Here is a 72,089-nt window from a genome sequence, read left to right as displayed (position 1 = left end):
AGAATGACACACTGACAGTTTCTGTGATTATGTACAGCATACCATACCATGACTTAGTCATACCAAAAATTAGGAAAAAAAAAAAAATTCGGCCACAGGGGGAGCCACAGCGATCGGTCGCATTTTAGCCATTTTTAAGCATTTTTCTGTTGTTATAGCGCCACCCAGTTGCCAATTAGAGTTAAATATCTCCAGTCACCTTGAGGCGTCCTGTTCTACATATCTACCAAGTTTAGTAAAAATCAATATGGTGGTTAGGCCTAGATAAGAAATTAGCTCTGTAGCGCCCCCATTTTGTTTGATGGGGTCAATAATGGAGGGGTCCCCTCAGATTATGTGTGGTCATATGCCTACAAAGTTGCATGGTGATGGGTGAAACCCTTGAGATGTTATACACCTATATGTGATGAGCCACGCCCTCCACAATATTCATTGCCTTATATAAGCTCAGTTTTAGTAAGTTTTCCAACTTTTGCCAAGAGGGAACTTTAGATATTGGTCCCTAGATTATGTTCACCCAGTTTCATGCAGATTGCTCAAACTTCTTAGGAAGAGATTGATTTTAAGTGTTTTTCAAAAAATTTAAAATGGCGGAAAATCTATATAACCGGGAGTTATGGGTTCTTGAGGCAAATTTGTTCCTCATGAGGAGAGGCATCTCTGTGCAAAGTTTCATGTCTCTACAACATACAGGGCATGAGATATGCCCATTCAAAGTTTGCAAATTCAGTCGGTTGCTATAGCGCCCTCCTTTGGCCAATTGATGTAATATTGCTTCATTCGCATCCTCCTATGACCCTCTACCACTGTGCCAAATTTCACATGGATTGACCAAGTCCAGTGGAACAAACACACCCACAGACAGAGTTTTCGGCATTATATAGTAAGACAGTAAAATCTTTCTCAAACTAAGGACTTAGGGCCTGTCCCAATACCCACACTTCCCCTAGAAATTCCCACTTGCACTTGGTTGTGCGCGTTCACGTTTAGGCTAGTGGTGTCCCAAAACAAAATTGAGGTAGCGGAGGTGGTTTCCAACACTTAAAACCCGCCCTGGATTCCAAGGGAGCCCCGACCCACACTTTCAACGAAGTGGAAGATGGAATTTCCCAGAACACCTTGCGAAGTCAGCAACTTCGGCAAGTTTTGGAAAACAATTTTTTACTGTACAATTGGAATGTAGGCTATACAAACAACAGATGGTTGCACTAGCGTAAACTCATCAGCAACTCGGTTGAATACAGCGTCAAAATGTTTAAACAAATCGACTTACCCGAACAACTTCTCCGTTGATTCATCAGATGGAGAAGAATAAACATAGCACACGCCACAACACAAGTGTGGAGCTGGCATTTTTTGAAACCTGAATGACTACCGGTATCTTGCATCGCTACTACACGTGACGTATGCCTGCATGTTGGCCACGCCGATTTGCATGAAGAGGTGTCTCATTTCTTTGGGGAAGATCTCCACCCTAATATTTCTCACTTCCCTCATCAAGGGTTATCTCGCAAACGAGGGCACTCAATACCAAGTGGAAGATTTAAGGGGTAGAAAGGGGATTGGGCCAAGGTATTTCAAAAAGTTGAGTCAGCATCCCAAATAATAGTATTATTTTTCATTTATTTGAGATATAAATTGATATTTTGTGAAAGTTTATCATTTTGAGATACTAACTCATGACTCAAGAAAGTGTATCATAATAATGGCTTACAGGATCTTGTCTTCCCATCACACTGGCGGAAATGGTCTTCCATAAATTGCAGCCATAGTAAATGTTTCAAATCTGTTATTTCATTATATAATTACCTGCCAGCTGGGGACGCAAATTGAATGAAAGGTACAGCGCAAATTTCCCCTGTGCTTTCACGGATATAAATCGTTCCTTCAGTGTCTGGTTGGTCTTTCCCTGGAAGCATCCTGCTGTTCCCAGGAAATGATGGTATCTCTTTGTTTGTAAATAATGAAGAAGACCTGTGTACCGAACCAGGGCCACAGGAAATCTTAAACAACAGGAAGTCCAAGGATAAGGATGTCATAATACTGGACACAATGATTGACAGGTGATGTCAGTGAAGTTGAGCGCAGAAACATCACAGTACTTAGTTCTTAGCAGCAGTGTTGCAAAGTCAAAACAAATTAAAAAAAAGAAAAACGTGAACTTGAAGAGTGTTAAAGTAGTTACTGTTTGTGGAGTATCACATCATAGGATCAGCATCCCTACACGGTAGCCATCCTTCAGAAAATCTAACCTGAACAATTGCCTGTCACCACTGTGTCAAACACTGAGATATGAGTGCTGACAGACTGAGTGGAAAAGAAAAGTGTAGCTTAACTGAAGATTTCCCCGCAGACCCTCGATACCAGGTAACACAGCTCTTCCACTTAATTGCACCTTACAGTTAAGAGTCATTTTCTCAGATCCAGGAAGGGGCTCTGGCCTTGATTTGCTGTTAACAACCCCTCAGACCGCCACATTCTCCAGACAAGGCTATATTAGACTTTAATTAATTCTGTGGCTAGCAATACTCAAAGGTAATGGCAATGCAGGTATGCAGCTCACAGCACAGGTCTGCAGTGCTGTAATGAACAACATGGCCCGAGTTCAAAGTGGATGTCTGGTGTGGGACACAGCAGGAGCTTGAATTGAGGGAGTGCTTGAGGGATTGTAAGCCTAGTTTCACGTTTGGCTGTAGCAATAGAAGTTACAGCATTTGAGTGGATGCTTCAAGAACATATGTTTTTTGTTTCCTGTGGCTTTTTGGATCATGAGTTATCAATGCTTTCTTCAGTAAAGAGAATGTTGCATTTAACTGTGGACACTTAGATATAGTTTGGCACAGTGGTGTAGTGGTGAGGACTGTCACCATACAGCAAGACATTTCCTGCCTATTATGGGTTTCTTGAGGTGCTCTATTATCAATGTCAAATGTCTGAATATGATACCACAAATCCCAGACAGGCGTTAAGTGCATGTAGACAGTAACCTTGAGCATGCTCCTGGTGCAGGTCATTCTCTTACCTCCAGAGATTAGATGTCTGCGGTGTGTTATTTTGCACTCTGTATGCTCAGGCAACTGTTGGCCATTTCTACAGGTGTAAATACCAACTGTATTCTATGAGGCTTTTAGATAATCAGAATTACCTTTGTGATAGGAGTGATTTATAATACATTGCCTCAGAGAGGATTGTCCCATTCCCAGTAATTGAAACACTAAGAATTCACTCTGTTGCCCAAATTACATTCTGCTGTTGGGTATCAACACTTCTCCCACAAGAAATGATGAATAACAACTTCAGAGGGAAATCCAAAGTGTCTCTTAAACAGCAAAGTCGTAGCTGGCTTAATATCGCTGCATGTTTTGCATCACTGGTCACAGATCAACAGGTGTGGTAAAGGTATGTGTGTTCTGGGCTAACTTCTTCAGCTTCTTCCTACCATTTATAGCAACTAATATGCAAAGTTGCTTCGTGCAGCTTTAAATGCAGCAACACATTTTTCACGGTCTGATTGATGCAGTTGAGTTGATAATATTAACCATAGTGGATTTATGTGAAAGGCATGTTTGTGTAGGTGGATAAAAGCAACTGAGTACCATTTGTACAGTGGAAACCACTTGTAGTGACAACATTTACAGTGATCAACTGCTTATATGGATCAGTACCTTTGGAAAGAGTAATTCTGATAGAAATATTGTTGAATTCATTTGCTTATAGTAATCAAGTATTCCCCATGCAGTGTACATTTTGGGTCTTTTCATACATGACAGCTTATGAATTACATTTTAGATTTGTTTCCAGTGAGAAATTAAGTTTATGTTGTTACTTTGATGTTTTAATATTACTAATGCTGCTCCAGAAACATCATTTATTAATAAGATATTCAGTTTTAATCCTGTTCTTAATTTATTCTTTTTAAAAAGTAACTGTAAAATTTACAGTATTGATTCCCTGAGAATATCTTTCACATTCAAGCAAAAATTAGTATTGTAACTGAAATATTCCCAATAAAATTGATAATAGGAATGTGCAATTAGTAGTTGTCTGAATGATTAAATGTCAGCCCCCTTGCTAGTTGGCGCCAGAAATATTAGTCGGTTAAACCTATTAGTGTTTTATTCATGCAGCTGCTCGCCACTAGTAGGTGTTATAGAGCCGTCAGACAGCAGTCCTCCTCCCCGCGGTAATGCTCGCGTAGACTGGAGTTTTAAAACAGCACAGTAGGAAATTGGAGAGATGTCCTCTCGCAGAACCAGCGCGGTCTGGCAGTACTTTGATCTTGAAAATGAATTCAGCAGCAGTTTATGTTTTTTGAGATGTTATATTATTTGTTAACTTTAAGTGAGTTGATGTCAGATAATGAGCAGGGTTTACATTCATACTGCACGGAGTAAAATGCCTCTCATTTCAGCTGAAATTGTTGAAGATTGTGATTAAAGGCTTCAAAGGGCTCTTAATGCACACACAATGCACACATTTTTGGGCCAGTATTTTAAATACTTAACAATAAATTGTGCCAAATTTTGACTGTTTTTAGTGTTTTCCTTTTATTAGACTAGTTCACTAGTCTTAATTGAAATTTTTGTTTAGTCGACAGGGAAATTAGTCGCCAGGAACATCCCTAATCGATGCCAAATCGAATTGAACCAGGACCTTGTGGATCAAAATCAAATTGATTCAGGAAATCACTGGCGATACCCAGCCTTAAATGACAACCTGTTACTGTGACAATAGAAATAACAGCAGTAGAACAAGTAGTGGTAGTAGTACTAATGACATTTACAGCAGTTGCACAAACAGCAGGAGTACTAGTTTTACTTAGTGTAATAGTATCAGCAGTATTTATGCTAGTAGGCCGTTTTCGCTGCAAACATTTTGACTTCTTTTAGATGGAAAAACATGGGTTTTAGTAGTAACATTGACAACCGCTCCTTTCTCTGTTCTAAATGTTGTAATAAGTCATGACATTGTGACAGCGAGCAAGCATGTGCACTGCTGTGAGATTTAGACATTTATTTATTATTTACAGCTGTGCATTTCCTTTTGTGGCATGCCAACCTTTCTTCAGTACATGCAACAAACAATACAATCACAGCATTATCAGCAGTGTATGAAGGGTTGGTAGTAGCAGGAAAGTGGTTTTAATGGTCATACAACCAGCCTAGTCCCACCAGTATTAGCAGGAGTTGTATCAGTGGTAGCAGTTGTCCCATCTGTAATATTTGTAACATTTGTAGGAGAAGTCCATAACACCCTGTCCAACATCAACAAGCTTACATTTGAAGTCTTAGCCATCTGAAGAATCCTTGCTGTTTTGTACCTAAAGAGTTCACATACAGGTTAACTTGTATATCAGAGACCTGCTTATGTGGAATTAACATCTTGCTGCACAGCTCCCTTCACCACCCAGAGAGAGCTGTTTGTTTATTTCCAGGAGTATGAATCTACTCGGGTACGAACTCTGCAGAAGTTCTCTGGGTTCAACATATTATATTTTCTGGCATTCTGGTAAGAATATGTCGAATATAATATCGGTAGAGTCCTGGTGATTGGTAATGCTGTTTTAATCAAATCTTCTTGTATAAGGGTTTCAGCCAGCAGGATGCCACCTCTGTTCAGACTGAAGGTCAGGGAGAATGTCTAAGATCAGCATTGCTGGCAAGCTTAGGTAGGGCACAACGGTGTGTAATCAGAAGGGATTAAATTGAAACACATTTTGATTCACCTTCATCGCGGTAATATCCACTCCTTTAAAAACTAGCTGACTACTCCAGCTGAGGGCACAAAGCGTCAGCTGCTGTTTGTACCCTGAACATGCCTTGTCCTCTTCACAAATTAAACTGCCCCATGTGAAAACACCGATCCCATACACAAACATTATGCATACAATTATTTACATGCATGCATTCACACACAAACACGGACACACATACATGCAGAGTGTAACCCCGCTGAGGTTCATTTCTCCTGTTACAAAGATAGTGTTATTGATGTGATGGGTCACATTGCAATTTAGAGGCAATTAAAAGGTAATGAATGTGCTCAAATGAAACCTGTGTCTGGAGGGCATTTGCAGTGTATGGTAGAGATGATATATTTGTCTGTGTGTGTGTGTGTGTGTGTGTGTGTGCGTGTGCGTGTGTGCTGGACATGTAGCTTTGAGCCGGTATAAAAGATAGCTCAAAGAAAAGTGCCTTTAAACATGACAGCTGTTATAATATTTTAATAGTTATAGCAATATGTAAATCTGTTTAGTTTATAGTTATTGCACTTACAACAGCACAGGGCAGCACATGCTCACGTGTACCTTAATTATCAACAAAATACTTAATGGTCAGATTTATTTCCCTTCCTTTCATCCTATTAGACATAGGTAGAATTGGCATGAAATTGGACGGCGTTGTGGCCCGACAGTTACTGACCCTCTTTTTTCCCTTATCTTGACATGCACAGAGGACTAAACACTCTGTGACAAATTCATTTCGAACAAATTATCTTTTCAAGTGGAACGGTTTTTAGCCTCAACTATCAATTAAGGACTTGCAGAAATTCGCTTTGCTCCACACTTAGTAGAATAATTCTCTGGGCCATTTTGCTGTGTAATAAGACCTTTATACATACACCCTCACCGCAATGTGCCATCATTATTTAGATGGTTACAAATAGTTATAAAGGTGATGTTTTACCACTTTAAAATGTAAAAAGTAAATGTACTTTAGTGATATGCAAAGATATGAAAGTAATTGATTTTGTCAGCTCCCTTTTAGTTGTATAGAAGTTACTGGAAGATGCAGTTATACTCAAGCAGCAGCTTCCAGGGCTAAAAAATAATGATGCCAACATGGAAGTGCCAAAAACTGCAGTTCCTCTAATGGCCACATGAGGCTGGCACTGAAAGCAAGTCAATCTGCATAGTAGAGCTGGGTGATATGGACACAAATTCATATCTCAGTATTTACAGGCCGACTGGCGATACACAATATATGTCTTGGTTTTAACTTGTTTTCAGCTGCAAGTCAAAACCACATTTGAGATGTCACAAGCAGTCTTATAAAAACAGACTGTGATAAAAACAGAATGCAAGGACAGGGTTTCTGTGCGGTACAATTAAGTTTAGTTTATTCAAAACACACATGAAACACACATTAAACACACGTTAAACATGGCTTAATAGCGAGAGTTTCAAACACAAGTACATAAATCTGCTTCACTATAACTCGCAGCATTCACAGACAAACACTTTTCTTTGTCTGGACGCATTTTCCCCACAAACACAACATGCTACCGCTTTTAGCTCAGGACTATGGCATTTTACATTATATGAATTAGCCTAGCAGCTAGTGAACTTCTCCTCCACTCACATGAAGCCATTTAACAAACATTTAACAAAGGTAATGCTATAAAATTCAGCTCCATTACAACTCACAGGGTTCACGGACAAAACAACTGTCTTACACTAAACACGTTTTCCAGACAGATATAACATGCTAACGTTATTAGCACAAGCCTATGGCATTTTACATTGTATAAATTAGCCTTGCAAATAGCAGTGATTTCCTCTACTCGTATGAAGCCAGGATAAATAACGCAAAAGACTTAAAATGCTATTTTTGTGGAGGCCCCCCTTTCTGGGGGGAGGCACCACAGGTTACGGCTTCAAAATGTGTTGCTGGAGAACTTGGGTGGGACAGAGCTGTGCGGAGAGTGTGAGAGAGGAGAGATGCACAGTGGTATGTGTTATGTAACGCAACTTGACCCTACATCGATATAAACGGTGTTGTCTAAATTTAAATCTTGCTTGAAAATATATCTATATATAGTACATAGTTGTTATATCGCCCGGCCCTACGCCCTACACACCTATTTTAAAATGCCTAACTTTACAGCACACATAAACATGTTTACAGTCTGGTACAAAAAATGGTTTGTCTCTCTATAGCTAACTTCCAACATTCATGACAATTGTAGAGGGGGTGAATTTTTATATAACTCACCTGTTTGCATTTTATTAAGGCTTAAAGTTACATATATTTAAGGGCGGGGCCGATTGAGTGATAGGCTGTCTGCTAGGTGTTGCTACAGTGTATGACTCATATCCACTCCTCGCACATCTACAGCTTCAACATCTCCAAATATGGTTACCTCTGGCTCCAAAAAACTAAAATGGCGACAGCCGAAATGCCAAACTTGAGGCTTTAAAACGGGAGTCTACAGTCTGTGGTTATACCACATTGAACAGCATTTTCTAAAGCTCTAAACCAGCCTCCAGAATCCCAAACCACTGTATATAATTTTCATTTAAGAACTATTCCAACCTTTGTGTTCATTTCTCTCAACCAGCAAATTATGATTTATGTGTCATTCCTCTGCCCAAATATTGGCCAAAGACCTGAAACATCGGTGCAGTCCTTCTAAATATTTAACTATATAAAACTGAATGTACTGTATCAGTATTTGAAATTAAATTTATGGATGTAACTCTCAGGCTACAGGCATTATTCTGTCATCTATTTCAGGTGTCAAACAACCTAAAAGGAGGAGGAAAAATGTTTTTGTCATGCACATACGCGTTTCCCCAAAGAGAACGCTGTCATTCCAAAGGAGGAAGTTATAGCAGTATTACTCATTTTCATGTTCATTAGATCTCCCTAACCTTACAAACCTAACCAGGTATTACTTCCTAACTGCTGTCCTAGGTGTTTTTAATTAGTGAGGAATCCTCGTTATGTGAGGCAGATGGCACAATCCTCTGTCTTTTGTTAAAGTCACACTAATTAGGATTCTCCGAGAAGATGCGTCCAACCAGAATCCTTAATAAGGGAGCCTGTTAAGCCAAGTAATAAGAAACCCGATGTCTCCACGACAGTGCTCACCTTGAAACTCGATAATAGAAACCAGTCAATTTCTCAGCACAGACCTTTTGTCAGTGCTTCCTGTTTGTGCGCTGGTGTGTCTGTATGTTGGAGGTAAATGTGTTAATATGGTTAAAAGAGATTTTCTACCATGGCTCACTTTAAGAAGTCTATTTTTAGCTACTGATTATATGTCATTGCTAAATGATGCGTGGAAATGTTGCTGGAGAAAATGTGGGTGAAAAACCTGTTAATAATCAGTGATTACGTACATATTAACTGTCAAATTAAACAACAGTTGAGACAGAGAGGGAAAGCAACACACAAGAGAATGTCTGCTGGCTTTTGTGAGAATGGAAATTGCTTGCACATCAAACCTCCCACATGTCAGTACTCTCTGGGCCTTCCAGGACTTTGAAAGCAGGACTTTGAGGAAGATTTGTAGACACTCTCATCTGAGTCCAGATACCCCCTTCTAAACAAGCACAGATGGCAAATTAAGGCAAATATGGCCCAAAATGAATCTAAGTTAATTTTGGCTTCCTCCACTGAATAGGGTCTGACAGAAAATAATGCTGGCTTGGGGTTTTGACATTCTGAAACATTATCATTCACACTCCATCTCCAGGAAATAATGTTACCTGGTTTTTAATTGCCATAACCATCAGTCCTAAACTGTACAGTGTGTTAGAATAAGACAGATGCTGCTTGCTGTATGGCTGATGGAGGTCAAACAGATGCAGTTTATGATACAAGAACATTTACAGGAGCATTTAGTGAATATTAGATGCATCTTAAACGTTACATCTATCCAAAATATTCTTTTTTTTACTGAAAGCAGTCATGTTGGCTGCAGTTCCCCTGCTGATTATTAAAATTCTGTTTTTCTCTCGTGTTTCTACAGTGGACAGTAGTCCATGATGCTCCCCAGCAGCATTCTCAGCCATCATAATCGGCCATTTTTCAGTCAGAGATTGAAGAAACAAAAATAATGCTGTGTATCTTTCTTCTGTCCAGCTTACATGTTGATGCCACCAACAATGTTTGTACTAGAGTTTCCATTTACACTAACAAGGGGAGGACTTGAATGTGTAACGGGGAACATGCTAAAACATGAATGTGCTAACAAACATTTCAAGTAACCATGTGGAGGTTTCTCGTAAACACAGTTTTGCTTATTAAGAATCCCATTTGTGTATCTGTAAGTCATAATAAGTGAATGCATTCCCCTCCTCATCAGAAATTTTAAAAGGTAATTTTTATAATATTCTTACTATTACATTGTTTAAATCCTCCAAGGACACAAGGACATCACATTTTGGGTTTGCCCCACCTTATACTCTATTGTGCTTAACTAAGACCTGTTATCTTCGTTCAGGGACACTTTGTGTCACAAAAGCCCAATACACTGATCCATGTAAAAACAAGATGGCAGCCATCTCTGCAAAGACAGTCCGCAGCTGATCCTGACACAAAAGTGGACAAGGTACAAAACCTGAACAAATGTTGTGGTTGAAACTTGTTTATTTATGCTTAATAATGTTGCTAGTTTGATGTCTAATTTTAGCAACAGTAACGAGCTAAGATGCTGTTAATTAGGATTGTTTGAGGACACTGGGACATTATTATTGCAGCATTGCACACAGGCCAATCAGATGTGGCAAACTGTTCCTACAGCCAAAAAGGACATTCCTAGCTTGGAGTATGGAGCAAGGAAAATTCATACAGAGTTAGAAAATGAACAGTGTTCAAGCATTTAAGTTAAATGTTTTATAGTTTATTAAAAAATAAACCTAATGTCCCCATATGAGGACATCAAAAACTACTTCCTGTTCAAAGACAATAATCATTTTTTTATACTAACTACTGATCCCAAAAAATCTAGAAATTAAAAATGCATACCAAACAAAAGCTTTGGTCTCAGGAGGATATTCATGGTCAGAAGTCATCTTTCTCTCATTTTACTGGTGCATTGCTGCATTTCTTGGCGAGTCAGCACCACCGACTGTTGATAAATTCTACGTTAAAGTTATACAGCTTGTATGCGCTACACATTTGTAGTACTGCCTCTGTATTTGGTTGTGGACCTGCTAGTAGAGCATGAGATACAAGACAAAGTAGGAAGATTGCAGCTTTTTGATTCTGTTGTTTATGATTCTCCTCTTGGGCTCACTGCTGGATGTGATTTCCAAAAGTAAGGAAATGATAAACTGTCATAATTGCAAACACAAAAGTATAGAATTCAGCCATTCTGATACTTATTGGTTGCTTACCTTGGAAAAGGACAATATATATAAATCACTAGACTTTCCCAGTGTGCAATCAATAATGGTTCAATAACTCCTCATCTCCCCTGTGTACTAATGGCCAGAGCTGGCTTTACAGAAACAAACAAGACTATGCTGAGAGAGACACCTCTATAGTCTGAGCTTCCTTCTTCAATTACGTGGTATTACCTGAACAACAAAGAGTTACCAGTACAAAGCTGATTCATTTTCCATTTGGTCAGGTTAGAGTGCTTTGTGTTCTGCATCTCTTTTATTCAGCATCAGTCACTTTTTTAAAAGAACTAATATGGACATCATAATTAGAGAGAATAATACACCACTTAATTCAATTTGCTTTTTAAGATGGAATTAATAATAGGAAGGGTGAATGGAATTTTCTACCTGAATCATTTTCATAAATCTTAATAATGAAGTTCACTCCCTTGTTGGCTCTAAATGTCATACCTTGAACTCAGAAACATGGTGCCTTTCTCTCAAACCAATTAATCTTTAGGATGAACTCTTTCCCTTTTCCAAGAACAAGCTCTCTATTATAGTCAGTCGTCTTTCTGACAGTTTCCCTGCCTTGTCTATGATATCATCTTAATCTTACAAGATGATGTATAGTACGTCTGCCTATATTTTATAGCCTCTCCCAGAGAATGGAATTAACGAAGAATGATGGAAATCATACAGCTGTTTTCTATTTATAGTTTGATTTTCCACTGCTCTGAAAATAAAAGCTGTCACATTGTAGGCACCAATAAAAAACACCCAAAAGCATTATTCAACACACACTAAAAACATTGCTATCACCACCAAGGACCACTTTGGATATAAGTGTTTTTGTAATGCTTTTAAGTGCTATCCTCTGGGATTTTTCATGTCATAATACTCCTGTGAGTCATTGTGCTTTAATAAAATTCCAAATAAAAAACCAAATCAAATCAGAAATCAAAATATTGACTGAAATATCAATCAACCTATTTCATGTGTCTTATACTCCTAAAAGCAAAGTCAGAAACATTTTCTTAAAATTACAAACACACCATTTATACTGGAAACCATTTTGTGATGGGATCACTCCAGCAATCCACAACTAATATGAATGTGGACCATGGCATAAAATGGGGAGGAGCTAGTGACACCTTTACTACTTCTTACCCCCCTACTTCCGGCCCCCTTGCTTGGATCACACCCATCTTCTAACGTGACCTTTATTTTGATCTCAGGTACACTGTCCTGGCAAAGTACTCAAAACCCCCCCAGTGGTATTTCCCGCTACAATTTGTGTTTCCAGGACCACATTTTGGCATAATGACACATACACACAAACACAAACAGACTCAGATGGTGACAATAATACCAGCTGTGGCGACTTTGTCGCAGCTGGTAAAATATGGATTTATCTTTATCACGCTGGTGCCACATGCTTTGTCACTTAGGCAATGCATAGTGAAAATATGTTATTGGAAGATGATCACAGTTTACAGTCTCACTTCCAGTTTCATCAACAATGGCAGGGTGGCACTGACAATGTGTGTGACATTGTGAAAAAAAATCAGGCTAGAATAAATGAGAAGAACCCTTAACAGATCTGTATGATGGTGCTAATGTGTATATAAAAAAAATAACGTAACTGTTGTCATTGTGATAAGTGCAAGTGGCAAGTCCATCTCATATTATAATGCAGATAAATATAAAGCAGACAAATTACTAGAGCCCAGAAATGTGGATATAAACATAGTTAAAGAAGGAGACAGCAGCAGGTCAGCTGAATGACGTAGCTTTGCGGCCTGTGTGCCTGTAGCCCACTGGGTGCAGAGGGACTATAGACCAGCCTGTTCAGGAAGCATGCAGGATGGCTGTCTGGGCTGCAGCATGGCATGGATGCTTCCGAGTGAAGGGATCAGAGTGTTTGTTTCACACACCATATGCGTCAAACTATTTATTTTCAGTGATCCTGTGCACAGGGATGGAGCCAGCCTGAATTCACCTTCAACAGGGAGAGAGAAAGTGCAGTCACAAGATGTTGTGGGAGGGCATATGGAGAATTTCATAATGTGGATTTCAGGATATTAAATCCCACTCACCAGCTCTATTTCAAGACCATCCATGCTTATTGGGAGAATGGTTAATACTGAGCAGACACGGCTTGGATGGAAAATGTTGCGGTAGGACATATGGAGTATCATGTAGATTTCAGCAATGTGGATCCCACTCACCAGCTATTTTAAGATCATCTTCTGTCAATAGGTTATGTCCCATGTTTTCTATGTTGCTTGTCACACAAAACCAAAAATGTAAATTACCAGCACATAAACCAAAACATCCCCAAATCTAAAGTACTATTCGGATGGGATTAGTTTTACATAGGGGATGTGGACTAATGTCAGTTTACCACAGGATGTCTGTAATATAAATGTCCGATTCGCATGGGACGAGAAATCTCCGTAATTCTATCAGAGATGGGAGTGGTAACTCAGTTTGCGCCCTGGCATGTTTTTTTTCTCCGGACTGTTTTACAGAAGGTAAAAGTTGCTGTAATTTTTACTGACATCATCCGTAATGATTACAAACATGGTGCATTCGGACAGGACTAAAATCCCTGGTAATAATTACTTTACCCCATGTCTCCACGTTAAACTAATCCCGTAATAGGGCTAAAGCCAGTTGTATGTACAGTTACACAACCTTACATCAGATATAAAATAGATGATATGCTTTTTTTTTTTTTTTTTTTTTTTTTAAATATCAAAAAAGTAAAAGTGCGTTTAAGTAAGCTCTGTCCAACATCTGTGACAGGCTGAAAATGGCTGTATGATAAAAAATAGAGTTTATGATCAACATATTGTGCTGCAGTATTTAAACACACAGTTATTTTAAAGAGCTCTTGACATCAACTTATCAACACCTCCTTGTGATTATACCTCTTTGATGACCTTTGTCTTGATGTGCCCTCATTCACAAACACTCACTTCTCACTTGCAAAAGAGAAGGGTACTCAATTACTTGACCTGTAGATTTTTTTGAAGCACCACAAAAGCAGAGGTGAGCGGTTAGTTCAATTTCTTGTTAGTCTTGTCTTGCAACAGTGTGGCGCGAGCCTTGAATTCAAATCCCCACAGATAATGAGAGCATTAAGGAGACAAGTGTGAGGAGGTCTCACCTTGAAGTACCACTTGCATTTCCTCATGAGCCAATTTATTTTGAGGTAATTAAGTCACAGGTTGGAATAAGTTGGTGGCGTTTACAGTCATATGATAAGGAGGGGGTGGGGGGGTGGGAGGCAAGATGCAACTGGAGCCCTCTCTGAACCATTTTGTGTGTGCTTTTTTTTTTGTCTTGAGAACAAATTAAGTGGAATAACAGGCCCATGCAAAGAGAGCCCGCCTTGCCCTTAGTTCAGCCACAATAAATAGCCTGGGCCCCCACCACATTTGTCATATTGATTTTTCTTTAATGATATGCACAAGAAAGTAATTTCCTTGTCTCTGCGTTGTCAGCGGTGACTAATCAGATTTTCGCGAGACAACCAATTCCATACCTCAAGGAAATGCTTGGCTACAGATACTGGTCATCCAAGTGACACAGACATCACCTAACAGCTTGTACAGGTGCAATCTCTCTCTGCATGCAGGGCTGGAATACTAAGTGTGTACTACCTACACTGTGTCCTTGGTTTTTTAAAGCAACATGTGCACCCTAGGCAAGGCATTATGAACACAGATATGATATGATTTCAGAACCCATCAGTGCACATAATCCTGCTTTCTGTAGAAAAGTAAATATTCCTTATTCTACAAAGGTATTTGTAGAACTCAGAAAGAAAGACTAACTCCAATAAGCAACAAGGTTGTGTGTGTCTCCCACCTCAAGTACCAAACAGACACGGTAGCTTGCAAAGAAAACGGCCTCAGTTCATTACTACACATTTCCTTTTACAATGATGTATCAGCAGGGAGGCTGGAGTCAGTTTATGGCATGGTTTTCATTGACCAATAAACAGCGTAAAAGGCAAAACTTCCAATAGTTTATGCTTTGTTTGTGGGATTTTCATGTGCTTGTCTTCAATATTTAACCTTGGCCAAGTGAAATTTGAATATCTAATCAATCATGCCGTATTAAAGTTGAATGCTAATCACCATCGGCTCATTACTATTTCACGAGGCGGCTCCATTTATGAAATGTCACTCAAAATAGTGTACCCACAAGCCAATCGATGTCAGCCGTCTTTCAGTCTGAATGTTTCATTTGCTGTAAATACATAAACAGAGAGATATGGATTGAGGGCAGGCAGTTGGACGCCCACATGTGGTTTCTGTGCCGGGTGGGGGCACACTGAAAAGGCATTGATCAGCGGTGGGGCTCAGTATACAGTTTCCTGGAGGCCTAGTCTAAAGCTGTGACTAAAGCCCACTGTCACTGAGACGTTTGGAGTCAACTCGTGACCTTTGAGGTTGGTCTGAGACCATGCTATTGATAGAAAAGCAGATACGGTTACTTCACCACTGGAAGTTGTCATTTTTCAATAACTGATATTAGGCTGTGTTCAACATTGTGCAGACAGAGAGGGGTGCCACAGCATCACTCCAACAGTATTTATAAAGCAGCTCGTGTATTACATGCATTGATGTGTTTTATACTTGTGGGAATATTTCAACTACACTTTTCTTGCTTTGTAACAAAAAACAAAGATGGACAAATGCACTTTTGTTTAGCAGCTTTCCACGTACATTTTAAACGTCTAAATCTAGTGTTACAGTAGTGAGGGCGAGAGTTTGAAACTCCGCTTTGATCACCCTTTTAGCCTCTTATTTGATGTGTTCTACATCCATTGTCACAAAAATGACTCACCATTTAACCTGCTCTCTGAAACAGCAGAGCGGCGATAAAGAAGCCAGAATGGGTGATGTGGATATGCTATTATGCAAACAGAATCATAATGAATCATCCACCGTACACTGAAAAACATTCCCTGTGTGCAAACAGCAAAACCCTCAGTTTGCTGTTCTGTCGGCAGGCATACATAGAAATGAAAAAGCAAAGACATACAATGAGGGCAGACACATTCATGAAGTGTGAAGTGGCTTTGAGGCTGCAGTGTATTGTTGCAATGCAGGCTCTATCAGAGCAGAATAACATGGATAGGGACATGTTCATGGACATTCTCTGTTTGTTGTTTGTATTTGCGAAATATGCATCATGTAGTCTATATTCGGTACTATAGATGAACAACAGGAACTTGAAAGTAATTTATCATAGAGGGTACATGCTTTACTTTTGGCTGAAGCTTGTCCTCTAGTTAAACTAATACAACTTGTTGATGAAAATGAAATTATTACTGATGCCAACTACAGGATGATATTATTCAGGGATGATAGTGAATCAAATGATCCAGTTTGTACATGACTTTGCACAGTTTCCTTGAGCTCACTTTTTGAGACACATTTTACCTCTTCTTGTTAGCCGTGAAGATCTTAAACAAACACAGGAAGAACACAAGAATAACTTAACATAATCCCAAATGATAAATGAATTCAAATATGAAACACCTTTTACAGAGCTAAGTCTTTGCTTCATGACGCATCCAAAAACATTCTTTGATGTCAGTTTTTCTAATAAGCTCGCCTCTCTGAGTACATGAGTAGTAAACTGCAAACAGCTGTATCTGCCGTTTCACAAGCCTGTCACTACACTCAAATGATGCTATTATGTTTATTAAGAAAAAAGTGGAAAATCATCAGATACTGCAGCTTTAAGCATGTTGCTTTACTTCAAAGACTTAAAAAATTGCAAATGAGAAATTAATTTAAGCTAAAATATTCATAGACTCTCTGAAACACCCGTTAACCAAAAGACAAAGAAAAGAAATATTAGATACTTGTTTCGTTTGATTGGCATTAACCAATATTCTCTCTGATAGAAAAGACGAGTGGCATGTTGCTGTGTTTCATCTAACTGAGACGTCTGTGTGTCAGTGCGATCACACTTCAGCCCATGCTTGATGTCTCTGCAGAGCAGAGAATGGGAGGAGGTAGCACAGTGTGTTTACCAAACAGCCTGTATCATATGCGTCTCTAAACTTACCACCCACTTCTGCACGCTAGCTAGCACTGCTCCTTCTCTTTGTAGCCCTGGCTTTGGTGAATTTTCCTGAAATACACATATTCACCACTGCCAAGGGCATAAACAATTATCAATCAGCTCTAATCCACTGTTCCGCATAAATAAGAGTTTCTCATGCCGTTTGCTGAGCTGTGCTGTCACTTTTTTATGACTTATGAAATTTGACTTGGCAGACAGAGCCCAACATGATGCATGACAAGTAACTTACACCGGGGTCTCAAATCCATTGCAACGCTTACGCAAATAGAGAGTCAGTTTGCTGCAGTAATTGTGGTCCACAGCAGTGTTTGTGTATATAACAAGTGTGCCCCACAAAATATTATTCTTGTCAGAGTGAGAATGCCCTGAAACAGCATCAGACTAAACCCGTCTTCGGAAACTCAGACTAATGAAATAACTTTAGGGTTAGCATCTTATTAAGGCTCGGTGACCCAGGAAGACTTTTGGGTTGATGAGACCTTTTAGATAAAAGATTGATTCATTAACAACAAAAAGCTGTAGCTGTAGGTCAGGAATAACCAACTCAACATGGACTGGCTGATATATACTGGTGTAGTCCTGCAATGTCAGACTATTCGTTCATTCCTCCACATGAGATTTTCTGCAGGGTGCTGACTAATTGCAATGTTGCTGACACTCATCCTGTTTTTGTAATGTCTATCACACACCAGTAGTAAACCAGCTATTTTTCCCTCACAGAATTTCAAAGTTTGAACAAGGTTCAGCTTGATGTTTGGAGCAACAGTGACATTCACATAATGCATTAGCCAAGCTAACTACTAGGGGTGTAACGATACATCGATCCACATCGATACATCGATTCATTGATTAATGATCCGATTACATCGATGCATATCGTCATCTTAAAGATACACCTTGATTTTGAAATTCACTTAAACATGAGAAATGTGAGACTTTAGTGAACAGCTATATTTTTATTATTTTTTGTTACAGAAGAATACTGTTTTTCATTTAAATGCCTGATACCTGAAAGAGCTCAGAAATAAAATGGTCAAATCATATTCTAGTTGTTTTTGTGAGTTGATGTAAATGATTGTGTTAGATAGGCATATGATATCACGTCATATCGATAGCAGGCTTCTGAATTGAATCAAATCGAAATCATATCGTGACAGACTTTGTGATATTGGCAAACATTGTATCGTCATCCAAACAAATTGATATAATATGGTATGGTGATGAAGCTGGTGATTTACACCCCTACTAACTACACTAATGACTAATGATCTGAAATGTGCAACAACCTTTTTTGCTGACACTAGATATCGAGCAAAAGCCAGAGTCTGTATCGTATGAAGTTGCTGAGAGTTGTAAATTCACCATTTCTAAGCAGACGGCATAAGATAACATTATCTTGGAGCCTGATGAGGCAAAGTCGATCCTCCTCTGGGCAGCTGCCTCCATGTACACAGCTGCTTGTACTGAAAAGCAGCGTGACAATGAGGAGCACTTGCAGAATACACTGTACACTGACTGGCAAAAAGAAAATGGCTGCTTGATATGAAGGATTCTCCGTCAACTGAGGGGTCTTTGACTTTTGATTTTGAACCTCCAACGTTCAGGGAGTTGTTAGTGTGGCCACTTTCTGTCTAGTCATGCACTTTTAACGTCCCTGTTGTGGTTCTAAATTATGAGAGAAAAGTAAGTGAATTATCCAACAAAAAAAACTTTGTGTTTTGGACACATACCTACTTTTTGATCCACTAATCATTGTTTCTTGCAGCTGCACTCAAGAGTGAGTCAGTTATTTTGGGCAACAACCAAAGTCAGACTTAAAGACTCACCGCAAGGGATCGTTGAGGACACAGATGTACTGCATTCAGATATATTCACTCCGTAGATAAAGACATTATGTACAGCGTGTGCCATTTTGGATACGCCACAAAAGGGAGCAGAAGCACACAATTGTAGACACAGTGTATAATTGCCTCCCTGTACCCTCCTTCAGGCATTTTTCCAGTCAGAAACTATGAAACACCCAAAGGCAACTGCTTGTGTGCATAACTCTGAGACACTACAAGTAAAAATTATTAGACTGTGAAGGCCTGTGTGAGCATTGTGCACTGGAGGGCATTTATTTAGCATGCATATTGTTTGGTTTGTTTTTACCGTATGGGCTCATCAATAATGCAGGGCGACTTAACCAGCAATTACAATGATGAAGACATCAAAATGCAAAACAGAGGGCTGTGAGCTCTCCTATCCAATAAGAGTTGTCTGCAAAGGGAGGACTACAGACTGGACAGACTTTTAATTAGTGGGCTTTGTATCCAAGCCAGGAACAGCAGATTGGCTGCTTGCTCTTTCTTGTAATCATAGCCATAGAAACCAAGAACTTGAAGCATGACCATTTGAATTATGGGTAATTTAGTCTAGTTAGCGAAAGCTTGATGGACAAATCACTTCCAACCAACTCTACAAGAAGATGGACAAATCTGTGAAAACCATCACTGGTTAAATTAGATGTTTTTATCATTTTGTGCTGGCCAATCCATCCCTGGTGCATAAAGGACTTTGTTGACCAGATAAAACCACCAAACACTTGCCAAGTTACAAGCAAATAAGTTACATAGATGTGTGAAAATTCTTTTCTATTGTAATATTCCCAGGGGAGGCTCCATGAGGAACTTACATCTTCCAGTTTTAGCCATCTTTCTTCAGTTAATGCCGAGTTTTACTGCTTATTTTATCCATTATTTTGTCATTTTGTTGGTGGTAAAATTCAGTATTGATTTGGCATATAGCTCCCTAGTGCAGTTTGTAGTATGCACATTAAATAGGACATACAGTTTAAAAAACTGGTGCAGTGCTTGTTCAAAACATTCCTGTTCAGTATGGGCTAAATGCTTGATCTGTGGCCTTGGCCTATTGCTGCTGGAAGCTTTCTCGAAAACCCTGCATGAAAACAACTTAACAATCAATACTGTGCTTCTTTGGATCCTCAGCAATACACCCAGACCCCAAACCACTATAGATTTATGGTGGTGTTCAGATATGAAAAATATTGAATTATGTTGCTATTCTTAGAAATTGTACCCCAAAATAACGTACAAAATTCCACCAACGCAACAGTGTACCACTTCATTACTGTGTACTTACGTGTACTTCAGAGGAAAACACTGTACTACTACATTTACCCGACGGAGACATGTTACTGGCAGATTCAGACTTTACTTAGCTCGACCTTAAACAGTTGTTATGTAAATTTAAGTATGTTGTGCCTTCATTGTGTCATGTTGTTCTCCTCCCACCCCCTGCTTCATACCTGAACACATGCATTCAGTTTTTGTAACACCTGTATGGTGTAGAAAGAAATTAGAGACACTCGACTTCACTTGTTAAAATCATTATTTGTTTTGCTTTGTATTACAAGGTTATTACGACTAAATTCGTCAACAACAGTTTGTCTGTTTGTTGATTTTCTAAGAGTGAAGTTACTGAATATTTGGGGACACAACACTGTTTAAGAGTGAATTTATTTGATATTTTTTCACTAAAATTCCCCCAAATTATGCAAAAGCACATTTAAAAACTGTCCTAGTACAACCAACACAAGACCATTGATGTGTCAAGTGATTTTGGGGACACTACGCTTTATCTTTGAGTGAAGTTAATGAATATTTTGTAGTATTTGTCTTCGGTATTGCACATTGTAGACGGTCCCTGGGCACTCGTCTCACAGCAGGCTGCACACAGAGAGCAACATTATTTTTCCAGCTCGGAGGATGACTCATTTTGATTAAAATCAGGTTGTAGCATGTTGTCTTGGTTCGAAAGAAGCGTTTGTGTTTTAAGTTTCGCTAATGAGATGTTGATTCTGTAAGTTTGAATCTGTGTATATCTTTCTAACTTTACCGAGCAGGCAGCTGCTCTTCCTGCTGTGCACTGGCACTGAATCTTTTAGTAGTACGAAGAACCGGACTGTACAGTTTCTACGTTTAATATGGCAAAGAAATACACCAAACATCACAGCTGCACAGTGAAGTACATACATTACATGCTCCACTCACAGTCTGTTCTCTGCAGAACCCTAAAGCCCCTGCACAGAGCCAAAGTGTGCTGTTCACTTGTTTCTTTAAAGTTTATTAATATTGAATGTATCTTGCATCCAAATCTGACCACATTTGACAGTGTTCATTCTTAGGTCCCCAGCAGTACATCTCCCAAATGTGAAGTAGATTGGATAAACAGTTAGCGAGATATGCAAAGGACACACAAACATACATACACTCTGTGCCAGTCATTTGACTTTCTGAAAATAGGGTTAGGTACCAAACCCCAGTGCCAATATGGCACCGGTTCTTCTATGGCATAAAGTTCGGGACTTCTTTCAGGTGCCAGATTGTTTGCATAGCCAGTGTGCGGTCAAAAGAGATTAAACGAAGCAGTTCATGTGTGTGCGGATAAGGCTCTTTGTCAGTGGTTAAATGCTACAACTCCTCAAGACCCAAGCCAAGATCTCCAAGTTAGCAAACATTGTTAGCGCTCCATTCTAACGTGATCGAGCTCACTTAAGGTGGACCAGCTATCCTCAATGTCCTCAGCCACTCCCAAACAGATGATATAGAATTGTCTGGCTGCTGAGTCTGAGACAGTTATTTATCCCAACTCAAAATGTATTTTGATGTTATTAGGACTGTAACTGTTATTTAGCTTAAAATTATTTTAGTTGTGTTAGGTGGTATTTATTATGTGACTTTGTTACGTGAAATTGTTGAGAGTGTTTTGTATTTATTCATGTTTATATACGTATGCTTATGTTTATGTTAAAATTTGCCTCTGCACTAAAAAAAGGCTGTTCTTTAACCTTGTTGACGGTTGTTTTGTGTCATTTTCAGTTCAAGCACTGTTCAGGCAACAGTAACATTTTAAAAGTAGAATTTTAACACTGGTATCAGATTAAAAAAATGATCCCCAACCCTATCTAAAAAGGATTTTCATTGTCTTAAGTTTTATGTTTATGTAAGTGAAATGTTTTGCTTTGATATGAGCACACACACACACCCTACACACACACATGTCGTTTTTGACCATGCATTTCTTCCCATATTGTTTATCTTGCTGAGCTTTTCATATTTATCACCTGGTGGCTGGGACTCAGTCAAGGTCATGAGAAAGTCCTAAGCAAAGAGCGTCATCTTAATATCTCTAACAGTGGTATTTTATTTACTGAGAGATTTAGAAGAGGAGGAAAACATGGAATGCTAATTCTAGTTTCCCTCTACAGTGTCATCTCCCCAAATACAAATTACACTCAGACAGCTGTGGACAACACACTTCAAGTCTCTCCAAGCATAGCAAACAGCTGCTTCACAAAGCAGGCAGGTCATGTAGATTTTTGGCCGCTAAATTTAGGCTAATGTGGAGTAACGTTTTGATGCACCCAGCATAGTCTTCCATGCTTCCCAGTACTCTCTCTGCATGACTGCCCTACACTGTGAAGCACCTCTTCTCTCTGCTTGGAGTGGTTGAAGCATGCAAAGCACTGTTTATCGTTCTCAAGCAGCTCTAAATCAGACCACATCATCCGCTCTTGTTACTAGTCAACAACATACAAACCAAATTAATTAGCTTTACACCATTGTCATGCATGTATAGAATTGAATCCATGATAAATCACCTTGTTTCCTATGAAGTACTCGCGTATTTTCACATGGCTGCAGTTTGAGTTTGCTGCCATATCGTGGCTACGTTTAGAGAGGGTAGAGCTGAGCACTCCATGGCAGCCGAGTTTACCAAAACAATCTCTCCCCCTAAGTGAGCCCTCACCCACAGCGACCTTGGTCTCATTTAAAGTAGAGTGTCTTGTCTGACCTTTTCAGTAGACCTTGCACTTGTAAGAAATGTCCCTGTCAATATGAGTTTTCATGGACCACTTACAGTATTTCAGCTTTTTTTTCTTTGGCCAGTATTCTCTGAGGAATATTGGGCTACAGCACAAAGAAGACAACAAGCACAAAAGAACCCAGCAAATGTATTATCTATATTGAGATCTTTTTGAACAATTACTTTAGTTCTGCAATTGTATTTCAATTGTAAGGACACACATGTTTATTCTGTTGGCCCCATTTAAAGGACAATTCTGTGCACTTCCTGTATGAGACACTTTTTATCAATACTTGGGGCCATTACTAAGCTCAGTTTTATCACTGTGGGTTTTTCTGTCCCGTTTGTCAGAAATTTACGCACGCAGATCCAAGCCAGTCTTCGAACCCCATCAGGCCAACACAAAAATTAGTTAAAAATGTATCCTTCATAACCTCCAAACTGCAGTGGTACTGAACTTTTCTAGATTGTTTTTTACACTGAATAACAAAGTGTTTTTCACCTTGTAATTTAAACTGATTAAATTTCAGTGTTTTCACATTATGCAGCTTTAGAGTTAAAAAAAAATGCAAACACCTTTTGCAGTAAGGCCAACATTTTACACTGTTGCAACTCAGGAGCAGTGTCAAAACAAAAAACTGAAATCTTGAACCTGTCAGTGAATTCTTGTAATTTATGAAAGTTTAATGTGAATCCGTCAGAACTTTAAGTATTTGCCGAATGTGTTATCTGCTAATGAGGACAGGTTCTGACATGGTTCGATGTGGAATACCTGACACGCTGGTTCTTTGTGATCATGGGCTCTAATACCTTCTTTAATCAACACAGCTTGGTTGAAGGTATTCAGAGGGCATTTGTCTCACCTCGCCAGCGACACTCGCTGGCAGATGCTTTGCATATCAGGCCTGGTGGATCAATATGTTATTAGAGAACAACCTCTCGGAGGCATGTCAATTAATTCTGGGCTGTCAGCCGCCCCCCTTGCATTGTCCAGTGGGGCTGAAGCAGAGCAGTGGGTGTCTTTTTAACTGTGGAGGATTTGCGACCTTAGCTGCTTCAAGGTTTCATCCACAAAGCCTAAGCAGTGAAGAGTACAGACTGGTTGTCCACTGATTACATAGACTTATTTAAAATATATAAAACTGCACCACACATGTTTTTCATGTTGAAAAACATTTAATCACTTTATATGTACTAACTATACTGTATGTGTAATGCAAAAATATACCAACTACGTCCAGAAGCAGAAGACTGTACACAACACAGAATAATTTGAAGTTAAAGTTGTGCGATGTAATAAGACCTGAGGCAGCCCTTTTGCCCTTTCATTTTTTATGTTAATTATTGTGATTTGTATTCTGTCTACTTAGTTTTCACCCAAACAAATCTAAAATTCCTAAGTCATTTTCTCATGAACTCCGGACAGTGTCTGGAGAATCAGGTCTGGACATGGCTGAGGTTTCCCTTTGAAACATGTGGCACACAACAGGAGATTGCCTGTTCTCAACGAGTAGAAATGCTGCTTTAGATGAGGCAAGGACTGCAGCCTAGATTGAGCATACAGGAGGCAGGACATGATGCAGAATAATACACCATATTAATGCAGCCACTGTGTAATCTGGTCTTAAACAAGAGTCTCTTGCTGTTCCTTGAATTTGTCTGATGATTTCGGCAGCACCCTTACCAACAAAAGTTCTTAAAATTTTGCCATCTCTTCAGTCACACATTTTCATTGCCGTCTTCATGTAAATCTTTTTCACCCTTGAATTTTTGTTTTTTTTCCTGATTTCACATGTATGATTCATCATCAACATGCCTGCTCCCTTGCTATGAATTCTCCTGACTGTTACCTGATTTATTTACACATGGGCTCAATTGGACGTTCCACAGACTTTGTACTAGGGCACTGGCAAGATTGAGTCTGTTTAATGTTGGAATCAACTGATTTGGACATTTGCTACACATACAGCTCCACTGGGTAATTTCAGGTTTTCAGTGCATGTGTGAAAGGGGCTCTAGAGTATATGGAGGGTACCAGGAATAAAGCCATGACTGAACTGTCATGGAGAACCAGACAAACACCCTGTCACCCTGGTTTTACTAGTTGAACTCCATATGTCAGAAATATTAGCACAAACTTTACAGCAGTGGTGCCCAACCTCTTTAACTTGTGATCCCTTAAATTGAACCAGTGTCCATTTGTGGCCCTTCATCGCAGGTTGCATGTAGGCGGAAGAGTAATTTTTCCTTCCCAGATTTATTTATTTGAGTTTTTAGAGGCCCAAATTAAAAATATCCAGCAATTCATGAGGCAAATTAAAAGATAAAGGCAGTCTGAGGGCAAAACAAAAACAAAGAAAAAAACCCTGAAATATATTTTTACTTCTGCTTTCCTTTGTTAATCATCTTGCCACATCTGAGGTTTACCTTGTGACTCCTTGCTTATATTTGTGGAGCTTTCAACCACCTCTCATTGTCTGATAAGTTTGCTCCATAAGTTGTAATCAGCGGACAGATTGATGTCTGAATCACTTGTCACTAAAGTATAAAAACTCATCATAGCACATATTACTCTTACTGTAGCTGTATTTTGATCCAAAAGAACAGAGGGCCCTGGTCACATCCTACAACAGTATGCTCAGTAAATATTGGGACCAGTTGTTGTCTGTTCAAGAACTTCTTGCAAAAGTTTGGATGACACCCTCATTTGGAGGCCTGGAGCCACAAGATTAGTCTTTCTACTATCTTGAACTTAGTTATTTTTCTCTCAGAGTCTGACATTTTTTGTTTGGCTTATGGTTGTATTGTGCTTTATTTGCCAGCAAATCTAGTATCGACTGTTTTGGAAAATATTCAGTGTTTGCATAATTTGACATAGCCTGACAAATTTCAGAGGGATGATGTAAAGGCTGCAGTCTATCATAGGTTTTACTGCATGCATTACTGTTTTCCACCACTGTTTACCTGGAGAGGGTGAATGCAAAAGAAGTTCATGCTCCTGAGGGAGACAGGATACTGTTACTACATATTTTCTGTGTCAATTGAAATTAAGTTGGTGGCTGTGTGTGGGAATAGCTGGGTATTTTCTAAATCCGCCATAAAGGAGTTGGCTGTAGTGTGTGCCCTCACTCTGCCACAGACAGACAGAAGTATTTCCACAGACAGAGAGCAATGAGATAACCTGGATGACTCATGGCACTTTTATAGAAGGCTCTTTTCACATAGAAATCTTCACACTCTTCGAATCAATGCCTTCTAGCGAGCCGCTGCACCATCAATATGTTGACGTTCTCTTTGTGCCGGCTGTTACAGTTTTCTCAGTTCTCAGGATTTAACATCACACAGCAGGGGGACTGAGGGACCAGTTTCTTGAAGTAAAACCTCCAAGACAGCCTGTCCAGCCATTTTCTAAGATTGACCCCAAAATCCAGCACTCTCCACAGATTTCTCTCTAGACATTTGAAGTAAAGTCATTGTGCCGGCACCGGATGACAAAGATGGAGAGACTATTGTTTAAAAATGTGACTGATGGTTTTCCTGCCTGCTCTGCCTTGAAGAGAGAGATGGTGTTGATAGATGAACCAATACACTCCAAACTCTTTCTTCTTTAGGTTTGCTGTGTGTGTTTGATTCACTTTTCTCCTGCTGAGGTGATATTTCACCTGTTTGCTGTGACACAGCGCAGCAGTGCCAGTCTCTGGCTGTGGATGTCTTCATTAGGTTACATCTCTATATTTTTTTATTTTTTGACTGCTGAGCTAAAGGCTGTGTTGCAGCTCTTTGCTCTTCCTCGTTTCATTGCCATAGAAAGCTTCAGTCGAACATATCTTATGACATCTAATAGCGTGTTATCTGAACTATATAAAAACATGGCACAGAGTTGTGTTTAAGGTGCAGCATTAAATCAGTGGAGAGAGGCAGGAAGCACAGTGATCAAACAGCTACTGTTGGTGGAGCGATATAAAGAAATATCAGAGTCACTTCATTAAAATTATGCATACAGATGTATCGGAGGAAGAAAATGTTGGAATGGAGAACTGGTGCAAATATCATGGACCTTTTAAATCTTTCAACGCTGTGCTTGGAGTACATTTAAAACAAACATAATCTAATGTAAATCTTCTTAAAGTAAATTGCAGACCACTTTCATATTTCATATTATAATGAATGCATTATATGTGTTAGCACATTATGTCCTTTGAATACTTAAACAGAAATGAGTTTTCCTGATAATTTTCTTAACTTTTTATCTGATTTTCAGTCTGTATTATGTACAGGCTTCTTTTGCGACAAATTAAGTGTTTTCTTCTCCCTGCCGCTTGGCCATCGTTCTATGGACTGTTTGGTTGTTTTAACTGCGTTCTTTTTTCATGCAAGACGAGGCAGTTTAGCAGTGAGTGATGGCTCTGTGATTATAGCGTGGGATTAGGTCTTCTTCGTGCCCTTATCCTGTGAGATGTATTCTAAGTTTATACCTTGAATAACCTTTTATACTTAAAAAATAACAATTGCATTTAGTTTTCTTCACAGAAATGAATAAAAGGCAGAAATCTGGCCTACTATATATATTTAAAAAGTAGTTTGCTTAAATCTCTTATAATCAAGGAGGCCTCACGACCATAGACTGTAACAATAATGGATGTAGCTACCGTGATGTCACTCACTGGTTTGTGAACTGCTGAAGCCTTGAGTTTGGCATTTTGGCCGTCGCCATCTTGGTTTGGAGCTAGAAGTGATCGTAGTTGGTCGAGAGCTGGAGAAGTCTGGCTATGACTGAAAACAGAGGACATTATGGGCAGACAACCTGTCACTGGAATCGGCTTGTCCTTAAATATGTGTAATTTTCAGCCTTAATAAAATGTAAATGGGTAAGTTATATAAAAGTTCACCCCTGTACAACTATCATGAATGGGAAAATTACAACCCTGATTGGAAAAAAATTGGGACGCTGTGTAGAACGTAAATTAAAACTGAATACAGTGATTTGCTAATCTTTTTTTACCTATATTAAGTTGAAAACAGTACAGAGACACAATATTTAATGTCTAAACTGATAAGCTTTATGTTTTTTTGGTAAGTATACACTTTTGGGACAGGGGCACAGGCTTAAAAAACACCTGTCTGAAACTTGCGCAGGTAAACAGCTTAATTTGTAACAATTGATAGTTTCATTAACAGGTATGAAAGGGGCATCCTCGAATGTTTCAGTTGTTCTCAAGCTGTCTCTATAAAACAACCCCTCTCAGTGCACAATTGCAAGGAATTTAGTGATCTCACCATCTATAATCCAAAATATCATCAAAAGATTCAGAGAATCTGTAGAGAAATCTCAGCATGTGGGGGGCAAGGCTGAAACCAACATTGAATGACCGTGATCTTTCATCCCTCACTAGGCAAAAGCCAGCCTCTGTGATGGTGTTATGGATTATTTGCACAACTTTGAAAACACCATGAATCCTGAAAGGTACATACAGGTTTTGGAGCAACATAAGCTGCCATCCATTTGAAGTCTCTCTCAGTGACATCCCTGCTTATTCCAGCGACACAATACCACATTCTGCACATTACAACAGCATGGCTTTGAAATATCAGAGTGCATGTACTAGACTGGCCATAACTTGGGTGTCTGTGGGGATTGACTTGCTTCTGGAGCCAGCCTCATGTGGCCATTCAAAGAACTACAATTATTGACACTTTGGTGTTGGCTTCATTTTTCAGCCCTGGAGGTTGCCACTTGCTCGCAACCGCTTGTGAAGCTGCGGCGAACCCTAGTGGGGGTTGGGACCCCTAGGTTGGGAACTAATGGCATAGGGCCCCACAGATTGCGCAAAAGCCCTGGCTCTCTGTCATGTCAGTGTTTACAGCTTTGATGAGACGATAAAGCTGAATTATCCTACTGGTCAAGAAAAGAGAAGATTAAAAAAACATGGTGGTAAATTGTGGGAATCAGGTAAAGTTGATGTGCTAGCTTACAGTGCATCTCTCTAGACTGTCTGTCTTGCTAACCCAGTTGTGCAGTGAATCCCTCGGTCTGTCTGCGTCCTGCTTGTTTGCCAGTCACCTCCATCTCTGGGTTCTGTGACTGACAAAACTATTCATTACGTTTGATAAAAGCCAATGGACAACAGTGTTTATAAAGTGCAGCTCTGAAAAGATATTCACATTGCACTTGAACATGCATTCATATGCGCATACACAAAATAAAACCACAGTCTCAAGACACTGATGATTTAGTCTCTCAGCTAAGGTTTAGTTACAACTCTGGTATAATGCAGGATGGAAAGTATGGATTGACATTGATTACTGATTAAATGCAGACTATATAACGTTGATTAGCTGGGCATACTGGGCGACATGGATGCACATCTCTCAGTAAATGATAAGCATCAGGTATTCAGCCAAGCCATAGCATGAATAGGCCTACTTTTATATTTAAAAATGTATTAAAGGAAACCTAGGGGTGATTTTTATATTGTTTATGCCTCATTCTGGTTTGATTAGGCTTACTTATTCTTAGACTGACAGATAGACCAAAGTGTTTTAAAGGAAGGAGAACTGTAATGGGAGCACTGGGATGTCGCAGAGTCACAGTCTTTCTCAGCTTTGGGTAGCTCTCTCTTTTTTTTCCCAAAACATGTGTTTTCCTGGACCAGTAATAGATTCTGGACTTGTAGATTGCAATTTGGGAGATGTCATTGGTTAATAGTACAGATGTTACTAGTGTACGCACATAGAATTCAGACTTTTTTTTTTAATTGAAAACTGCAATGAGAATAAATTAAGTTTAAGAGGTTCACAATGTTGGTAATTTGATGCATTTGGTTTATCATTCTTCCCTAGAGTAATCCCGTCTGTTAAGAGCCTTGATTAACTGATTCCTCGTTATTCCTGCCTTTCTTATCCGCCTCTTCCTTCAACACCACCTTCCTCCATCCCCTGTTAAACTTATTTTAGCCTAAATGCATCTTAATCACCTCTCCTCTGTGGCTGTCCAAGGCTTTTTTCGCTTTTTCCCTTTTTTGTGTCTTCCCTCCCCTTTTCGTTCATTTCACACCACTTCCCTTCGTCAGCTCCTCTTTACACCTTTTCGACCAGACTGCCAACCTCTGGGGATGCTAGTTCCTGTTGATATGCAGAGCGCCTCTCCTTCCAATCAGTACTTCTGAAAGGTTGTTACTAATGGTCCCCAAGGAGGAGAATCAACCTTGAATACGTACAAGGCCTCTGCCGGCATTTTGCAGGTGCGCTAGGCACTGGGAGTGTCACATCTTGCTTTCCCTCTTGTCTCCACCAAGGCTCACTCAGAATATAATGTCTATGAAATGGAAATACAGCCAATTCATCTGGCTTTTATTGTCTCACAGGAACGTTCTGAATGATTAAACACACAACATCTTTATTTATACCTAAGGATGCTGCGCAGTGCTTGTAATCAGAAGGATCTGGTACATGAACATAATAGTTTTCTAATTAAGAAGGAGCTCTAATAGTGAGTGTTTAACTGACCATTTAAGTACTGTTTCACTTTGTGTCACACTATCACAGTCACCCATGCCACTGTGTGTTGTAGCAAGTCACGGAAAGCCTTACCTGTTTTTATATATTTATTTTATATTTATTATTTATTTATATTTTATTTAGTTTAGACAAGATCAGGCTGTACAATTTATGATGATGGGCAGCCACAGTCTTGAGCTTCTGAGAATAGCTTGATTATTCTACTGGGAGAAGTGCGTGGATGGGGAGAGGCATTCCATATGTTACACTTAACAACCAATGAAGCTGCGATTCAGAGAGTTGAGGCAGAAAGAGCTGACAGCGCTCGTCCACACCCCTGGCTTTCTCCAGCACAGCCGAGGCAGGCAATAATCTAACTATAATTAACGGGTATAAAGCATGTCATGCAGCCATTAGACCAAATAGCTGGCAACCAATCAACTATGACATTAATGGTAAAAACCAACCACAGCTTTATAATTCAGCTGCGTTGTAAGACGGAAAATCTGTTTGAAGAATTCTACGGTTTGGTGCATAACTCTTTTTGAGTCAATTGACAGATGATTTTTATGTAAATGTTAATAACTCACGCCTTGTCATGTTTTCATTTCAGTCAGGATGATGCTGCAGGAGGTGACAATCAATGTTGGCAGTGTGTGCATGCATTTGTGTACTTATGCATGTGCGCACACACAAACACATATACACAGAGTCTCTCAGTAATTGGCTGCAAAGTCCTTTGGCAGTGATATCAAAATGAGTGTTAACATTTTGGGATTATAAATAAGGTTTTGCTAATGATTTGCTAATTACGTAAAGTTCAACACCAATAATTTAGCACATTATATTCTGTTTAGATGTGGCCAACCATTGATATACATACAGTGTATATTTTTTTACCTTGATTCTGACCATTTTGTAAATGCTGTTATTTTGAGGATAGCCTCTCATCATAATCATAAGCACATCCCTAACAAATCATATTGTTTCAAAGGGATACTTTGCCTTTTTCCACCCAGCCCTCATATCAGTGTGGGTAGTATGAGTGAATGAACTGTGGTAAACTTCCCTCCATCTTAGCAGCGCCTACATCCCAGATCTCAGCTCAGATCCACCAGATGATGCGTTTTACTGGCTCTAGGGCTGTACCAAACTACAGATTGTACTTTCATATGTCACCGCTACCACGGTCACAAAGGGAATAGAAGCGGCATCCTTCTCTCGCTCAAACTCAGTCCAAACTCAGATCAAACTGTAAAACTAGGCAGTGCTGATCAAATAGAGACCAAGATTCGTTGTTGTATTCTAAATTTCTTGCTTGAGATTTTTTCAGAAACATATTTTAGCTTGCTGTTTAACTGTAATTCGAGATTGTTTGTTACCCCTGGCTACTAGGGGTGGATGATATGGTCATAAAATATTATCATGATATTTCAGGGTATTTTTTGCAATAACAATATTCTTGACATTATGACAAAAACTAAAGCATTATTAGTTTAAAAACATAGAATTGTAACAAAATAAGTGATATAGTTTTACAGTTTGCCTTCAAATATTCAGTAAAAACTAAAATGATCTCTCATTTCTTTAGTTTGTAAACAACAACAGTAACTCAGAGTGAGATTCAGATTCTGCATACAATATTAATTGTACAACAAAATCAAACCTACCACAAATTACACATTTAAACAGCTCCCAAATACAAAAAATCTCCGCTGGGATCTATATATATAAATCAACAGGTGATTTCCTTCTTTTAGTAAAAGAAGAGTTGTTTTTTTTCCCCACATGGACCTTTATGTTCTGCCATTTCTCCTCTAATCATCATGTTGTAACATGTGACAGGCTATATGTAGTTTTTCGTCGAGCCGTGAGCGTCACATAGGTTTACATTACCAAAGGTTTATGCCAAAATCACTTGATGACACCGACTCCTGTGTGTGCACAGTTAGAGAGGAGAGGGAGAGACGCTGTGCTGCAGCCAGAGCAGCTGCTGAATGAGTTCCTTCTGAGCGGTAAGTCGCTAAAAGAGTCTGAGAAGTCCGGGGCTGTTCATAAAACAATCAGGATGCCACAGTTTATTCCACACAACTGAAGCTGCTCCTTTTTTTGGAACCACCGCAGTATTGGTAATGATTTTGCTTTCATCCATGCTTGTTGTTGCCGTGGGTAACAGAAATATCATGAGCATCACGATATGAATTTTTCACGATATTAAAAATTACACCGATATTATCGTGAATAAAATGATGTGGTACACCTCTACTGGCTACCATATTGTTTCCTGTGTCATAACGGCCAAGCTTGCGTTACTTTACCCACCAGTGACAGCTTTTGATGGTCAGGTGCAGCACAATGCATTCTGGTAATTGTAGGTTTTCTACTTCTTGAGCAAAAGCGAATGCTGGAGCCCTTTTCTCTGTTTTCAATTTCAGAAGTACTGCATTTGCGTCTTTCTGTGTAGACAGCCTAATTTTGTGAGTGAATTGTGAATTATTATTCAGAAATTTGTGCTTGTCCCCACTGGATATTGTTGATCTCTTGAAAAGAGGTCAAACTCTGCACTTAGATCCAAAATGACACAGACTCATGAGGGTGACAAAAGAACATAAAAAAGTTCCCCTCAGACACGTTATTCTGCAAAAATACAAACTCACATGATTAATTGAAAATCAAAACATCAGAAGTTGTGCTTCCATAATCCTGATACATAAGGACCTGATTTCCCATCATGCTTTGGATTATGTTTAAAAACAGCTTGAAAGGGAGAACTTGGGTGATCGGTGGATGAAAGTTTTCAAAGATGTTTTACTATAACCGTGTAAAAATACACTTTTGCAAGTAAAGAGAACACATGTATTTCTTTTCTGAGCAGTGGTTAAATCACACTGAGCTGAGCTATCATACACACCGTTTCTAAGAAAAGGACGAGTTTACTGAACATGTGGCAAAAGGTGAAATAGGTCTACACTATATCAGTCAGCAGTTACAGGAGATTCTTAATGCAGCTCCTGAGACCACTTACCACCCGCATAATGAAAACATCAAATGGTTTCTTGCTGAAGAATGAAGTTGCATCAAAACTTTGTGCACAGTGTGCCAGCTGAGAGGTGCTGGAAAGGGCAAGAACAGCATCAAAGGAAACAAGAAATACTGCTGTTTCGGTTGAAACATCACACACTCTAATCTACCACCAGTGGATTTGGTGGAGAATGGTTTTTAATTTAAAGAACATTTCATTTACAGTTTCATCAGGTCCATCTGTGTTACAACACTTTATTGAAAAACACTAGTGCACAGCACAAAGTGCTGCATATTCTTTTATTTCGGCAATTAAATGAGTTTAATGATTATGCAAGGTGTACTTCAAGGCTCTATTTTTGGACCTTTTACATGTCAATTAACAGGAGAGTCCAATATAGTTAGATTCGTAATGTAGTTGGATTCATAATAAAATAAATGGCACTTGCTTAATATTGGGAAGGAATTTATTATTATCTGCTATTTTAATCATAAGTTTGCAATTTGCATGTTGATCTTTAGGGGCCGTGTCCACCAAAGCTTTTTTCCTGAGGCCAGCATAGTTTTAAAAATCTGTGCAGTGGGAGTGCTGCGTATTTATGCTACACTCCAAATGCCAGTAACATGATGAGGCACTAAGCATCTATTTTGCGCTAAGCTAAGCTAAGCTGCCCCTTTGGCATTTTTTCCTGACCAGAGTTTAAAATGCTCAACTTTGAGTAAAAAGCTGTGCTCATTACTGTCACTTCCTACCCAGCTATTCAGTCACAATGGAGAGCGGACAAATACCACAAAGACCAACCATCATTCATGAGCCCACACAGACAGGCAGGTCCGTCCTCTCTACCTACGTGCTTCAGCCTTCCCTCCATCCAGAGCAACTGCTCTACCTTGCGCTGACATTTTCCATATCACAGCATCCAGATGCAACCAAAGCATCAGCTGAAAAACACTGTGCCCCCAAAGCGCTCTCAAACACTCACAGCTTGGCGTTTCCTGAGGAACAAAGGTGTTTTCAGCTGGGAAAAATTGCTGTGGTGGACATGGAGCCTTATTAGCCTCAAACCATAGGCAGTGCCAGGGGTGGTATTGTGGGGTTTAGGCCCCCTATATTTTTAGCAAAGCCCCAAATCTTTACTATGATTACATGTGGGATTTTTTTTCTACTAAACCTTCATAGATGTGTAGAGATTATTGGGGAATAGTGAGAGCAAAGCGCTGATGAAATGTAAAATGTCCCTCCCCCATGTAGTTTATGTGCTCTGGCCTTGTCACTGAAGTGCTAGCCAGGAGGGTTTCCAGTGAACAGCTTTCATGCCCAGGCCATTAAAATTAAGCAAGTAAAGTAAACACAGCATTGGACAGCTACATTTACTCATTTACTGCTAATAATAATAGTTATTTTTGAAGAACTTATGTATTTGTCAGTATTTATCAATCGAAGTGTGACCCCGTTCAGTCATTCAGAGATATCTGTGCTAACCCTTGGATCTCCATTGTCTTCACCTGCTTAAAGGGACAGTTCACCCCAAATCAGAACGACATACTTACCTGTAGTGCTATTTATCAGTCTAGTTGTGTTGGTGTGAGTTGCCAAGTTGTAGATATTGGCCGTAGAGGTATCTCCCTTCTCTTAAATATAATGAAACTAGATGCCACTTGGCTCGTGGTAAAGTGTCAAAAATACAGTTCAGTCAGACAACTCACAGACCATGGCATGTATGACTCCTCTCTCATTGCTCCCTGCAGATATGTTCACATGAGATATTGGGGAGTAATGATTTCATATTCCTCCCCTTAGCCAGAGCCTGCAGGTGGCTGCTGGGGTGGAGGTGGGGCCGAAAGAACAAGCAGCAGTACTGATGCAGGGCAGCAGCGGCATAGACAATGCAAAGGGAGAGCTGGGAAGATTTTGCAGCCTAAATAGAGCTCCAAATTGTGAGGGTGTGTTTTGTAGATGACATATGGAGAGTGATGTATGACGTATGTGTATAAATCAGTGCAGCTCAAGTTGACTGCCTGAACTAGCTCGCAGACGTTGCTCCAGATCTTATTGTGAGCAGTTTTATGCAAGAACTATTTTCTTTCTACCAAACTACACCTGCCCAAAGGAAGTGTGCATGTGGACTGTCCCTTTCAAGCTGTTTTGTTAAATGCATATTTTAACACACTATCACTCCAAGAGTAGTTTGATATACCACATTATCACAAAGTCAAAGTGGCTGCCAGTTACTAATAAACATGGGAAGCACAAAGAAAAACTTTATCAGAAACAGACTTTTTATTTTAAAGCTTCTTTTTGAAGACTGCTCAGCAATTCAGCAGGAAATAAAAACACTAATGCACTACTGCACTTTATCTTTTGCATAATTTTTACAACTTTTCTCTGTGAATGTGATGAAGCGGTGCATTCCACAGTTTTGTAGATGCCTGTTTTTAGAAGAAACTCGACAAATAAACTTGATGACTTTGATGTGCGAAGATTACAGTGATGAACTGGCTTCCTGTATGTCCCTCCGTCATTGTGAATATCCTACAGTAGCCCACTAAAACAAAATTGAGCAGTATTACTAGGAATGTTGCTAAGCATTTTTGATAATAAAAGCCATACTATGCATCTTTGTTGCCAGCAAAACTAACTTGCTTTACATTCACCTATTTTGATGAATTGATTTTACACAGTTTGGCATTGTCTTTGTTCATAATGGGTTACTTGGAAGGATTGAATGTTTACTCAGCAAATGATCAGACAAGAAATTACTCTTAATGGAAACTATGGATCCTTCCCAACCTCATTCTTCGCATGCTCACAGCTTAAAGATCTGCTCCTATAGACAGTCACTGACAGCAGCAGAATTTACAGTACGCTGGAATGTGGCCAGAGTACGACTTGTGTGAGTAGTGAGAGGATGAGCTTTGTGTGTGGCGCTACATGTTCTATACAAACAAGTGATTATTTTTATAAAATTGTAATGCAGTTACATAATTTTACATTAAATGCAAAGTATCCTCTGCTCCTTGTTGGTTCATCACACATTACAACAAACTTGATGTTGCAAATAATTTGCCATATGTGTTGTTTACATGATCAGTGCCTTTAATCTGAATATCGTTGCTATAACAGTCAAGACTTTGAAGGTTGGGGTGTATTTAAAATCAGAGTTCTTCTGTACAGCAGTGTCTTTCATTATGGTGCTAGTTAAATGTGGGCAGGCGAGTGAGCTGATTGAAGCAAACATGAAACACGTTGCTCGGTCTTCCACTTACACTGAATGCAGGTAGAAAAGCAGCAATTTTAAATAAATAACAAGAAGTTTTAAGTTAGTGCAGAGCTGAGTTTTTAGTGTGCAACAAGCCCTTCCTTCATTTCTGATTTATGCTTCAACAGACTTTTACTTCAAGTAAGACAACCTCAACCCCAAGGTTTATTTTCTGCTCACATAACATAATTAATTAATTAATGGAAGTTTAACATAAGTGGAGGCAAAACGGCAGCAAATCCGTGTTGCAGAATGTGTGTGATTTTGTGCAGAGTACAAATACATCACATCAGAATGTTAGCTCAAGGTTTCATTGTCCATTCTGTGTGGAGCAGACAACCAGACAGAAGCACAGACAGACATCTGTCCATATACTTGATATCCGCACTGCATTTTCAGTACATTCATCCATTTTTTAACACCCACTTATTCTTTTCAGGGTCGGCCTACCCCAGCATGCACTGGATGGAAGGAAGGGAAACACCCTGGACGGGTCAGCAGTTCATCACAGGCCTAACACGCGCATTCGAATTCCCACTCACATCCACACCTAGGAGTAATTCACAGTCTCCAGTTCAACCTGAGAAAACTGTAGCACCCAGAGGATACAAACCCAAGACGCATAAATAAAAATGCTGTATGCCATTTCAGACCACAACAGCAACACGTCTTCCGCAGCCAGGTAGATAGCAGATTGCCCTCCACCCACGCCGTCCTTTGCATTATGTAAATTACAGTTCCTGGATGTAGGATTGGTTTTAAACATCCATCCTGTCTATTAGCTAACTGAAAGAAAGCCGTTTAATGAGCAGGAGACAAGAGACAGCTGCAACAAGTGTTCACAGGAAAGAGGAAGAGGATTGCTTGTTATATATTGTTATATTTGCTGACAGTAACGGGGCAGGTAACCTTGGGATGCATCATCTCCTCTTTGATTAATCTGTGAGCGATTGCACCCCGTTTTCTTAATGAAAACACACATTCTTGCATGGTCATACGTCAAGAGAGGAGAACTGTAATGCCTGATCTTTCAGCAGTTGTGCGTGTCACCTCTGGACATGATGTAGCATGTTGTCTCACCTTTTAAAGTAATGATACTATGTGGAGCAGAGCTTTATTAATTAATAGTTCAGTTGTGCCCAATTGGCTGTGTACACAGTAGTAGGCATAAGGGGAGAAGCAGATGCCTTCTCAAGAACATGGATGTTTTGGGGTCCAGACACTGATGCTGCCCAATGTGTGCAACATGCATGGGGGATTTTTTGCAGTGGAAAAGATGGAAAGAGTAGAGGATCTTTTACAAAGCTACTTTTCCTTGTATTTGTTTTAGGCTGACATAATCGCAATGCTCTCAAAAAGCAACTGATCCATTCAGATACTTGATAAAATACCACTTATACTAACACCTTCTTTGTACAGCTCAAATTAAGTAGAAAACAGGATCACAAGAGAGATGTACAAATGTAAATATGGAGCAGACAAACCTGAACATGCAAGTGTGAAACTTCAAAATGAAAAGGTGTACCTAAGCCTACAAGAAATAGGTCAGACTGTGAGACATAGCTGTCAGACTACTGAGAGAACAGCGTTTTTTTTTTTACACATACTCTGCATGCCACTATTACAGCTTGTCCTTTCAGTTATGGTGTGATTCAGGATGTTGCAATGGTGGGAAAGCAAGTAGGACCTGCTGTCTTGTAATTGTAGTGAGAAGAAGGTACAGTTACTGGTTGAATATTTCTGGAGCTGCATGGGCAGCCTCACTGCCTGTCACATATAAAGCAAACAGCTTTGACTTTATTGGCTGCGTGCATCTGCAGCTGTAGCTGTCAGACACGATCCTTGAAAAAACGTTTTCAGTGTTTCAGACTCTCCTCTGTTTCTCATATTTGGCACTGCTGCAGTATGAAGGCAGGAATAAAGAAGAACATGTGAGTCAGGGTTGCATGACTTTACATGTCAAAAAATACAGGTGCAAGAGATTGTAATCTACCTATTAAGTGTGCTGGTGTGTTTAATTTGAGCCAGAGGATATCTTTGTTGTGTTGAGGACTGATTTAGTGCTTCATGAGATGCCAAGGTCTTACGGCAAGGGCTACTGATGCCTGTTCAGCAGGTGCTATAAGTGTCATGACTGATGTCCCATAAAAAGACTCCTTATCATCCTCAGATACAAGTTACAGTATGATACAAAATCATCTCAGTACTGTTTGAATTTTTTAAAACAACTACATCATATTTAATTATACAAAATTCTGTATATTAAAGAAAAATGTAATGGGTACTTTGGTAACTTTGTCTAACTACAGAAGCAACTTCAAGATGCCTTTTAGAAAATATTGGCAGTCGCCCAGTTTCTCAGTAATATTCAGTGCTTACAGTCAGTAACACGATGAGCCCTAGTCCCCTAGTAATTAGGTTAATATACAACAAATCTGAAAAAGTAAATCAGCTTTTGAAAGGAAAAGTAATGCAGTGTGAATTACACTTTCTATTAACATAATGAGGAAATGTTGCTAATTAATAGGGCTGTCGTCAACCAAAGAAAATCTTGGTCGACTAAAGTTGCACATAGTCTTCAACTAATCGATTGGTCGTGGGGAAAAAAATCTGCACGTTATTTTCACAAATTGGGTGGTGTGTCTGTCACTCTGCAGTTACACCTCCAAAACACTAGTCGGCAGTGGAGAACTGTGTTAAGTGCTGTAAAGTTTAGTTCAAATCAAACTTTATTAATATAGTTGATTCAGAACACACATTAAATATGGCTTAATAGAGACAATTTCAAACACAAGTACACAAACTGGCTTCACCATAAATGGCAGAACTGACAGACAAACACTTGTCTTTATATGGACACATTTCCCCCACCAATACAACATGCTAACATTATTAGCACAAGTCTATGGCGTTTTACATTATATAAATTAGCCTAGCGTCTAGCGATCTTTTCCTCTTCTCGTATAAAACTAGCGACAACAGCAGCATCTAACAAAGGTAACGGTAGATAATTTGGCTCCATAACAGCTCACAAGATTGACAGACAAAACAGCTGTCTTATACTAAACACGTTTTCCAAGTAAATACAACATGCTAATGTTAATAGCGCCAGCCTATGGCATTTTACATTGTATACATTAGCCTAGCGACGAACGGAGATTTCCTCTGCTCATATGAAGCCAGGATAAATCCCGAAGTACAACTCCCTTAAGGATAGATCACACACAAGACACACATCCGTGTGTCATCTAATGTCTTGTTTCGTACTCATGCCAAAAGGTTTTAGTTCACCGGCATGGGAGTGTGTGTAAAGCTGCCAGTATTTGAATGTAACAAGCTGCAATAAGAGTATTTTGAGGTACTTATAGTACTTTTCGATGAAAAATGACTCAAACCGATTAGTCGACTACAAAAATAGTCACCGATTATTTTAATAGTCGATTAGTCATCGATTATTCGACTAATCATTGCAGCCCTAATAAGTAGTAGGGCTGGGCAGTTTAGACAGAAATTCATATCTCGATATTTTCAGGCTGAATGGTGATACACGATATATATTGTGGTATTTTCTATAAAATGGGCTACATGTTCAGCTGCAAGTCAAAGCCACGTTTGAGATGTCACAAGCACTTATAAAAACAGACTGTGATCAAAATAAAATACACAGACAGGGATTTTGTTCCCCTGTTTGAAAATATATGGCTGTACAACATGTAAATGAAGAATTATATAAAATAAATATCAGGGCTGTACATTAACTTTTTTGCACACAGCACTGGCGCTACAGAGGTTTAAAGGTTTGTGGCACAGGACGCTAAACTATAACATGAGTATAAAAGTATCATGTAGGTCTGAATCCATTGTAGTTTGGAACGATTAAAAATCTTTGTGGAGGGAGTTAAAACGTTGTTTTCCATCTGTTGGCCTTTCAAATGAATCTAGTGCTGGAAAATGATTTAAAATGTTTTATTTACTTAGGCTATTAATCGTATGCATACAGCATCAACAGAGAGATCAAGGGAGGGAATTAAGAGACTTTGGAGGAGAGATGAACACTGCCACTTGACCCTATATTGATAAAAACGGTGTTGTCTAAATTTAAATCTTGCTTGAAAATATATAGATATATTGTACATAGTCATTATATCGCCCAGCCCTAATATGTAGTGTTTCATTAATTCAAAGAAACGTTTTCATTAAACATAATGCAGGCAGCAGTTATGTTGTCACCGCAAGATAATAATGAACGCAATTTAGTAATATACAAACGTAAGTTCTAGAGGACAGAGTTGACACAGTACATGTTGGCTCAATACTGTGAACATTTGTTCAGTTTAATGAAATCTAATATTGAACTTAGTCATATGTATTCAAGACCACTTCTTCTATGTGACATCTTTCTCTTCATATTTATGAATATAGTGCAGCAATATTTTACATGCAGAATGTGAAAGCAATCCACTTCCACAGGATGGAGAGAATAAATAAATCGTTAAGGGAAGTATGGAGGGAGACATCTCAGTGGGTGAGACTGGAGGTCTCTCTGTCTCTCTCTCTGCCATCTCCCCTACAGTTGTCACCTGGAAGCTTTCCGTCAGCCCCGCTCTCTCTGGAAGCCAGAGATGAGAGCCTTTCAGAGGAATGGCCTCAGGCGCAGGCCTCTACGAATGCTCAACTCAACAACCCCAGCTGTTTCATGGGAGCCTCTCTTTGCGCTTCAAAAGCTTTCTACGAATGGGAACCAAGTTGGCTTCCCACCATAGGCTGCCTCATAAAGACCTTTTTCAGTTGCTCAGCTTAATATCTATATGAAAGGCTCCAACCACAAGCACACTCGGGATTAAGTGCAGAAAAGGAGTAGGATTTAAACTAACAAAAAGTGAAATTTTTCGATACCTTTAACAACTGATATTCCGAGTCTCATGAAATTTGGGATAAAATCAAACCTCACGGGAGGCTGAAAAAGCCATATTGCCTCAATTCAAAGCCTGACAGAGAGCTAACAGTTTGACAGAACAATACTGATGTCTGTGTGGCATTGTGCATTGAAACATGTGCTGTGTGGGGTTTCAGCATCAACACAACCCACTGAAAAGCCACAAAACAAATAACATGAAGCAATTAGGGAATTAAATATGAATTTGTTGTGTTATTGTGCTCCCTGTCAGCTTTGGTCTGTCACTTTAATCACATATAAATCACAGGACAATCTGAATCAGCCTGGAAACTGTCTTGAAATTTTACCCTGATGGATGATGGTGCTTAACTTCATGACAGGGTAATAACTATGAAACAAACTACACACAGACACCAACACACACACACACAGACACGCAGATATTATAGGTGCTGTATTTGTACCCACTGAAAATATAATTTACACAAGATTTAAATATGTGGGTTCAAGTGAGGCTACTAAAAATAAACATGCTGTTTCCCCCACCTACTCCAGCACAGCCATATATTTCTGCACCAAACCCACATACAGATACACCCTGTGCTTAAAATTCAGCCCTTGAGTTTATCTTTGAATGGTAGGTGTTGTTTCCATGGAAATGGTATTTTAACCTGCATTGGGGACAGTGCTTTTCCTTTTCACCCTCTAACAATTTTGTTTAAAAAACACTGCATGTGGCGACTCCGCTCGCCCAGAACTTTTGTTGACTCGAACAAATTAAACCAGCATCCAGCTGTTTCTTTTGAAATGAAATCTGAGCACTCAGACAAGCCAAGGAGCATCTCACTTGGCAGACCAACGAAATGGTAACAACATTAGAGTTGACATAGTGTTTTACTACAGTCCTGGGCAATCATCAGGATCATTCATCTGCACATTCAAACTCTTTACTTTCTCATTTGTCAACCCAGCGGCCTGGCTCGAGGCTTGAGCCGGGCCATTGCAAGCTAGCATGTTGCCTGTGATGTATGACGCTATGATAAGCATCCCGGTGCAGAAAATATGGATCCCTGTTCCAGATGTGATTTTAAATGTCCAGTCTTTGATGTAAATGCAAACAAACAGGTAGTCTGGCCAGGGAAGCCCAGATATGGATCTATTTTTTCATGCTGAAATTGATGTGTAGAGCTGCTGGTATTGGATTTACTGTACAGCATATGATGTGTGAGGTAAACGGGTGGCTCAGGCTGAGAGTATATTTTGAGCTGCAGTGATTTAAAGTAGTCTGACATGGTGGCTCTCTGCCTGTTCCATATAAAACCCTATAGTCTAAAGACATCCTCGTCAGGTGAAATTGAAGCTCTAAATTTCTAAGGAGTGTTTTTATGTTGGTCTGTGTCAGTCCTGTGATACATTGGCAACCTGTCCAAGGTGTGCCCTGCCCATTTGAAGCTGGGACTAGCTGCAGCCACTCTTGACCCTGAACAGGATATGTGGTTTAAAAAATAGATGGGCGGATCATTCGAAGAAGGGTTGACATGAATGAAACTTAGTCGTTACCATGCTAATCTAAGTGATCCATGTCCCAATCAGTATCTGAATGCATTGTTTTCAATTTAGATTTTTCACCATTAAACTGGTGGAGGAAATTGAAAGGACGTGGCAAGTGGCACAAACGGATGAGACTAGTGTCCTCAGCACAATCATTGACCCCGCTTCAAGCAATTAAATTAGCAGCTCGACAAGGAAATGGAACAGATGAGACGAATTGTGGACGGTTATCTGTGGCTTCCAGCTGTAGCAAAGCGCTTGCTTTGCATCTAGTGATGTGGTCTGACCCACAGCATTCAAGGTTTTATAATAACTTAGAGAAACATTGCGTGCAATAGTCCACCTTCTCTTCACCCTCTCTAGTTAGTACACGATTATCTGTATGGGTATCTGTAGTTAAGGTCAGACATGGGAGTAACTTAAATTGGAAGAGGGTGTGGCTTAATCTGAAGTTGTTGTTTTCAGCCTGAAATTGATTGAGATTTGTTGTATTTGGTATTTACTAGAAAACCATTTACAGAACAATCTCATCATTAAACTTCAGATAATTTTTGATCACCAGAGTAAATGTAGCTAACCAGATAAATATTTTCCCATATCATTCATTCATTCTTCATTCATTTTCTAACCGCTTCATCCTCTTGAGGGTCGCGGGGGGGCTGGAGCCTATCCCAGCTACATCGGGCGAGAGGCAGGGTACACCCTGGACAGGTCGCCAGACTATCGCAGGGCTGACACATAGAGACAAACAACCATTCGCGCTCACATTCACACCTACGGACAATTTAGAGTTATCAATTAACCTAGTCCCCAATCTGCATGTCTTTGGACTGTGGGAGGAAGCCGGAGTGCCCGGAGAGAACCCACGCTGACACGGGGAGAACATGCAAACTCCGCACAGAAGGGATCGAACCGGCAACCCTCTTGCTGTGAGGCGAGAGTGCTAACCGCCACAACACCGTGCCGCCTTTTCCCATATCATTAGTACACATATTGACACATTTTACTTGTTTAGTACTCGTACTCAGACTCAAACCAATGTAGGAGTTTCAGACATTCGTTCGGACATGAAGTGAAAAGTTCATGTTCGAGCTGTAATTACCTCTTCGAAATGTTGGCTGCAGTCTTTATAGGTGCATCAGACAATTTGATGTAGTTTGCCTTGTGATCCAAGAGTGGGCGCTCTAAGAATTCATCATCATGTTGACCTACTGCATGCCCTACTGACCTATCACTACACAAAGCTAATGTTAATGTGTTGTTTTGCTACGAAAATGGAGGACAATAGCGAGCAAAGCCATCCTGAGCAGACAATCATGACAGCAAAACATCTGAGAAGCAGCGTGTGGAAGTATTTTGGGTTCTACACCGTAGATTGCAAAGTCACGCACAAAGAGGAATTTATCTGAGCGAATTACGGGTCATTTTAAATTCGTTCCACCTTGATTTTTTGAAAAAGTGACAGCCCTAGTCTTGAGTGAAAAGTTTCAGCTACTGGATAGATTGCCAGGAAGGTTGGTACAGACATCTCTCCTTCAAGATGATTTGTAATTATTTCCATGTAGAGCCATCATCAGGGCAAAATCTTTATGTGTTCAATATTTAAGTTCATACCTGCAAGTCTAATAACATTCCCATTAGCTTCAGCTGTACTTTGTGTTCAGTGCTAATTAGCAAATCTTACCATGCTAACACGCTAACCAAGATAGTGAACATGATGAACATTAAACGTGCGTAACAACAGCAGGTTATTGTTGTCATTATTAGCATGCTGATGTTAGTTGTGCCTAAGTACAGCTGTGCAGAGCTGCTAACACGGCTGTAGACTCTACTACTACTACTGGTAGAGTCTACTACTTTTTGTAGTGTAATAAATGAATGTATAGCAGGGGCGTAATGTGTCCATCTTCCTTTGTTGCAACACTTTCCTGAGGCATTGTGAACTTATTCGTAAGGACCACTGTCTTGTTGTTTTTGTTTATTTGTGGTGGCAAACTTTATGAGTGACATTCACGTCGATGCAGAGCAGTAGCAGACATTGCTGCCGCCACCAAATAAAGATATTTCTCCAATAAAACTGATTTGAAATTACCGACACATATCATAGTTTGGTGGCAAGGTCATCTCTTTTATTCAGATTATGTTGATGCTAACATTTCTGCCACACAATATCAACATGCTCTCTGAGCCCATCAGAGGAAATCTCATAACTTCAAAGTGTTACAGACGCAGTTTACCAAGCGCTGAAGGTCAGCGCGGCAATCTTGTGCATCTTCCTATATTTTTGCACAGACCCAGCGAGGAACATTTGGAATATTTATGATAGACATTTCAAATGGCAAAGTGAGTTTTCCGAGGCTGAACGAGCAATAAACACAATGAAAATGTCATAATGCTGGACTTGTAGGAAGTCATAAAACAAGCTATAACAAGTAAACAAACAACAACTTAACAACAAGACATGTCATGCTTCACTACATTCGTTCACTGGTGGCTGAATGTTAGCTGTTACCACCAGTATGGTTTCTGGACAACCACAGGAAGTGTTGGAGAGGAAGGGCAGTTTGCCTTAAGGAGGCTATTATCCAGTGCACAGTGTGCTTCCCTGGTTCACCTTCTCTCAATGTATGTTAGTTGAAATTCTCAATATATGACCCAATCTGCTCCTGCTGGCCATAAATATTGATGGAAAGCCTTCAGGTCTGAATATAAGTCCGCAGGCTTTTGACTGATTTTTTTTATTATTACAATTTCTACTCCTTCCTCTGCCCTTGTCAGCATGCTGATGGCGTTGATCAAGACCATTTGCCTTTTGCCCCTCTGTCCTACATGACAAAAAGCCTCATCTGAAACACAATTACTTCACAGCTAATGTGCCATATTTATATACATTATTTCTAACATATATATCATGTTGTATTTGATTATTTGGCATTTCACTTAAATATCTTGTTTAGAGTTACAAAAACTGTGTATATATACAAAGATAATTCAATTACAGGATTTTGAAAGGCCTATATTGTGATGGGGTCTTTACCTGCTGACTGAACAGACCATATACAGATGTACATTACTATGTTATTGCTTGCAAATTGTGTAGTAAGTGTAGTAAGAATCAGTGGAAGAACTTTGTCTTTCTGGCTACTTTGTCTAATTCTTGTGTAAACAATACAAGTTGTGCTGGGTGTCTCATGGGAAGAGAGCAGTTCTGCAACTAAAAGCGTTCGTTTTGTTGAATTTCTGTCTTTTTGCCAATCTCTGAGCAAATCTGGCAGGTTTATACATGTCATTAACATTTACTAACAATCCAGCCTGCTGCTACAATTTCTCATTTTTCCACTTTGAGAATGAACCAAGTTGCCTGTAATTAGCTAACATACAGTATGCTGAAGTGTAGAGTGCTGAGTATTTAAGGAACAAATTTCAACTTCGTGACTAATGAGGATATTACCACTGACTCTACACCCAGGTATACTCTTTGTGCTTTACTTTCAATTCTTGAAGGGGCTCTCCCTAAACCCCCAAATCACACAAGTACTAATTTAAAGTCACTTTCACTCTGAAACAACTAAACTCAAAGTTGGCACACAGCACACCTGCAAAAGTAGTATTGTATCCTCTTTGCACTTTTCTTGACTCTAAGCATGATTTTTTTTTTTTTAAACAGTACAAGACAGCTGTTGCAAAGAGAGAAGGTGAGAAGATGGGAACAGTGGTTTACATCTACATTTTCACTTCAGACAGGAACATTTCTTATATGTGGTTTATGTTGGAACATGTTCAACTGAATGCAGAGCACTCATTGCAGCCACAGCCACAATTAACATGTAAACAGAGGGCAAATCACAACACCAGAGGCTCCCAATGTGGCTCACACACAGTAGGAATTGCACCCTGTAACAGATATACCTTTATTCTGAAAATATCAGTGCAGTGTGGTTTTTTTAAACACGGGAAAAGCAGTTAAAAGTAGGCAATAGACTGCTTCCCCATTGCCATTAGACCAGAAGAGTGTACAGGGCTCTGCAGCAGGCAAGTATGTCTGTCTGATGTTTTTCTTTTTCTTTTCCTGGTGTGTCACATTCGATGTCACGACCGTGTTGGAAAACATGAAACAGATAAGTAAACAGTAAAAAGCAGCATGGAAGGCAGTGAAAATATCAAAATGGTTATTTCTTTCCTTATATCTGTTACTTCGTTCAGTCTCTTGGTGCACACTTACTTGGAATGATGTTTGAGCGCTGCTTGGTTGGAGACAGACAGAATTTGTGGCGGCCCGTTATTGCATCGCACCGAAAAGGTTGGCTAAAGTTAGCATGTCCACCTGGGTGTTGCAGTATGTTTCCATTACTGCCGATTGCAGATGGAAATGATAAATACTCTTGACCACTGCAGAGTCATTTGTCCAAGGAATTAATGCCTATTGTACCCTTTCACATTAAAGACAAAAGCCAGATGTTAGTGGGTATTAGAAGGTTTTTTGACCAGTGGGAAAGGGGCTTTACTGAATCAAGCAACAGTGGAAACACAGCATGCATCCCAAGGTAGAATTATCAACATGGCAGACAGCAAACCAGCTGTAGTATTTTTAACCTATTTACTTCTAGAGGCAATATGGAAGATGAAACAAGTTCTCGCTGACTCTCACCCTTATTTCTGAGAAATACATGCCTCTCTCACATTAAGGGAATGAAACAAACCCTTTGCCGACACTGTTGCACTCATGCTGTATGCCCTATTGGACCTCCCCTTGATCGGGCTGATGGGAACATATGCACGGACAAATCCCCCGTAGCTTGACGGCAGGATATTCTCACTGTTGATGGAGCTATTGATCATGCACACATTAAAATGATGTCGGGAGCGGTAAATGCCAATGGTGGAGAGGTCCATTAATCAGGAAATCAATGGCCCTGTCAATAGGCCGCTCCAGCCCTGACAATAGATGACAGTCTGGGGGTGAAGCTTAGGGTTAGCTGTGCAGAAAGCATTCCACGGCTGAAAGTCCATCCTGTCTCACTGCTGAAGCCGTCCTGTCCTCCTTCACCCCCAGGCATGACTTCATCATTTACTAAATCCTTTTAGGGACTGCTCAGGCCCACAACTCATTGAAGGCAGAGAGCGTGAGTGGGTCATGAGTCATGGTGGGATATGAGTAAGTTCAGTGTCAGCTTTCCTCCACTTGCGCCCTAGAGACAGTCGCCTCCATGACTGAAAGGCACACAGAAGTGAAACACCCCTTGCAGTTGTGAAAGTAAAACATCAGCTGTATAGTACAGTATGATGTTGACCGGATTTCCCCCCAGCAGTAGGAGGGATCCACCTTCGAGGAAGAACACATGTTCCATTTTGGTCATTTTCTGTTGCTACTCACTTGACTGCAGGTACTCAGAACAATAAAATAGCTTCTTTGTGGTATTGCTTGTCCACACTAGTTGTGAGTTGACTTTTAGATTCCAAGGATGTCATAGTTATATGACCTGTTTCCTTCCTCTCCGTCTTGTGTTTACTGTAGCTGTTGGCCATTGATTTAATTTGTTGCTACAACAAATTACTGGCTCCCTGGCCAGCACTATGTCCACCAAGTATCTTAATGTGGATCATTAATCATAAAACCTGTCATATTAATCAAATATCTCACTATGCTAAATTATGTGAGGTAAAATTTGTCCAGCAGATTTTTCTGCTGAAGGAATGGATAAGTTAGAGCCATGTACATTGACAAAGTGGGTGGAATTGTGGTATTTCACCTGTGGCCTACAGAGGGAGACTCACATTCACACCTTGGCAAAAAAAAATGTACAGTCTTCAGTAGATTGGAGCTGCTCCCTGGACTACATGAAGGGAAGTCCACAGACAAAAGACCCAGAGATCATAATCTGCAGTGACTTTGGGATGGTTTTTCTTCAGAATGCTATCAATACAAATAGATAATTACTGATTTTTATTTGCATGCTAGTGTTGTGTGTGTAGGGATTGCAATGTCTGCCTAATGGCCGGAAAATATCTCAACTATTGGATGGATATCCATAAAACTATGTACAGACAGTCACTGTCCCCAGAAGACTATGCCCACTGACTGTGATCCTCTAACTCTTCCTCTAGTGCCATCAGGAAGTTGACATTTTTTTCCACACATCCATAGTGCCTATATTAATAATTCTATTACACAGGTGAGCACTTGACCTTTCCTTTAACACCACCAAGAGGTCGACATTTGTGGTTTTCAGTGAAATGTCTCTGCTGAAATTTGATACAGACATTCATGTTCTCCTCAGGATATATTCACTCTGGTGATCCTTGAGCCTTTTAATAAGTACCACCAGCAGGTTAAATTTTGAAGGAGCAGTTCACACCAATATAAAATATATATATTTTTCATCTTATCTGTAGTGCTGTGTATCAGTCTAGATTGTTTTGGTTTGAGTTGCCAAGAGTTGGAGATATCAGCTGTACAGATGTCTGCCTTCTCTTGGATATAATGGAACCAGATTGCACTTAGCTTGTGGTGCTCAAAGAGCCCAAAAATTTTTTTTAAAAACCTAACAACAATGTCGCTCTGCACCCACCAACCGTAGCACCATGCAGAGGGAAGCATGCATCCTCCCATGGATGAGAGGCTCCTACTTGTGACAGCGCGAGATGTAAACAGTAATGGTGTCCTCCTCAGCAGAGCTGTGATGTTAGCTAGCTCTACGGGGCTAGGTGAGCCAGCAGTAGATGCACGCTTCCTTCTGCACGATGATATGGTTGGTGATTGTAGTTTGGTAGAAAGAAAATAGTTCCTACGTACAGTAAAACCAGATCATGATTTCTGTAAAGAGACATTGCTGTAAAGTTTTTTAAATGATTTTTTTTTTTTTTTTTGGCGCTTTGAGCACCACAAGCTGAGTGTCATTTGGTTCCATTATATTTGAGAGAAGGCAGACATCTCTATGGCCGATATCTCCAACACCCGGACACTCACACCTAAACAATCTAGACTGATGAATGGCACTACAGTTTTACTTGTGATTTTGGGTTGAACTGTCCCTTCAAAATTCTCCAAATTTTGGTTTATAACTAAAAACCTACTAAATTCCAACATTTATGACATTCCAATCAGCCTTAGCATTACTTGGAGTTTAGTGCTAATAAACACTTAAACATGGTGAACATCACATGCTGAACATCAGCATTTTAACAGTATCATTGTGACCATGTTAGCATGTTAACGGCAGCATTTAGATCAAAGTTAGTGTGGCCTTTTGCCTATTAACAGTTTTAAACAAAATTCCATAGAAAACAATATACGTAAATAAACATAAAATGAAAGCCTTCATCTGATATTTTTGTGAAGAGTCAAATGTGAAATACTGTCATGCTGTAGGAAGTAATAAAGGAAAACCCTCTTTTTTCCCTTTTATTATTTCATTTAGCTTCCGCACACATTGTCTGAATACGACTGCTCAGCCAAGAGCATAAAAGGAATCAATCAACGCAACTATCATCATTTCATATTACAGTCAATTTTCGATTCAAGTGTTATTTTCCTTTTTTTCCCAGACACATCACCATCTTAGGCTCTGAGAATATTCCTTTATGTTTCTATAATGAAATTCCCAGTGACCAGTTGAATCACCAGAACGCAGCACCACCTCTGATGTCTTAAAATAGAACAAAGAAAAACAGCCTTATTAAAATTTAATCTGGGTCACCGGATGAAAAGACAACTGTACCTTTAATGGGACTCCAAGAAATCCAGTGTAATATAATCAAACTGTGCAGATGGGTGCTTGTGTTGAGCCAAAGTGTCAAAGTGCTTAAATGGCACAACAAGAAAATTACAATGCCACTCTACGTGGGCCTGCGGGTTTTTATGCCATTCAGTAGCAGCTTTATAGTTGTCAAATAATTGCTAAGAGGGACTTGACTTTTCTATTTTGAAACCATTCCTTTTCCATCAAGCATTACATGAATGGCAGTGAAAGAAGTCTTCGCTCATGTCTAGACCAGAAATTGGCAGGCAATCTGGCGTGAGTTCCCCTCTTTGTGAGTCCGTCTTTTAGCGAAAGCGGCAACTTGGAACATTCCTTTTTAGCAGTTTTTTCCCCTCCTCTTTTTGATAAGTGAATTGAATTGCAAAGACCTGGATATAATTTGACTTTAGACATAACCAATTTATCTCACACCTCAGTGCAATCCGAGACCCTGTAATGAAAAGCCAAGCTGAGAGTCAGGATTGGCGGAGAGTGACACCTGCTTCAGTTGCTTCAAATTAGAAATGCCAAAAGAAAGGAAGAAACTGTCAAATAGAAATGTGTCAGACATTTTACAGGTCTAATACTCTTGTAGGCTGGAGGGTTGAGGTTTCAGTCGAAGGGTCTTTCAAAAAGTGTGATGTTAGCCGTGCTGAGCACACACATACACAATGATGGGAGGCTTCTCAGGATGCTCGCCTGTCACAACCACCCATTCTTAGCCTGTTCTAATGCTGCTCTCACAGATGTCTGAAAGTCAGAAAACTTCCTACCAGGCATAAATGCAAAGAAACGGCTCTTTAATCCAGAATCCCAAGAAAGTAAAGTAATATTTCTCAAGCGTGAAGTTACTGAAATACATCTGATGTCAAGTGGGCATGATGGCAGATACCAGCTACAATGCAAGTTTGAGCTTTGTATGAATTGTTTCTCTTCATTCTTTCAAAAGTTTCCAAACAGATCAGATTGGGTAGGATTGGCTCATTGCTATTGTTATTCTTTAAACACAAAGACATTTTCCCTGGCTGTGTCTAGTTTCTGGTGGAAAAATACTGCAGAGCTAAAAAATCTATTTAAGTTCACCTTTCTGTTATGTTCGATTCTCTGGGGAGCTGGAAAAATGTCCGGCTGGAGTGTTTGTTATTGCTTTTTCAGTCGGCTGTTACCAAAGATTTGAGTCTCCAATCGACCAGTTTTCTATAAATCACAATAAACATTTAGCAGTTCAATACAGGAAAAATGTGTTAGGAGGTCAGTTAAGTGATAAAACTGCTTTGATGCCATATCAAATATGATTGGCGATGACGATATTGTATGATGTACAGTATGACTGTGGGCTGTAAAGAGCAAAGCAGAGTTATTTGTCACGGTATGCTTCTTTTGGTACTGTGGTGAACATCTAAAACATAAGATGCTGATGTTGTGATAGAGATTGTCCATGACTAATCAACTGGTCCAGAAATTGGAGTGATGATGCCAACTTCAGCTGGTGACCTGAGCACTGAGGTACAAGAGGAACCAGAGACCCAGTGGCAGAACTGGCAGATGCGGTAAAAGCATTTGTACAGAAGCAAAGAGGGCGGGATGAAAGAGCTGAAAGTGACAGAGCTCAGCAGGAGCTACAATGGCAGGTTTCAGTCGCAGCACCAATTTAACCGACTCCAGGCCCAGGTTTGGCTGAGCCCCACCTGCATCAAAAGACCACACACTATAAACGACAGCAAAACACAGTATAAGACTGTTTATTTATGTCATATACCCAATTTTTGTGCGCTCATTTCAGCTCAGTGTGAGAGAATATCTTGCATTTTGCTTTTTTCTCATGCAAGTGCAACAAAAGCTCTGCAAGCCAATGGGAGGAATTAATTAATGTGCATTCACGTAATGTTCAGACGACGGAAGTATACACTGAATAGAAAGCAGTTCATTCAGATAAATTGGGCAAAAGGCTGTATCAAAGCAACAAATGTAGGGACAGAGAGATTTGTTATTTTATAGCCTGCTTTATTACTTTATTTGAAAAATTAAAATAAGGAACCGGTTAGATGCAGATTTTTTTTCCCTAGAGCATTCCAGGGCTAATTAATTGTCAAGCATATCCATCCATTCGAGATTGATTTTAATAACTTTAAAGTACTTGAAGTGTGCACTGTGCAGCTGTATTTCTAGGAAAATAGAAGGATCCGATTGGGACTTAATATCAAATGACATGTTAAAAATAAATCGGAATGGGATCAGGGGCAATAAAAAACTTGATTGGGACATCCATAGCAGAGACTAAGATGAGGGACAAAGAAGAGGTCAACTAGTTGAGGAGCAGTTGAGAGACTTGAGAGAAGAGGAGCATGAGGATGAGCTACCTAGGGGCCAAGGCAGCCAGCGTGAGGCAGCAGGTAGTAGGTCAGGGGCGCCACTGAGCTTCAGAGAGCTCAAGTCTCAGCCCCCTTACCCTGATGATGACACTGAATGCAACCTACAACTGCTGAGACAGTGGCCGAGGTTTGTGGTTGGCCTAAATACGATTCAGCCATTCCGCCGGTCCCTCTGCTCACAGTCAGAGTGAGAAGTGCTCATGTTGCTGTGGTCAATGACAATAAGCCCAGAAAGCTCACTGCCTTCACGATTCTATTTGGCATGGTCACAGTGATGCCTCTTGGCCTACATGGAGCTTCTGCCATCCTTCAGTGGCTGATGTACTGCGGGTTGTCCCAGAATGTGCTGTAGAGTATCTACTTGACATGGTCACCTTTGACACCATGTGTGTGCCTGTGCCTACACCTAAAGTGGTATTTATAAATAAGGAATGTGCACTGAGAAAGTGCACACCTCATGCATTCTCCAGACAGGATGTACATACAGTTTTAGCAGAGACCCAGAGAGTTGATATGATAAAGATGAGATTAACTTCATGCACTGTTCATATTCAGTAACGTAATTGTCTAAGTGCTGAAACAGATTGGTGGTATTACCTTTGGTCGCTGAAACTGTTTTTCCACAGCGTTTACATTTGATTTCTTTCTGTTCAGTGTCGTCTTCACAAAAGCCAAAATGTGTCCAAACGACAGATGTAACGTTTCTCTTTAGTATAAGCTGCTCAAGGTGCTCACTGGCTCGGTGTTGGAGTTCTCCTCCATGTTGCTTCTGGGTCGCGGGCTGGACAGAGTGGAGTCACGGGACTACACATGCAGTAATACGTTTTTAAGGGGACAGTACATGAACACACACAATGAGGAAGGCATTTGCATAATTTTTCAGAAAAATTATTACTGGTGTGGGCAAGATTATGTCGATTAGAGGTTCTGAATGTCCATTTAGATTCATGCTCAGCCCCATGTTTAAGGGCGTTTCTACATCCATATATGGCAAACTGTGGTGTGGAAATGAGGCTTGTGCCCGTACAGCCGATGCCACAGTGACAGAGATTTATAAAACAGAATCAGGCGTACATAGGGCTTTATAAATCTGACAAAAACAACATGTATACATATTTCTGCCTTGGTGAGAACACACAGTTTTAGTTGTGAATCTTCAGTGTTGAATGTGTCTGGCCCCTGATGCTTCAGAAAATTCCCACACAGAGGCGTCACTCATCCACATTCAAAAGCTGATATGACAACATCCATTAACATCACTGCGTCTCATTCATGAAAAGTGAGTAAATCTGTGTGTAGATTTGCACATAAAAGCCTACTCTACTAAAAACCTACTCCGGATTCATGAACGCCGCGGGAAACTCAGATATGATCGTAAACACGTGTGTATGATCATGAATGCCAATCCATCGTAGAGTGACAGTGCGCTCCCGGTAATCAGCAATTAGCATAAATCTCCGCCCATGAATAGCCAATGACCACCATATAAGGAGGTGTAGGTGCATCCAGTCGACCTGTCAGTCATGGCGCAAAGAAAGAAAGAGAGGGGAAAGCGGAGAACGAAATAATTTTGGGTGAAGTGGACTTAAGAAAAAACGTTTAATTTTCTTCAGTTAGTAGTGGTGTGACAGGGACAGACAAAGCGAAGGCCTGGAGGGAGGTAACAGACGCTGTTAATGTTGTCTCCGTGGTACAAAGAACCATGTCAGAGGTCAAGCGTAAATTGTTTGATATGAAACTGGAGGCAAAGAAACGCATAACAGGCCGTAAGGTGAATCAGAAAAAGTCTCACAGAAACTGATTTCTGCTCCGACATCTAAGAGTGGGCTACAGTGAGTACCGGGCCATCAAATCACAGCATCCACGGTGAGAGGACACGGAATTGTGTGCGCTTTTACGCACGTGGGTGTAGGTGATCACGGATATTTGACGTGGGAAAGATGTAGCCAGATGTATTACCTGTTTAAGATACATGGCTGTCTGTCTGTCCATCCATCCGTCTGTAGCACGAGTCCTGTGCACCACTTCACCACCGACCCAGCGAATAACGCTCAGGCGGAACAAGTGCCAAATTACGACCCTGATCACAGGACTCTTGCGGGGTTATGAGCTACGAACTCCCACTGATTAGCTGAACACGTATCGATCTTTTTTATGAAGTAAAGATTGTGTAGTCCCCAGATGTCGGAACGAGATGAAACGATAACTGCGTTCACCTTATGGCCTATAAGCACACACAAAAAATACAGCGGTCACCAGACAAACAGAAGATTCATTTGTGGGGTTTTGAATGAAGTGGGAACAGCCGAAGGCTGAAGAGGCTGTGATCCGGCTGTCCTTACGGATATTTTTATTATCATCATTCAACATGTGGAAAGAACGTGTATTATATTGAGTCGATTTACATAGATAATTCACAATCATGAACCTAATCTGGATCTTAAACCTGCTAATTGCCAACTAATTTAACTAAATGTGTTATATTTTTAATATTTTGTCATGTTTAGATTATGTGTTTCAAAGGCATCTGTGTATTGTGTACATAACAAAGCGCAATACAAATTAAAATTGTAATTTCCAATAGTGACAAGCAATACTTATGTGCTTTACTAAATTTACACAAGCACTACGAGTGGTCAGGAGCAGGAGAAGATTTTGTTAGTAGCTACGAAAAGATCGGAGCTACTAAAATATTGATGAATGTGGACATGCACGTAAATTTCCGTCTGCGAACAGTTTACACACAAATTCCTTCTGCTCACGTTTCATGAATGAGACCCATTGTCATTATCAGCCATCCAGTTATGAAAATGTAAATTCAAAGCATACAGTATTGTGAGAAGCGAATGTGAGCAACGAGAGTACTCACCATGAGTGCCATCAACATTTGTAAGTCACATCTTGTCTCCCCATTCAAAAGGCACGCCTTAATTAATAGTTTGTTATCAACAAAAACTGTTTTATTTCATCTACTGTATGTGAATTAGTATTAGTGTCACTTTTGTCTGAGTTTTTCTCCCCCTCTCCACCAGCCTTCCTCCTCTCATATTCTCAAAAATCTAACCTCAAAACAGAAAGTTGTACTGATTACGCCAAATCACTGAAAGTTGTTATCGTGCAGGCCTCCCGGTGAGAGCAGCTGCTCGGCTGTCGCATTAATCCATGTTGCTTATGCAAATGTACACCCTTTTGAAAGGTTCTCCAGAAATATGATGTTATTTAGGCTGCCAATCATTGTTTATATAATTACGCCATTGCATGTTCTTGTGGAGTTTTGATGAATGACACCTAGATCAACAGCAGAAGACTGACAGCATGGAGCATTTTTTGTACACGGGAAAAAACTTTTCTCATGATGTAGAAAAGCTTGCCAAGATGTGTAATCAATAAAGTTGGATTAAGATTTTTATAAGTAATGACGTTAATGCGTTTGTTCCATCAATAAGACATGGATCGCCCGCCATATAAGCCATGTTATTGGTTGAGACAGCTAGCTGTGCAGACAAGTTCACAGCCAGTTTAAAATGCCATTGCTCTTTATTTCAGATTTGTCTATACTTTTCTTATATCTCTGTGAATAATGTGGGGAAACAAGGATGAGGCCAGTGAGATGAAATGCTTCTACTGTCTGAAGGCAGTCTTACGTTAACATGGCTTAGATTTTTCAGTGATAAATGAGCCAACACTACAGCTCAGACGAGAGGAGTTAACATGAGGAGACAGGCGCTCCGGCATGCTGGTTCAATTGCTTTATTGATGAGGCAGGGGAAGCAGTCAACAGCTGATTGCGAGTTTAATTAAGTGTACTTGTCAAGGACACAGGTCTCAGCTCTGCTGAGTCGAAAATATCGTCCACTTTCTGAAAATCCCATCATAACCCTGTAGCACCCTGATGGATAACTTCATGTCTGTGGGCACCGAAGAGAGTCATCTTTGAGCTAACTCAGGTTTCAATTAGCTTCTCCTCCACCTTCCATCTCCCAGCTCCTTCCTGCTTTGTAAAATCAGTTAAGGAAGAAGCCTGCAGGACTGCCAGTTCAAAGCAGCCTCTGGGTTATGAATGCTTTAAGGCATTGTGTGTTTGTGTGTGTGTGTGCATGTGTTTCAGTGTGTATTTTACACTCAGAAATTCTACTATTCTGTTTGGACACAGTGAGGGGTCTCTTTGTTGTGTTCTATCTCAGTGTTGGTCATCATGCACATTTGATCAGCGTCTGATGTTATGACATAATTATTGTTATTAATACATATATGGGTTGCCCTGTAGCTCAGTAGGTAGAGCAGGTGCCCCATGTACAAAGGCAGTGTCCTTGCCACAGCAGCCATGGGTTTGATTCCAGCTTGCAGCCCTGAGCTGTACGTATGTCGTTCCCTCCCTCGATTCCCCTTTCACGCCTCAAATCTATCCTGTCATTAAATGCAAAAAAGCCCAGAAAAATTGTCATTAGAGACAAAAAGAAATAACAACAATAAAGCACACATATGATAATATTGTGTAAGTAATCCAGCGCCTCTGAAAACATTTCAGTTCTTTTTGTTCTCACATTGTCTTTCTTCTCCAGCACCATCTGGTTGCCTTTTCCTTATCCATAAGGTGTAATTGCCCTATTTGTATGATTTTCTTTACAGTAATGGTTATAGATTTCTCTCAGTGTTCCTGTACTTGCGTCTAAGTGTAATTATACTGAATTATAAATTATAAATAATATACTAATGTAAATTAAATTAAATTGAATTATACTGAAAAAAGCAACGTTTTGGATGAATTTGACTGATAGCATTATCGAATTATTTTTTCAGATTTTTTATAGATATCAGATGCATATGGTTATTGTGAAAACATTTGACCACAATAATCGTGTCGTAAAAATGTGATATTGTGCTAGCCGTAGCTTGTACCATCCCATGGAGAGATATGATCCCAAGGAACCATTTTGCAAGGCAAGTTATTTCAAAGTGGCAGTAAAAGCTTCGAGAAGTTTTTATTGCTTAAATAAAATGTCGCCTAACATATTAACTTTTAAATAACCCAAACAAATTACTTTTTTATGATGGTGATGCCAGTGACAGTGATGGTATATGGTCTGAATCACCTTGTAGCTCCATTGAAACATGCCTGTTTCAGAAGTTGGATTTTCAAAGATATGATTAATGTTTGAAAGAATGTCAGTATATCTTTTGTGCCAAATTTTAAGGGATGGAATCGGACTCGCAAGAAAAATACAGAGAAAGTAAATTTTGTCAAGCATTCAGATGGTTGTTACAGTGCAGCTTGGTACTGTCTTCCTTTCTAGTAAAATACCAACACAAGAATTTAAAAACTACCACCAAAACTCAAATCAGCTAATCTAACTTGTGCCAAGCTACAGTATATTTAACAAAACTACAAAGACTTACTGTAACAACACAGGACATTTAAAGATACAGGAGCTTCTTATTTAATAGGTCTTCTACAGGGCCCGGTTGTTATTGACCAGCTTCACCCACACCCTGCTCATCTTGTCCTGACACCAGTAGAGATCACTGCTCTGTGTTTCTCTTTCCTGCTGTGTTCACTGAATGAGATCTTTGCCCAGAGGCTGACTTAGGTGCAGGACCTACCTCGTGCTAATGCTGTGTAGATTCATCATGTGTGTTTGTCAGGCTTTTACACAGGCTCCAAGGTTGCTAAAGCCATCCATTCTTTAAGACGCTGCTTGTCACCTTGATAGATGAGTTACTGGCTTTTTGGTTGTCTGAGTCTTTGACTGTCATGCACTATATATCCACGACTCCATCCAGTCTCACACACCGGCCCCTCCAGGTCGCTGCCTGTCTGGGTTGTTGCAAAGCATCCATTTTCAGCAGGCTCCACGCTCAGCTCCTGTGTTCAGCCTCACAGTAGCCCTCCATCAGGATGAGGTTAAACCCTCCATGTGACGGGCTGGTGTTTCTAAATGTTTGCACAGCAGCCTAAAAACAACAAGCCAACAAAAAAGTAAGCACGGCTCTTGTGAGGTGAAACAAATTTAGACTTGTACTTTAAAATACAACAGTATTTTATTACTACATTCATTTATATTCTTTCCCCACTTCAGAGAGAAAATACTGATGACATATAAATTAAATTATTGGTTACATCTTAGATTGGTTCATTTTTGGTTTTGCCCCAAATGAAGTGGTTTCATTTAGAGCTCCTTCTTTCTCAATAAATCATTTTGTAGATAAAATGTTAATCTACATAAACAGATGTTGGCATATATATGCAGAATCTGTAGGTAACGGCACAAGATTGTGTTATTGGAAGCATTATCGTTTCAGAGGAAAATATAGGGAGTGCTGCACTGGCTTAAGGCTCTGTGTAGTTAGAAAAAACAGGTGGTCTGCAACGGTGGGGCAAATAGTCACATAAAGATAAAGAAAAAAACTGACTGGCCGGCTCTCTCAGTGTAAAAGTACAGACAGGCAGTACAAACATGCATCCAAGGCTCTCTGACTGTAGTTAAAAATCCTTTATTAATACATGGATAACCAACATGTTTCAACTAGAGAGTCTTCATCAGGGTGTAAAATGCGTGGGAAACAGGTGTGCAATTTAAGAACTCATGTGAGGGTCATGTGACACAGGTCACATAATATATTGGTACAGCCCTACTAGACAAAAATTGCAAATGAAAATGACATAAATGTATATTGTAAATAATCACCATATTTTGTAACAAGAAGAAGGTTCAATGCCAAATAAATACAAAGGAAACAACAGTGAAATAAAATAAGAATTTTAAAATATTATGACAAACCTGCACATAAAGTGGCACAAACTTAAAAATACAAGATATGTATGACAAGGACAAAAAACAATATCTGTGAATGGACAAAAAACTAATGTATAAAATGGAAATATTTAGAATGTGTGAAACTCATGATAACTAACAAAAGGATTTGACTATAGGGATAAAGTTAAACCTAAATATTCAAAGGCAGAAAAACTTCATAGGGCTTATTAAGGATCACCCCCAGTAATAAAAACATGTCATCATTGATATTGTACACTCGAAAGAGAGTGTATAAAAACACTCATGGGTTCAACCTCACTAATACTTGTTCAAAAACATGAGAGGTATAATGTAAGAAAAACCGTAATAAACCACCCTCAATGATACATGTCCAAAAAACATGACAAACAGGCAAAAATATAAGAAGCCAGCAGTACATAATAATGATGGTACACCATAAACAGAGAAGAACTACACAGGAAGAAGTCCAGCAGTTTGATTATGGTTTCAGTTTGAAGTTAGAGCTGTATTAACCCAATCTTGTGTAAGCATCAGGTAAACAGTTCAAAACAGCAGAACACATTGGCGTCAATGCAATTTCAGATCCCACTGCCTACTGTCTGACAATGATGTAGCTTTTTTATTATTATTATTTTTCTATATAATTCATAATTAATTTGTATTTGTAGGCAGAAATCGTATTTAAAAGATTGGCAAAAATGATCGGTACATGAAAAAGGAAGTCTTGGCCTGGATATCAACTGGCTGCAGGTGATCTTCCAAATATTGGCCATTGCCCTCAGAGGTTTTGGGTTCTGAGATTAACATAATAATACACTATAATTTCCCAGGGCTTAAGATGGCATCTTCAAATTCCTTATTTTATCTAACCATCTGTACAAAAGCCAATAAATGAATCACTCAATACTTGACAAAGACAAGCAGCAAAGTTGAGAAGCTGGGAAGATAAAATGTTTGGTGTTTTTGCTTAAATTTTATTCAATTTAATAAGCTTTATTGGCATGAAATTTCATATGGGTTGCCAAAGCACAATTACAATTTATGATACTGAAAATTCAAAAACATTTACAAAACAAAACATACATTTAATTTTTGTAAAGAACTTTCTTCTGATGTCTTCGTATGTGCCACAGGAAATGTTGCCCTGTCTCCACCTGTCTCTGAGGACAGAGCTGACCTTAATATATGTCAGTCACAATAATCAGTCTTCCAAATAGTTCATTTCCTGTCCATTGACTAATCACTATAGATAATTATCTAAAGTGCTGGCTTATTTACAACCTGATCCGATCATGTTTTTGCCTCCTTGTGGAGATGACTCTGTGTTCTCAGATCTTAGCCATGACTTTTGTGAGTCAGTGTTATTAAAGCTGATAAAAACTACAAAACTTAGACCCAAGTTTTAATTAATAAGATTTATCCATCGCCAATTACCTTGATTTGGATGCAAGGCTACAGTCATTAATTAGCAATTTTATATGAATAAGTGTGAAACTGCGAGTACTTCCTCCCATGTGTGCCGGAGGAAGTATGTTGGGCTCGTGCACTGTCAGGGTGGCCTGCTTGGAGGTGCATCGGATTAATGGCCTTTATGTACTGCAGCTAATGGAGTGGGAGATCAGTGGTCAGTAAATGTGACTTACTCCAATCAAGTGCAAGGCTTACTAAGCCTGACTGCTGCATCCTCCACAGCCATAAAATCTGTTGTTTTATTCCTCTCTCATCACCCAGTGACCTGCCTACGCCGCCTGGTGTCAGTATTGGGCATGAAGATTTACAGCGGAGGTCAGAGGACGGATGGATGTACAGTAGACATGCAGGGGTGGGGGTGGGGGTTGGGTGTGTGGGAGGAAGATGTTGGGATTGCGGGAAGAAGCATCTGCCTGGTAGATCGCCACTAGTTGCTTGGATGCGTACAGCTATGAATTATTGACAGCTTTTAACAGTGAAATTGTAATCGCATGTGGGTCTTTCATCACCCCTGGAAGGTAAGAGTCAAAACACAGCAGTGACACGCAGAGCAGAGGAGCTGATACCAGGCCTGTTTTCATGTTTTTTCTTTCAAGAAAGAGGTAGAGTGTGCACTGAATGCAGTGTGTGCTGTTGCTCCTGCATATACTCTTGGTGTGCTCACTCACTTTTATTAAGCACTTTGAATTAGGCAGCCCGCGATAGTGGTATCATTTACAAATTTAAGGCTGATTCACAGGCACAGCATGGAGCCCCTGCCGAAGAATGAAACTGGAGCACTCATTTGATACAGAGATTGACTGCTGAACAACCAAATAATTGTTACCTCTGTGGCAAGCACTGTTGTCACGAATAGCAGTCGGAATACTCAATGTGCTGCGTGTTATCTGATTGGGTGCAGGGAGATATTTTCAAACATTTCAGTGACCATTTGCCAACATGAGTGGAATTGTTCTCCATGTTCCAGTGAATGTCAGTAAGCATGGTGGAAAATGTGGGCTTGTTGTGTGCTTTTAACGAAGCATAAAGATGACTGGGTTTCTTATGTAAGAGCCTGTCAACAATTTGTGTTCTTGAGAAATCTATATTGAAATCAGTCAGGTGAACAGAACACAAAACAAGGCGGACTGCAGGAGACAGGTTTGTCCGGGCTAAATAGCCTGCTGGGTGATGTGACGGTTAAAAATCTTTATTTAGAGGAAACAGTTGTTTGTTAACGTTGTAATCCATGTTGATCCGTGAGTCACATCCTGGAAACCATCTTCATCTCTTAGTGTTGCCTGTTATAGTTATTGATACATAAGTAATTAGGGGGACATACTTTAAGCTCTTATTCTAGATTGCATTAATATTCATTTGAACGCTGGTTATCATCTGCCTCCTCTTTCAAGACATGATCACAGTGCCGAGGACTTCTGACAACTTTAAGTTTTGCCCTCAAGTTGAACTCGAGCAAGAGAAATCCTTGCGCACCACGCATGCACGTCTCCAGGCAATGTATGTGTCTCAAGCTTCTTCAAAAGTTTCATTTTCCCTGCCACCACTGTCACACTTGAAGACAACGTGAATTCCTCCACTCTAACACTCGGGCCTTTCAGAGCTTCGATACATATTTTAATACAATCATGGGCCAGGCGCCACAGATAAATCCGTTTGTATAAGTCTGATAAAGTATCTGCCCCAGCTGTCAACCTATTTCCATGACAGTTGTGTAGTACCCAGGGCAAGCATTATATCATTCCAATCAATCAAATCTGACATGCTTTCACTCGAAATGAAGTCAAGTCCTTGAATGGCTTAAGTAATGTCATAGAAAACATGCACTGGTTTGGAAGTTGCCTGCGTGTCGAGCCTCTGAAGTGAAATCCTGCTTTTAGGAGACATTACCTCGTTTGTGGATTTCACAAGTTGTTGATGCCGGGTTATTTTTCAACCTTCATTTCGAGTATATCTAAAGGACACAGAGTTGAGATGCACACTCAAGTCATTACATACTCATAGCAAGAGGAAACATTGTCTACTGCAGCTCACTCACATTACCTATTCATATCAAGGAATGTGATGAAATGCTTGTTTTCACAGCAGCAGAGAACAATAAAAGCACAGTCTTCAGAGGTGGAGAGGTGTCACCACTCAGAGACTTCTAACACGCTGTGCATCGGAATTCTGGATTAGTTCAGGTGTTACTGCGTTAACGCTGTCTGTCCTCTCAGAGCTAATGAAGAAATTATTCATAAAGCCATCGGTGATCTCAAGAAGCACTGTATAAGTCAACAGATAGCTCATGTTAAACCAGAGGGAGCCGCTGTTCCCGTTGACCTCCCGAGACAGGGATTGATTGGCTGGCATTGTCACCAGACCTATACTCATCACAGATTAAACCTTGAGGTGTGCGCGGGTAATTACCCAGGATCCTTAGTCATCAAGCTATGTAAATCTCTTGCCAGCTCATTAGCGGGGTTTATTTGAAGAACACGTTTCTCCCCATTTTCTTTTCTCCTCAGCTTCTCTGCCAAATTTTGCACCTCGGTGCGAAGCTTTGCTGAGCTGTTTATTTCCCATGTGTGTAACGGGAAACTGGGAATAGCAGGGATGAAGCAACGGCCGTAAAACACTGAAAGCGTTTAAAGGCCAGCGCACAGGATCAATTAGGTAACATTTCCTTTTGCTTTTTTAACATGCAGCAAAAAAGGAGAGGTGTGAAATTACAATTACAAAGATAGCTGTAATATTATTGTATTTGCATTTTCATAAGGAAGTGGGGCAACAGGAGAAATATTAAAATAAAATGATCACCTGATTACGGTTTTGTCAGTTATTGAGGACTATCTTATTTCACTTTGCTCATGTGTCTGTATCATCTGCAGCACAACCGTCTTGTCAATATTATCAACCTCAGATAATTAGTCGCCATTTTGTGTAAGGAAAGCTGCAGGCCTGGTGGAAGTGACTTTATTGATGAGCGCAGCAACACTATTGACTTTTCCAGTAAAGCAGGACTTAAAAAGCAGCATTTCTGTAGTAGTCATGAGATCCAGCCTGCGTCGGTTTACCTTCAGTTTTAATATTTCAGCACAATTAAACATCAAATTAAACGCTACAACCTTTTAAACCTTGAACTCAGTCGGCTTGATGTAGTCAAACTGATGTGCAGTTACTGGGGTGGAAATTGAAAGACAACCACAGCATAAAAACTAGTTTTTCATAATATATTCATTATCATTTGTAAGTGACAGCTGCTTAGGTTAGAACTAGATTCATTGTGATGCCTTGGGAATGCAGGAAAATCTGTTTAGATTACAGCATGCAAACAGAGGCTAGAGGAGCTCAATTTGAAAACTGATGAACAGAGTGAGTTTCTGGTGTGAAGAAAAGTGCTCAGAAAGCAGCCTATCTTCATTTCAATAATATATATTTTTAAAGTGGAGACTAATGAAGTGTTGAACAGCAGTAATTCACCTCTATTTTTAGATGAATCCTACAGTGTTTATGATCTATTTTCTATGTGCCCTCAACCCTTCTGCAAATACTTTTCATGTACTCAGCACCATGCAAACGTAGCACACTCACACACCTCGGCCGGTCATCTCAAAATTTGGAAGGACAGACATCATGAATGTTGAATAAAGTTGCCCACCTGTCTGGCTCCGAGGTGTTGCGTTTAATGTCAGGGCAGCGAGAGCTGGTGGACAGACGAACCCCCGAGAGTTCATGAAAGAGGCAGCCGGAGCAGCGGCTCATTTCACATGCAGCGCCTGCCGAGGGGAAGCTAACGCCCCATATGCACACCAAGCCAGAGTCATTATGGAAATACATTTTGTCTGTGCTGGCTGCATTTTTATGTAGCAAGACAAAAAATTTACATTTTATATTCTCTCTATTCTTCTCTGTTTAGAGGCCCCTAGAGACGATTGTTGTGTGTGTGTGTGTGTGTGTGTGTGTGTGTGTGTATGCATGTGAGTGTGTTGCTATTAGATCATCCCCCTGGCATGTTGTAACTGCATGCGTAAATACACAGCCTCTGTGTGTTTTGTTTAACTGTGTGTGTATGTTAATGCAAGCTGTGTAATTTTGCATGTCTAACTTTATGAATGAAGCAGTAATGGAGTACCTGCACTCGAATGTAGCAGTGTGTGTGGGTTTTCAGATGTGTGTGTGCACGCTTACCGGTGTGTGTGTGTGTGTGTTCCTCTTTTTACTTCATCAAATATTTTCTCTAGTACTAACTGTGTTGTGGTAGAACAAAATGCACTGTGGTCCGGTGCTGCCCAAGAGTTGTCCCCTGTCTGCTGACCCAACCACATCAGAACACCCCCTCCCGCTCCTGCTGAGTGATTTGCGAGGCACTGCTGTCCTTCAACAATTGGTTGCGTCTGCGACTGGAAGCATTTATTTCCCCCAGCCTATCAAGCGGCTACCGGCCTCAGCCTGCTGTAATTGTGCTGACCACAGGACATGTTGCTGAAAAAATGCACCGGCTGCAAGGGGGAGGAAAAAAAAAAAAGACTGAAGTCAAATATCTCTTTTTCTCTCTGAATGGTTCGACTGCAAGATGCACAGATCTACAGACACCAGTATGAGACCTGCCAGGCAAAGAAAGAAATAGTGCTTTCCTGGATCCTGCTTCTTTTGCATTAAACTCAAAATGCTAGCTGTAATAATTAAAAGGTGCAGTAAGAACATTTTCACCAGTCTGTAGCACAAAATAAGTGACCATAGGGCCAGATGCTGCGATTTTAAACTCACTCTTTGGCTTACTCTCAAACCAAAAGACAGTATTATTATTCCAGTATTACAGCATGACCGTACAAAATAGTATGTGTCCAGTGAGTTACTGTCAGGCCCTTTAGCCTTTTCTCAGACATAATACAAGGCAGCTTTTCTACTATGGATCAAATTAATTGCAATAAATGTGTTGATTCTCAGCAATGTATCAATTTATTGACTTAACATCAGTATCAGCCGATATTCACCTCGCTGACTGCCATAAGCCTTTCAGCAAATAAAATGTGATTCACTGATGGCAGTGTCTGACGTTCTTCTGTTGTGTCACATCAGTTTTGCGCAGGCTAAAAAGCAGAGCTCCAGACTAACGGCCACAAACTTACAGGTACAAGAAGATTACTGGCGGTTTGGGAGGGCAGGACAAAAAATGGCGAGGGTTCTAAGTAAGTAGTTATATTCATAGGCTACCTACAGAAACCTTGTGTGAGTGTACCTTCACCTTATTCCCCACTCCTTCTCTCTTTCTCTTAACAGACATACGCACAGCTTGAACAGAGTAATGGCGCTCATCCCATGCATCTGTTTGTGGTGTTTTATATCCACTCCTGATGCTACTAGATATGGCAGCTTGTTTGGCATTTGTTCTCTGCAGAAGCACCTCCACTTCAAAATGTTTGAAGTCCGGTCCTCCACCCTCTTTAGACTTTTTTGGGCATTCTTAAATTAATTCTCTTAACTTACTTTAAGCTTCAGCAGCTCTGACCCTGCAGTCTTATGCCCTTTTATGAGGATTTGCAGGGTGTTTACCTATGCTAGTCAGGATCAGCTGGCACGCACTGTAAAGAGGACAGTGGAATCCATCATGATGAGAACTCAGGTGTTAGCAATCCTAACAATAACTTTTGTTAGGACTTTTCTTAAGAACAAATTCGAAGGTATAATATGTAGTTTTTCCACATAAAAATGTCTAAAAACGAATAAACCAATATTATATATTTTGTTTAGTTGTGTACTTTGATTATCAGGAATGTTTCCAACAATTTTTCAAACCCAGATAAATATGAAATATTAATAAAAGTTACGGACCGTGTCATTAGGTCGCATGTCAGTTACGTCGCCATTAAATGAAGGAGAAGAAGAAGAAGCAGACCAGATGAGACGTCAGAGATTGAACGTTACTGTTGCTAGGCTAAGCTAACTCGTCATGGATCATGATTATGCGCTGACGGTTGCTGCACCTTCTGACACCGAAGCTGTCCCGGTAAACATGAGCATTTCTCTGCTGCTGAAGCTCGCTCTGCCAAACAAACTGCCACGGTTGGTTTCGGTTTCACGGCGTGAGGAACGTCAGATCTGTATCTGTTATATGACTACAACTCCCATGATTCCACGCTACTTCGTGACGTCATCCAACTCCGTCTTCTGTTATTGTTTTGGTTTGAGACCCCTAGCGGCAGAAAATTACATATTGCACGTTTAAGGAAAACTTAGGAAGATATTACTGAGTGAGGCCCATTGACTTTTTGGCAAATGGGCTCTGTGATCTCACTGTTGTGTGACAAGATGGCTAGTAGCAGCTGCCGTCCAGTCATCCCAGGAACAACAGAATACATGTGTTAATGAAAGTGATCTTCCCCAGGACACGGTTGGGACAAAGGATCCAGTAAACTCACTATCTAAAATCAGGGGATGCACCCTACTGTTTTCCTGACAATATCACATTGTGAACAACGAATCTATGATGAAATCGGCAGAAGCAGAGCTAGTTACGTTAGCATTAGCTCTAAACAGCTGGTGGCAGGAACGAACAGCTCACAGAGGATGCATTGAGTTACATTATGTGTTCAAGCTCTGTTCAGTAAAAAATTGTATTTTGCAAAGGTAAAATTTAACGCAGCATCCCTAGTGATTCTTAAAGTTTTTATATCATCAGGTCAAATTTTCAATCTTTCCAATTCATTCTGATTCATAAACAAATACTCCTATCAGCTATAGCTGTACTAATTAGCAAATGGCATCATGCTAATATGCTAACTTACCATGGAAAGCATTTCATACATTATCAGCATGCTGGCAGTTTTATTGTGAGTGTTAGCATGCCGCAGAGCATGACTGTAGACTCTTAGCTTTGTGGGTTTTTGTTTGTTTGTTTTACAGGCAGCATGTCATAAACAGCTAACACATACAGTGTGTTTGGAACAGATGTAGTTTGTGTAATTTCACTACACTCTAAGATAACATGGTGGTGATGACTTAGCAGGCATCTGCTACAAAAGATAACTGTGGGGATACAAAAGCACAGCACTCCACCTAACAGCAAGTGTTTGGCACAGCCAGCCATGTGACCAAATACCTTTTACAAAATATATTTTCACTTCACACTAATTCTGCTCTGCTGTCCCACCACGCTTTTGTCAGTTTCAGTACCCAGGATAACAACAGCTGCAATCAGATGTTCTTTTATGTTTGCGGTGTCTCACCTAACAGTTGTATCTGTGCTGTTTTAGTTGGCCTCTGTGCCTCTGTTGACTGCAGCCTCATGGGCTGCTGTTTGCTAACCACCTGGGCAGTACACTTTTGACTTTCACAGCCAAAGGTTGCATACAGACAACAAACCATGAACCAAATGTCAAATATAAATATCAAAATCCACTTAAAAAACATCCGCTGATAGTTTGCATCCAGGAAAACACTGACAAAACAATGAGCTGGCAGTGAGTGCTGCCTGGGTGTTAGCGGGGGAGAACATGTTAATGCAAATTATGTAGGGGTCACCATGTGGAGCGCTACCCTTTTCTGCACACATCTTTGTGACTATAATACCGGCACAAATCAAATCCTACCGCCATATTGAACCTGGATAATTGCAGACAGAGGTCTGATAAGCCCTTGTAATGGAACTCTGTCAATCAATTCATGCCATATACCCTCTCTCTCCTGGGTGTTTGCTCAAATTGAATGAAGAAATCCAGGAGCCACTGACATTTAGGTCTACTGCACTGCTGATTGTGGGAAGAATGTTCTGGTTTATCTTCATTAACTGAGGGAAAGTAAAAGCAAATTTGCCGTATGAAAAGCAATTATGGCGCTGCTGACTGGAGCTTTTATGCTAGGAAAAGGTCCTCCACTCATTGTCTCTGTGAGTGAGAAGAGTTCCCACGATTTACTGCATGAGGTATTTATCATGCAAGTAAAACACAGGCCTCATAGTGGGTAATTATTTGGCCTCAAGGTCACTGTAATCCAAACTGAAGGATTTCATGATAACTCTGCAACTCATCAATTGTTTTTCATTTAGTTGAAGCTGTTTAGGTGATGTGTTGCCTCCGGTGTCCATGTGACAGTTGTGTCCAGAATGACAATTCACAAAGCAGTGGTATCCATTTGTGGCTGCAGTTGATCACAGGCATGTGCAAAGTCCGACCTGGGGGGGCAATCGCGGCCTGCTGACCAATTTTAAGTGGCCGTCGGCTTGACTTAAAATATACTATACGTGGCCCGACACACAATGTTGGTTAATCAAGCAAGATCACTTAGCATTTTTCCCTTCACCTCACAATGCGACTGCACTGCACAGTACTTCAATACATCACTCTTCTGCCTGTAAGGATAGATGTTTGACTGAAAATGTTAGCGGCTGCATTTATGTGCACAGATATTCAAAGATAGCAGTTAGGTCTCTGTGGCCCATCCAACAACTGGAAACTTTTTATGTAGAACAGGGTTAGTTCATGTTTATTTAGTTTTTTACAAAGAAAAAAAGTGAGTGCTGAATGTATTTAACAAATACTGACATCAAAACCAGTACTTGCACACTTATGCCCAACCCTAGTTTAAGCAACAGTAGTGATAAAGCATTTACACTCTCATTTACCGCGGCTGCTGCTTTATTGACACCTGCAGTTGATCTTCATTTGTTACCGCAGCAGCTTTACTAATCACACAGGATTTATAGACTAAATTGTCATCTGTTTGCAGAAGCTATTAAATAATTGAATATGTGATGTATACATGCATGTAGATGATTAAAGATGATTGAAGAACGTTGGCTGGGAAAAAGGGAAAAGTGAGGCAGGAGCTGAAGTAGTTTGACACAACAGATAAGACTTTTTTTAACCCATTTTTAAATTACTGGAAATATTTTCAAATCATGTAGATGTAAAATTTAGAATCTAAAGTCTTTCGTGGCATGCACACCTGCACTCTTCCTTAAAAGGTACTTTACAGCAAATAGATGGCCATTATTCCCAAATGAGTGCAAATTACTGTACAAGTGTCCACAAATGAAAACAGATATAGTATGAACAGCACTCTGTGATACATCATTCACAGAATCTTTGATTTTACAGGGGCAGATGCGTCATAATAAAAATGTGACACCTGAACATTACCACACACTATGAATCTCCACTTAAAAAAAATCACTAATAGCTGATAGAAGCCAGAGACAAAGGAAGAAACCAGGTGGACAAGAGTGAGCATTTAATTATGAGGGTTTTGAAAAGATGCTATTAAATTAAACACCTCCTTTGGACACCTTGATGCAGATGCAGTGGACAGGAATCTTCTTCTGTTCACTGTCACTGGATAGTCAGGGGTTTGTTGGACCAATCCAACACCCTTCCCACCTGACTTTCAAGGTCATTATGTTACGTCGCTACCGTCAGCGTTTCAACCTGATGCCGTCCAGTGGTGCTGTTTGTGTGCTCATGTGTGCTTGTAGATGACATACTACGTCAGCAATGAGTATCATTGTTTTATGACCACCATTCTGCACTCTCTGTAAGTCTCTCTGCACTCACTAAGTCACCCCTGTGCTTACCCAAGCAGATGGTCTGTTCCAGTTTGATTGAAGCTGAGATGGTCATAGTCATGTTGTATGATGCTTCATGGTGTTGTTTTAATTGACTTAATGAATTTTGAATTCCCAAATCATGACATACAGTAGACTTAAAGTAAATTCAAAGTGAATGTTTTGTACATTGCTGAATCCTGACTGAAAATCTCTTAACTGTCACCAACTGATTTGAGACATAGATCTGTAGATTTAAACGTCCCATTAGAATTCAACAGATGGTATCAAAAGTAATAAGTATGCAGAAAAAGCCAATAGATTTGCTTTGGAAGAATGCTAAGCTGATTAAACTATGCAAAGACGGCTCACAGTTGCCAGAAACAGAGCTTTGACTTGAATCTGCAGCACCATGGTTTCAAGCAAAGCAACTGAAACCGATCTGCCACCCCTGTGATACCCCCTGCAACCACTGACCAGACACACACACACGCACACACATTCATTCATTAATTGTAAGAGAACAGGCCACTGCACTTTAAACAAATCCACAACAAAACCGTGAAGTGAGATGAGACGTTAAAAACTTACAGAAAGAGTGCTGAAAAATCGATCATGGCCTTTATATCCACAGCTTCAACTCCAAAGCATCCTGCTGCTTGAGTGCTATGGGCTGTTCTCTCTTTTCTTCCCGTGAACATGCCCCCTCCGAGGTGGCAGAATAGTCTGAGTGCATGGTAGAGGTCACTACCTACCCACCTGTATTTCTGTCGGAGCCACAACAGCTCTGGCAACTCTCACTGGTCTGAGAGAACACTGGATTAAAACCTGTTGCTCACACAAAGAGCTGTCGGCACACACAGGTGAAAGAGAAGGACCAGGAGCTTCTGAATG

This window comes from Epinephelus fuscoguttatus, linkage group LG21 (genome assembly GCF_011397635.1).
Source record: "Epinephelus fuscoguttatus linkage group LG21, E.fuscoguttatus.final_Chr_v1".
In the NCBI taxonomy this organism is placed as follows: Eukaryota; Metazoa; Chordata; class Actinopteri; order Perciformes; family Serranidae; genus Epinephelus; species Epinephelus fuscoguttatus.
This window is presented reverse-complemented; position numbering follows the sequence as displayed.